The sequence below is a fragment of the Vicia villosa genome, linkage group LG1 (assembly GCF_029867415.1).
Source record: "Vicia villosa cultivar HV-30 ecotype Madison, WI linkage group LG1, Vvil1.0, whole genome shotgun sequence".
NCBI lineage: Eukaryota > Viridiplantae > Streptophyta > Magnoliopsida > Fabales > Fabaceae > Vicia > Vicia villosa.
Genome location: NC_081180.1, coordinates 16984242 through 17056330, shown reverse-complemented (window position 1 = coordinate 17056330; position 72089 = coordinate 16984242). Strand labels below are relative to the sequence as shown.

General features: G+C 33.8%; 6 protein-coding genes and 1 pseudogene across 7 annotated transcripts; 6 read left to right on the top strand and 1 right to left on the bottom strand.

The window, feature by feature from the left end:
• The first annotated feature begins 6886 nt into the window (after positions 1–6886).
• LOC131601744 (uncharacterized) lies at positions 6887–8073 on the top strand. The gene has a single exon (XM_058873627.1). The coding sequence runs from the start codon at positions 6898–6900 to the stop codon at positions 7909–7911; it is 1014 nt and encodes a 337-aa protein (XP_058729610.1). The 5' UTR covers positions 6887–6897; the 3' UTR covers positions 7912–8073.
• Positions 8074–13783: 5710 nt separating this feature from the next.
• Positions 13784–17436, top strand: LOC131629790 (uncharacterized). 2 transcript variants are annotated; one of them, XM_058900590.1, is made up of 5 exons: positions 13784–14065; positions 14838–14990; positions 15218–15393; positions 15858–15996; positions 17156–17436. In XM_058900590.1, the coding sequence occupies exons 1-4, from the start codon at positions 13934–13936 to the stop codon at positions 15958–15960; spliced, it is 564 nt and encodes a 187-aa protein (XP_058756573.1). In that variant the 5' UTR covers positions 13784–13933; the 3' UTR covers positions 15961–15996; positions 17156–17436. The 2 variants fall into 2 exon arrangements, with proteins under 2 accessions (XP_058756573.1, XP_058756581.1); XM_058900598.1 differs by having other exon boundaries at positions 17147–17436.
• A 3897-nt stretch (positions 17437–21333) lies between these two features.
• LOC131601737 (uncharacterized) lies at positions 21334–22211 on the top strand. The gene has a single exon (XM_058873615.1). The coding sequence runs from the start codon at positions 21374–21376 to the stop codon at positions 22004–22006; it is 633 nt and encodes a 210-aa protein (XP_058729598.1). The 5' UTR covers positions 21334–21373; the 3' UTR covers positions 22007–22211.
• Positions 22212–23097: 886 nt separating this feature from the next.
• Positions 23098–24779, top strand: LOC131601727 (glutathione S-transferase T3-like). Its single transcript, XM_058873604.1, has one exon. The coding sequence runs from the start codon at positions 23482–23484 to the stop codon at positions 24607–24609; it is 1128 nt and encodes a 375-aa protein (XP_058729587.1). The 5' UTR covers positions 23098–23481; the 3' UTR covers positions 24610–24779.
• Positions 24780–25458: 679 nt separating this feature from the next.
• LOC131601721 (uncharacterized) lies at positions 25459–27001 on the top strand (annotated as a pseudogene).
• Positions 27002–44167: 17166 nt separating this feature from the next.
• On the top strand, positions 44168–44767 carry LOC131655065 (uncharacterized). Its single transcript, XM_058925001.1, has one exon. It carries the CDS (start codon positions 44168–44170, stop codon positions 44765–44767), a length of 600 nt encoding a protein of 199 aa, XP_058780984.1.
• A 3727-nt stretch (positions 44768–48494) lies between these two features.
• LOC131654961 (uncharacterized) lies at positions 48495–49160 on the bottom strand. The gene is made up of 2 exons (XM_058924908.1): positions 49118–49160; positions 48495–49036 (listed from the first exon to the last, which is right to left on the bottom strand). The coding sequence occupies exons 1-2, from the start codon at positions 49158–49160 to the stop codon at positions 48495–48497; spliced, it is 585 nt and encodes a 194-aa protein (XP_058780891.1).
• Between the last annotated feature and the right edge of the window lie 22929 nt (positions 49161–72089).

The following is a 72089-nucleotide window of genomic DNA, read 5'->3' as shown; positions in this document are numbered from 1 at the left end:
GTACATATGTTTGTTGGTTTACATCTTTGTACCTTTGTACTTTTGGTTATGCTATTAATTTTGTATATATATACATTGTTTACTAACCACATCCATGAGACATTTATCCATCATCACATCATATTCATTCATACATGAAATGATTTTGAGGTATGTCATCCTTTTATTCATTAAAATTTTATCCTTGAGTTTGTACATTGAGATTTTATTAAACTCACTCTTGATTCTATCCATGATACACATGTTATGTCACACACCACTTAAGATATTCACCATGAATGATTGCTTAAGATGTTGTCTAAAATCCAAAGGAATGAGAATGGTATTGACTAAAATTGCCAAGGTACTCACTCTCTTTTCCAAACTCTTTTACTTTGTGTTTAGTATTGTTAAAGCTATATGCACCATTTTGTTTTAAAAATAATTTTGTATTGTTAAAGCTTAACCTTTTTAAATTAACCCTTGGTTTTGTATTGTTAAAGCTCAACCTTTTTAAATCAACCATTGATTTTGTATTGTTAAAGCTCAACCAACTTCTTTTAAAATTACTCTTTGCCTTGTATTGTAAAAGCTTGACATCTTTTAAAACTTGTTAAGTATTGTTAAAGCTTAACATTTTAAAAACCCGTTGAGCATTGTTAAAGCTCGACACCCAAAAAGATTTTTCCACTTGGCTCTTTATTTTCCTTTTAACGGGAACTACAAAAGCTCTGACTTCCCTATTGTTTAAGGGGTACGTAGGCCTAAGATGTGATGTCTTATCGACTTCAATTTTAAAACATTCTTATCTCATCCTCCCACTCTATTTAAACAAAAAACACAAAAAAAGTAGTTTTATAACAATTATAAATATACATTTCAAAAAAAGGTCCCTACGGAGTACCGTAGATGTGAGGGGTGCTAATACCTCCCCCTTGCATAACCAACCCCCGAACCATAGATCTTTGATAATTTTATTAATTTTGATTTTAAAAACTTCCGTGGGTTTTATTTTGCTCTTTTTCCCATTTCCTTTGGAAACAATAAAGCACAGTGGCGAATCTACTAAAAAGTCTGAGCTAGTCAATCAATGGCTCTAGTCTTAAAATTTCCCCGCTACACATAGCAAAGATGAAAATGAGGTGAGATCTTAGGGATAAAAATTAGGGTATGACAGTCTCCTTACTTCGTTCTAAATAGATCCTTGGGTTAGGGATACTTCTCTTAGAGTTAAATTCCCTCGACTCTTTTCTACCTCTAAGTATAAAAATTGAGTTGTGGGGGTGATGTGTATGTGGGAAGGTCATGCTTGGGTTTGAGATCTTAAGTGGAGAAAAGTATGTATATTTTAGCATGAGCATGTGTTGATATTTGACATCCTATTGGTAGTTAGGGATTTTATCCGTTCCTCATAGTCTGATAAGTGGTGGTGGCATCATTCTACAATCGATTATTCTTTTATGGCCTCCGCGTGTTCTTTCCTTCTCAGGTGTGAGTTTCCTAAAGGTCTTCAAGTCTTGTTAGTGCAGTTAGTTCTTTCTAGTATTTGGAGAAGTTGGGCCCCTTATAAAGTAATTATTTTATAGTGGCAGCTCTTGTAAGATTAGATTTCTACCAGAGAGAACTTACTTAAGAGTGTGATCTCCATTGGTTCCGGGGTACCTATTTCCTTTTTTGTTTAGGGACGTTAGAGTCGTCCTCTCATATTTTTTTTATTTGTGACTTAGTGGTATTTGTCTGGTACATGATTTTCATAATGTTGGGTTGATAGGTAGTTTTACCTAGAGATTCTCTTACCCTCTTTCAAATGTTTTTCCCTTTTGGTGGTTTATCTAGGCTTATGGGGTGTCTTATAATTTGACAAGTTATGGTTTGATCAATTTGGAAATCTCATAATGATGTAGTGTTCTTAGGAAAATTGGTGATAGTGAAGAACGTGGAAGATATGAGCATTAATTCTTTTGCCTTGGAAATGGTATATTGGTAGGTTCATGGGGAACTCTCGTGCTTTCTCGGCCTGACTCGAGAATTCTATCCTACGTCCGAGTCAGTAGAGGCATGAGTGTCTTCGTCCTCCCTTTAGTGTGTTCTTATTACTCCGATGGAGATTAGTGTCGTTTTTTACCACTGGTCTTGGTTGGGAAGCTCTAGCTTTTTTGCTTTTTCTAGTGCCCTTGTTTTGGCCTCCAAGTGATTTTTCCTCTCTTTTGTGTTGTTGATTGTTTTTAGTTCGTTTTGTTTCTATTTTGGTCCTTGTTTAGTATCTCTTGTGTCTTTTTTCAGTCTATTGTTATATACTCTTGATTCTTTTAATCTAGGTTTTATCTATATATTATATTTGCTTTTAAAAAACACATATATACTTGTCTCACTACAAAAAAAGGTCATCTGCCACAACCAGAAAACCGCGGCAATATGCAAAATAACTGTGGTTTTACCCTTTGGCCACAGTTTGGCCATGGAAACCTGACTGTGAGATATGCAGCGTGGCCTATAGTATAAGCCACAGTTTTCAGATAAGTGTAACTTTTTAACTGTCTAAGAATAAACTCTAGTATATCATTAACTACTATATATGGTAACAGAAAGCACAAACACGTTTGTCACGAACAACTTAGTTTAGTGCTTGTAGCATAAGCGCTTATCATTTAAGTGCTTATGTATAGTCTATTTATTCAACAAAAGATAAATTGAAGTCAAATTATAAAATATATGCTGTTTTCATAAGTTATCCTAAAGAGCTTATGGAAATAAGCTGAAATAATTTATGAACATATCATGAATAATCTTCACATGCTCTCCAAAATAGTCCAATAGGTGTGTGTTTATATGACAGCAGATAAGCTCAAATAAGCTGTAAATACCAGATAAACTTATGTAAAACCCAAAATATGTATAAGCCTATAAATTAATGAAACTTTTCTATAAACGGCAAAAAATATTCCAAGATCTTGGCTAAGTAGGAAAGGAAAATAACCAAAAGAGGATTTCAATGCAAAATTAAGTCATAGGATTATGCAATTTTAGCATGTTTATAAGTTCAATGCAAGATTTTAGCTTTCATAGTAATCCTTCATTAAAGGCAAAAGAGGAATTACTACAATTTCAACATAAAAAACAGAATGATTGAACTAACCCTAATTTTTTTCAAACAAACACCACAATTAATAAACTAAGTATACTTATAATACTAATAACAATTAAAGTAAATCAACAATTAATTTTTTATCAAAGAGAACAACTAAAAACAAAACAAAAACTCTCCACACCTCTGGATCCTTAAAAAAAAGTACCCGAATGTTAAAAACTTACTAACACAAAACCATAAAACCTTGAATCGCAACTATGAAAAATTGAAAACCAAACACACAACGTGGGACCCTTAATACAGTTAGAAACCCATATTTCCTCATTCATGAAAATCACTGTAAAAAAAAGCTAGATCTACACAAGATTAATAGAGTAATCACCTGATAGGAAGCAAAATTGAAGCAGAAGGATTCATAAGAGGAGATCCACACCAGTTGTAGAGCTCTGATTGGGCCTTACGGAGGACGTTTTCAGGGAGGGTGGCGGGTTCGGCAGCAAAGTTGAAGACGCGATCTGAGGATTGAGGTTGGGTTTGGGTTTGTGGCTGGGTTTGGGTCGTGGCGGCACATTTGACGAAGATGGGTTTAAAGGTTGGTGTGTTGCGGAGAGAGATTATTGGGGTGAGAGTGATGATGGGTTTTATGAGGACAAAATTAGGTTTAGAAGTACTCCATGACACTTGTATTTACGTTTTCAATTTTTTTCTTCTTTTTTTAACCTAAAAAAGTTAAAAAAAGAAAATAATTAACGAGAGGGAATCTAAAGAAAAGAGGGAAGTTCTGGCTGGGTATGTTTTTTGGGCTTGGGCCATAGTTTGAAGTGAAAATTATAATGCCGCGATTTTTATTTGCGGCTTAAAATATCTACAGTTTGTTAACCGTGGCAAATGAAGAAAATGCCACAATTTCACACTCCATATGTCTACGATTTGAAAACCCTGGCCAAAGCTTATATGTAGCCACAGTTTTTTGAGTTGTGGAAAAATTTAGCGTGGCCGTAGGCCAAAAATATTGTAGTGTCTTTTTATGTAGTTTACGAGAATCAAAATCGTGTCCAACTGAACAACACTCTAAGAGCATCCACATCCATTATACTTATTTGGGTTCTTTAAATGGGATCCACTCGATTTTTTATATTATATCACACCTTTTTATTTTTTAAACAACTTAACTACATTTTTCTAATATCCATACTACTTATCAAGAACTCTAAAATGGTCTCACAATATACCCCACATTTACAACTCATCACCTACACTTTTGTAATTTTCATTAATTTATAATCAAGTAGCCCACATTAATACATATATGATTTGGTAGAGTTTTGCAAATCAAAGAGATCATGCTAAAAAAACGAGCGTTAAAAAGTATCTTCTAGTTTTTCTCATGTACAAATATTTTGTTTTTGTTTTAACTAAATATTTAATAAACGTATAATAATTATTTTTAAAAAAAATAACTATTGTATTCTACTTTTTCAAATAAAATATAATAAACATACTAACATATAATAACAATATATTTTAATTTTAATTTAAAATATTATGTTTAAAAAATACTATTACACACTAAAATAAATAATATATATATATATATATATATATATATATATATATATATATATATATATATATATATATATATATATAATGTTCTGTTTAGTCTGTATTTAAAAAACAACTAACAACACAAATATCAGAATAAAATATAAAAAAGGTAAGCAATGTCTCTTCTTGCACCATCTTTTCAATCTTCTTGCAATATCTCTTCAAATATTTTGAAAAAAAATTAAAAGATAATGAAATCAGAAATTATAATAAAAAGAAACAAAATATTTTGAAGAAATTAAATACAATTTATACAGGAAGAAGTTACCTGAGAAAATATAATGAAGATTAATTTTGAAATGGAAGGAGTAATCTCTTCACTATCTTGAAAAAAAAAATTAAAAAAGGCAATAGAATTAGAAATTATAATAAAAATTAAACAAAATATTTGGAACAAATTGAATACAATTTATACGACAAGAAGTTATCTGAGAAATTATAATGGAGATTGATTTTGAAATGGAAGGGAGGAAGATGAAGGAGAGTGGGAGAATACTGAAAGAAGAAAGAAGAATGGTTTTGGATTTTCACGTGAAAGGTTAGATTCTGGAAAGAGAAAAATTGCATGTTGAATTCTTATCTACCCAATCAGTCACGTGAATATCACTTTGCAACCTTGCCACGTGATATTCAGGTCGCAACCCCAATGTAATAAATTTCATATATTTTTTATTGGTAAAAAATTGAAGATATTATTTATAAAAAAATTATTTATTGGTAATAAGTTGCAGACCAATCAGCGACGTGAATATCATGTGCAACCCCAAATGGTCAAAAAGCACTGTCAATCAACCTGCACCCCATCAATTCGAAGTCAGAGCATTTTCCCTCTAAAACTGTTGCGACGTGATTCACAAGTCACATAATAATTTTTGAAAATTTCAAATTTCCTCCCATCAAAAAGCCTGACCATTTTAATTTTTAATTTTAATTTAAATGTTGCTACGTGATAAGCATTTCACTTTTTTTTTTAAAAACAAAATATCTGATTTCGCATGTGAACATTACATTTATTATTTTAATATTTAAAAGATTAGTGACGTGATAAAAACGTCGCAACATGCATTTTTTTATTACATGTTTATCACGTCACTAAAATACGTCGCTGGGACCATTTTTCTTGTAGTGAGTGTGGAAACGTTCTCACATTTGAGAACGCTTGCATATTTAAAAACGACAATTGTGACCAATTATCCATCTATTCTTCCAGCATGACATTGGATATTGTGCAGAATCGGTAGTATAACACGCGATATTCATGCTCTAACATGTTTCAAGTAAACAATTATTTTTATTCAATTACTCCTTCAAATAAAATGCAATATTCTTATTAAAACACACAATATTAAAAAAGAAAATCATTTTTATTTGAAAAGGTAATGTTAGAGGTGCATCAAATTAAGTAATACTTCACTAAAAGGAATTTTTTTTAAAAATGGTGTAAAATGTTATTTGATAAACTAATTATTAAAAAATAATCCATCCACTTAAATTGGTAGTAATACATCACATGTTATATTTTGTATCAATAGTTTTATTTATATATTTCTTAATTAACTAATCCTCTTGTTCTATAATCCTTATCAAAACTCATGCAAATCTTGCCAAACTTAAATGTTTTTACAGTTACATATATGATTGCATATTGTTCATGCTGCCAGTGACTTGTTGGATCCTAATGCTAGATAGTGTGATATAGACACTACTTACTTAAGTCATTATAATATGATTACAATGAAGAAATACTATGTTTAAGTCTATAACTGTTCCTCTTTTTGTTCTTTTTTATACTATCTTTTGCTATTTTTCATCAAATTCACAACAAATTATCACTTTTTGTGACTGTTTTGTTTTTTTGTGCCAATATACCTCACATTTATCTTGCAAAATATGCATTCTAGATTATATTTCATGAGTTGGCAAACCCTAGAAGTCTGTGTCTATATTAGAAAAGTAACTGTAACTGAAATTTTTAGTTATTATTTTGTAATGACTAATGAGTACACTTGAAGTTTTATTACCCACTAACACTCACAAAACACGTCTTTTGTTTGATGCATGAACATTTCTCATGTGATCAATAGTCGTGACTCACACACCTTTTCATTTTCCTCTTCACAAATGGTAATTCCAAGAGCCCTATTTACCACACTATATAAACAAAACAATGTTTCCCAATTTGAACATATGCACTGTTTCATAATTCCATATTTGCTTCCATCATGGCTTCTTCTTCATCCTCTTCTTCTACTTCTTCTCCTCCTCCCTTACCTATTTTCAATGTTTCCCAAGAGGATTTCCTTGTGTTCCACAAAATGGACAGAGACCTCTACACCATCCTTGTCACCAACCTCTCTCGTGACCCTTCTGAGTCCATGCATTTGCTTGCTATGTGGCTTTGGTTGGAGAAAGTTGGTTTTCATAAAGTTGTAAAGAAGATTATGTCTTTGCCTGTCATTTTGATCAATGAAGTTGCTGATGAATCACTCATATGTTTCACTTGTCTTAACACCAATGCAAACAGCAACCCTTACCTAGTTGCACTTGCATCGTCGTCTTCGTCTTCGTCGTCTGGTGAATCCAATGATATCCCGCTTCTTCAAAGCCTGCTTGAAGAAGAAATCTCTCTGAAATTCTTCTACGAGTTTCGCCTCGAAGCCGCTCGAGGAATAGAGAGAACAAGACAAGAGGTTTGCTCGAGGGCATTGAGTGACATCATGCAACAAGCCATGATGAGGAACTCGGCGGAGAGAATGGTGGAGAATAGTGTCTGGTTTGGATCGATCGGACCCTCGAATCTGCAGTTTGGTCCCGTTGGGATTGCTAGTGCAATGGCGCAAGTGCAGCAACCGGCCAACAATGCTGCCACCGTCGGAGGAGAAGGCGGAGGGGTTGTTCCAGCGGATGCTAGGACATTATTTGTGACATTTTCGAAAGGATACCGCGTGGAGGAATGGGAAGTTAAGGAGTTTTTTACTATGGCTTATGGAGATTGTGTTGAGGCTTTGTTTATGCAGGAAACTGCACCAAATGAACAAGCACTTTTTGCTAGAATTGTGTTTCGTAATGCGAATACTATTGATATGATTCTGAGAGGGGCTACAAAAGTCAAGTTTTCCATCAATGGAAAACATGTTTGGGCAAGAAAGTTTGTCCCTAAGAGAGGAAGTAGTGGTGGTAGGGTTATGGTTTCTGGAGAGACTTCTGGTTTCGGTAATTCTGGATTTGGGATGTAAAACCACGTGGTTTGAGAAAAGTTGATGATGTTGTTATGTACTGGATGTTCATTTGCATAAATAAAATCGTCTGGTTTTTTATGAAATCAAATCTATAAAAGTGCTTTTTGTTAATTGTTGTGCAAGTTAATTAATTATGGGTTGTTGTATGAAGATTTTCGATGGGGGATTAGCCCTAAAATTATGGATTTGATTAGTCTTTATTTTTTCATCACCTGTGTATGGTCAAACTAGGTCGTTGAATGAATGGTTAATGCAGTTTTCGTGGGGTTTTGAGATTTTCTTTAGTATGAAATCGTAATTCTCTCTAGTATGTTTGTGATAGAAACAACGGCACAAATTAGGGATAGGATTTTAAAACAGTTACACAAAGCAAAGGAATACGACTTAAAAACGATTATGTTGTGAAATGGTATAGTATATCTAGAATTCCCAACAAAACTATTTTTTGCAAGACACAATGGAGGAGGAGCTTGTGAATAGGATAAAGTTTTCATCCTAAAAGTGATATTTTGGTAAGAGGAGAGATATCAACTACACATTGTTTGAATAGGTAAGGATTTTGGGTGTGGTATCTAGTTCCTTATAGGTTGTTTGTTTTTCTCTTCTCCGTCGCGCCTTCGAATATTTTCTCCATTCTTATTCTTGATCTTTGTTACTGAGGAATATTTTTTCCATAACTATTCCTACAGATCCCCACGAAACATCAGAGATCTACATAAATCAAATATTTAAGAAATTTATATTTTTAATTTAAAACTATGACCCTAGTATTTTGTTATTTTTCTTACTTTAGATAAAACACAAATATTTTGCAATTTTTATTTTTTTAAAAATAAAAACGTATCTTACATCAATATATAACAAAAAAAATACAAAAACACTTGCAGTTACAAAAACATAATCACTTATTTACTAATTGAATGAAAAACAAGTTATCAATTGAAGTATAGTGAAGTTGAAGAATAATTACGATAAGTACAATGAACAAATGAGAATGATTGTTATGATGATAAGAATAGAGGAGATGAGAAATGGAGTAGACAAAGAGAATTAAGAAAAGAAATAGAGGAAACGGTGAGTACACTGAATGTAATAGGTGCACTTTCTAACGTCTAAGTCAGTTTAAGATTCAAGATGAGTATGGTGAAAAATGGAGATCAGAAAATGTACCTTGCTTATGTGCGTGAGCTGATATTATACCTTAGGTCAAGTGAGGTGAATTAGAGGAGAATTGAGCCTTAGCTGTTTGGACCTTTGGCCGGCTCAGAATAGTTGCCCCCAAGGCTTTGTTGGGCATTGAGTGAGCCAGGCCAGCCTATAGTGGTTTTAGGTCGGCCTCTAAGATGTTGTCTGGTGTGAGCTGGAATTGAATCGTTTGAAGTTAGTTGAAAAAGTAATGGGAAACAAGAGCATTAAATACATTTCCAACATGAAAACGATTCGCCGTCTTTTCCTAGCACATGTGATGATGTGACAAGTTAGGGCACAATGTAGCTTACAATGCACTCAAGTCTGTGTATGTCCCAAAGAGGAAATCTAGTCGTTGTCCATAGAGAAAATTTTTCTTTCAGTGATCTGAATCATTCAACTATGCTTGAACATAAATAGGAGTAATTGTCCATAGAGGGAAATTTCCACTCCCTGGTACCCAAGTTTATTCACAGCTCTTCTTATTGGTAAAAACCTATTCCTTTTAGTCTCTAAGAGTGCTTTTCAAATTTCAAGTAGTTCTGTTGACCGATGTCTTTGCCTTTTTTCATTACTACACTCCTTCAATATCACATTCACTAGGTACCTTCTTTAACTCAAGCTTTTACTTTCTGAACTTTAGTATTTTTCTGCAAAAATGAGCGATAGTACTGTTCATCTATTGAGTGGTTCAGAGAGAGATACCTCCACTTATGTGGGAATAAGGACATCCCCTAATTCCCATCTCCCCTTGCCCGCGATAGAGTAAGTCCAAAGTTTATATCCATATTTGATGATTCTGGCCTAGAAATAGGATTTGAGCACTCCTTGGAAGAGGATGCTTCTTTGCTCGATTCCTTTGAAGCCTTTTTTTTAATCAAATTTTGGAAAAAGGGACAATCACGCCAAGGCCCTTATCCCTCATCCCATTTTGACTAAAGAGAAGATTTAGGCCAATCAACAGAAGAGAGAACACGCTGATGATTTCGTCTAATTCTACTTGAAAACCACCAAACATGAAACGAATGATACTGAAGTGATGAGTCATTAGGAGCACCGAGGTAGAATCATCGCGGTATCTTAGACTACACTTGGAGAAAATTTTAAGGCCGTCCACTTAGTCTGGAGAGGTGTACCATTGATAGAACTTGTTGACGCAACAAAGTATGGCTGGGTGAATGCAGAAGTAGTGGGAACTTCACCTATTCTAAGCAATTGAGACGTTATAGACGTTTCCGACATAGTGGTTTGTGTTCCCCTAGAATGGTCGGCTCGTCTAGTGGTCCCGGTGAAGAGGATATATGATTCCCTTGACAAGTGAGATGCCACTCTATGAGTGCCTGTTTTCAAGAATAGGGTTGCACTTGCCTTTTTCTGACTCTGAAGTAGTCGTCTTGAAGCATTTAAAAGTTGCCCCTTATCAGCTCCATCCGAGATTATGGGCTTACAATAGGGCATTCATGTTGTGCGCTGATTATAAGTTCTAGAAGCCTTCTTATTGGTTGTTTTTCGATCTGTTCCATTTGATGCATTCCTCCTAATATAACTTCTGAAACCAAGGACTTGTTATCTTCCATCTACAAAATATCCTTGGTTCAACCCCTTCACCTCGAACTAAGGTGATTTCCCGGGGCGCTTTGTACTAGTAAGGCCCCATTTTCCCAAGGCCCATATCTTTTTTTGTTACTTCCCTGATGATTCTCCTTACTTCTGCAGAAGTTCATTCCCAAAGTACTAGTCTTCCCTTCACTTTAACTGGTATGCCCACTCATACTGTACCAAATTGGGTTCTCTTTCTCGGGACGAGGTGGTGATGAAGGAGGAAATAAGCTTTTGGTTCCACATACTTAGTTATGAGGAATGGTTTGGCTCTGGCGAGGTGTCTCCTACATAGGCGAGGTTGAAGCGGATTAACATTTATGCCATCGTGAGTGTAGTAAATATGGATGACAGGAAATAAATATTTTGTGAGAACATAGTCTTCGAATTTGTTTTGACATGTATGATTGTATTTTGTATGTAACATGGAAACTATGGACAAGTTGAAGATTTTCTTTGATCTTGTTAATGCCTAAGGCGTCAAGGAAGGTTATTCAAGCTGGTTTGTGACACCTCCTCCCCAGATTACGGATGATTCTCTGCTCATTGCTCCTATCTCAACCACTGATACTACTATTGCCCCTAGTGTCAACTAGCTGGTCACTGCCACGACCACCTTGAATGTGGGGGGATGCGTACCCACTTCCTATTTCAACAAAGATGGGTCATGTTGAAGATCAACATTACCTACAAGAATAAGGTTCCCCAAAACAGACTCATCTTGTTGAGGGAGATACTTCGAGGGAGGTAACTTCCGTTTTACAGATGCTAGACGTTTTCTCTTCACGGGTTGCTCGCATTCATAAGGAGGCCACTGCTACTATATCGACATCAGATTTTTCCTTCGTTTAGAAACTCCCTGAGGCGGAGAAGATGGAAATCCTCTACGAGATCACTTATAATAATATGTGTCAGGCATCTTCTCTGTTCTCTCTTTCCGGTGTTGACAGGGGTGATGTATTGGAAAGAGACGCTTGGAAATGGAAATGTGAAGCTATGAAATGGAGGTGCTATATTCTCTAGGAGGAGTTTGTTGTATTGCAGGAGAAAGTCAAGCATGCTGACTCTTTACAAGAGGAGACAAAGACTCACAACTCCCAATCTACCTTGGTCGCTCGGGTAACTGAGCTGGAGCCTCCCTTAAAGCATTAAAGAAGCAGTATCTAGATGCCTCTGATATTGTTGCTGAGAAGACTCTTCATTTCTCATAAAACCAGTAAAATTGCAAGGCCAAAAGTTTGTTACTTTTCTCTAAAAATTTCTAAACACCTAATTCACCTCACCTTCGGTGCACTCTATACTTTTACAACGCTGTTTCCACATTCTTCTTGGAAGACGATCAATCTGAGAATTGAGCGACATATCTAAATGATGGTCGCTCGAACTAATAAACGGATGATCAAGAAGTTGTTTGAGTGATATGTTACACCATTTTCCTCTCACGTCGCTCCTTTCAAGATTCGTTGCAAATCAACAATGTTATGTGTATACCAATTCTTACACCTAATACATACACCGTATACACTATTCACCGTATTTATACAATGAGCAGTGTTTTTTATTAAAAAAATATTTTAAAAAAAATAATTATTTTTTTAAAAAGAAATTTAAATTTTATTTTACAACATAGTTATAAAGTTGTGTCGTTAACCAACTTCGCAATTTTACTAACCATAAAAATGTATGAGACAAACCAATTATTTTCTTTATAATTCATCAACCACTTTCATTACTTTATTAACCAGTAAAATATATACTATTAACCATGTTCTGCCACTAAATTATAAATGTATTAACCAACTTCTTTACTCTACTAGCCAACTTTATTTTACTATTTAATTTTTTTTATTTTTGAGAACTTATTAACCGAGTTATAAACTGTATTAACCAACTTTATACATAATATTAACCAAAGTCTGAGCGGTATATACAATAATTTTTTATGTTAGAATATATATGAACCAAACTTTGAACTGTATTAACCAAGTTTTAATGTTTCATTAACCAAAATAATTTTAGACAAAAATATATTAAAAAGTCAAAATAATATGAATACACTGTTCATATATTTGTGAACAGTATATACGGTGTAGTGTATAAATTTGGTGTATGAATAGCATTTTTCTTTGCAAATATACCTATGGGTGTTCAAAACCAAACCGGCCCAATAGAAAACAGCAAAACCGAACCAAACCAAACCGAAACCGCAAAAAATCGTATTTGGTTCGGATGTGTTTGAGCCATTTTATAACAAACCGTGCGGTTCGATTCGGTTTGCGGTTTGTAATTTACAAATCTCTGCTAGTGGTATTGCATCTTCTTCTCATCTTCTTTTCCAAATACATATCACATATTCTTTTCTAGTCTTTCATCTCTTACATTCTTTCTTTTTCATCTTATTATTTTATTCTATTGTTCTCTCTTTCAATTACGTTTTTAATGGTCCTTTTCTTATATAATCGCATCTCTTCTGCTCTTTCTTTTTCATCTTCTCTAATATTTCATCTCTTTTTTTTTTCTTTCTATTTTATTATAATGTTTTTGATATTATTTTATGCTACTATTTTATATTTTTTATTCCACTTTTATCTAATATTATTTTTGTATATTAAATGAAAAGTTGTTATTCAAATATGATGAATTTTGTTGTTATTTGATAACGCATAAATGACTAAATACAAAGTTATGTTGTCATCAATATGTGTATCTATGGGTCAATAATCTTTTTTGTAAAAAAAATCAAACCAACCGAACCAATCTAAACCGCATTGGTTTGGTTTTATTTCTAAAACCCCAACGAACTAAACTGGACCGCACAGTTTTTCCTCTTGCGATTCAGATGATTTTTTACGTTAAAACTACCCAAACCGCACTGCGAACACCCCCTAAATATACCAATATAAGAATAATTTATAATTAAAAAATGTGGGTAGTTAAATTAAATCTTAAAATTTTTGTTTAAAAAAAAGTCTTAGAACATTATGGATTAAATTAAAATGCTTATTCACCTAATTTACATTTTACATCATTCTTGCTAAAATAATATTTTATCCGACTCTTACAAATTCTACAAAGAGAAGTGATTTGGACATTTATGAGCGGCTTCAAGAGCATCACTAGCATTGGGATTACTCGTTAGTGAGATTGCTCAAGTCTCTTTTCTTCCCCTTCATCATCCTCGGTAAAAATTTCGATTTCAATTTTAGGGATAAGAGAAATTTTAGTTTGAAAAATGGATTCGGAACCGAACGTGGAGGAGCCAAGTTCTTGGGACGAGTTATACAACATCAATTTGATGCCTTCAGAGTTATTTCTCAAGTTCCGTAAAGAAGTTCAGGGTGTTCGTGTTGCTCTCAATATGGAGGTTTTTCTTCTTATCACTCTTTTTCGTTTTGACTTTCGAATTCATGGTTATACTTGTTTGTCATGGTTGCATGTAAGTTAATTTCATATTTGGACCATAACTAGAGTTGCTTTGTTTGATTGATTTGAATTTGAGGTTGATGTTTTAGGACTATAGAAGTAGTTACTGTGTAAATCAGTGTATTCTCATCAAAACATCAATCTTGCAGTATTGTCAATTGGGGATTGCAGAAATAGCGGTTTTATAGTGCGCCAGTATAAGTGTTATTTGATGATGTTTTGTAGTAAGCCGCATACATCAAATAGTGATTTATTCAAATTCCGCCATTTGGTTGAGGAGTTTAATTTGTTGGGAGGGGCCAAGTTTCTTGAATTCCTGAGGTAGAATATCCAAAGGTGACAGTTAAAAAGGAATGAAGGAGTAAATACTAATGGTTCATTAGTTTATCATTCATGGTGCATAAACTAGATTATTCTTTGTTTCTAATTGCACTACAGTCAAATGGTTACATATTGTCTTGTTTTCCTGTTTTCGTGGTTAAATTCACTTGTTCCTTGGATACAAGAAGATTTAAAGAGAAATCTAAATTAATAGGAGCGCTTCTCTGTGAAGTTTAACTTTTTATATTGTTGGATCTCTTCGGTTAATATGTTTATTTTGTGGGGGTTGGTTCCTTGTCAATTGTTTTGATATGGTGACTATTACTTACAAGAGATCAATTTTTGTGTGTGTGTGTGTGTGTGTGTGTGTGTGTGTGTGTGTGTGTGTGCAGATATATAATGCTCCTATCAATGAAGTTCAAGCAAAGCTTGTATTTAAGCCTTTGACACCAGAATGGAAATGGAAGTTCATTTATGAGCCCATTCAGCATGATGTTCGTATTCTCTCAAAAAAGATCCCAATTACCAAATTTCTGAATCTTCAGGTTTGACTGTATTCAACTATTTTGTTTTTGTAATCATGACATGGCTATGATGTTTATGTTGATCCTTGCAAAAATGTATCAAAATAGTAATGAATGAGGCTTTTATTAATTGCCTGTATGTATAAATTTCACGGTGTTATTGTTGTTGTCATGACTCATGATAAGTTGATCTCCCACTTTCTGTTTAATTTCATTTGAAGAGATTCACACTGACGTAATCAGCACAGGTTGGTGTAGGACACAGTTTTAAAATGCACGCTACTGGTTGGAAATGGAAGCTCACCACATGTTTGGGTGGAGATAATGTATCGCGAATCCGAAACAAGACATCGGTTGGTTTGTTCCCCGGATTTGATTTACGGTTTGGATGGAGGGCAGAATATGTTCTTCCCGAGCTTACTGGGCAAGTTTTGAATTATTTTTTTTTATCACTTCAATGAAAGTACTCAATCCAGTCTCGAATATAAGCATTTTTTTGTTTTATTTGGCAGTCTCGAATATAAGCAAGTTTATCTACTTTTACTCTATTTAACAATGTCATTCATAAAATCCCCATCAATTAATAAAAGTTTTATTTTCCTATGACTGCTATATTTACATGGAACAAGTTCATATGAAGGATACTTTTGAGAATACACTTATTTTTTATTAAGATTAAAAAAGTTAATTGCACATAACTGAATTCATAGGAAGTGTTTGGCTATTTTTTCTTAGAATAAAGACTGGAGGGAGTATGCACTTAAGATAGTTGATTTTTTGTTGAGCTATTCTTTTTCGTTTATGATTTTCTGATGCGCATGTGATACATGCTGTATTTGTTTCATGCAATTATTTCGTAAATGATTTACTAATTTAAACTTTAAACAGGGGTCTAGGTACTGGCGAGCCAATGTTAAACATGCAGTCAGGGCGTCTACAAGCATCACTTGATAGAGTTGAGGCCATAGTAACCCACAGTGATGCTGCTTGATTTGGTAAAAGATTACAGTAGAAGAGTGTAACCAAGGTACAGAGTTTTACACAGTGGTCAAAAAAAATGTGAACATGATAAATGAATAATTATAAATGTTTTCTGAATTATGAAGATATCATTCCTTATTTCAAATTGATTTCTCTTTTAATTTCTTCCGCACTGGAGTTCATCGATCAGTCTGTTTTCTAGTAATTTATGGATTTATAATATTCCATGGACACTGAATCTAAAACTGTTACTGAGAAGAAGAGAAATACACATTACTGTTTAGGTTTAAACCTTTATTTTCTTCCAAGTCTGCGCGATATTGCTGTTTATGCATTCTTTATCTCAGAACACTTATTTTTCCTGTAAAATATACTGGACTGGCAGTGGTTAGAAATAGGGAGAGATAAGAAATTTAAGAGTGGATTGGGGCTTATATGGCTTGCTGTTTTGTGGTTGATTTAGAACGCGTGGAATGATCATTTGTTTAAACATTAAGGTGGAGGTGGCAAAGGAGGTGGTTGCCTGACCTTGGTATCTAGAAAGGCTAACTAACACCTCTCTTTTTTGTGAGTGGAATTGCGATCCTTTGACTAGCTTGTCTAGTTGACTTCGTTTGCGTCTTTTCCGGGCCATTGATAGTAGATGTCGGTTCAGTATGGGGGCGGTTAAAGTGTGGACAGTGCCAGGCTTTCTTTCTTTATCTGCTTCCACGTTCTATTAAAACTGTGGTGTGGTGCATTTTTGTTGTAGTGGGTTATGTAGTACTTCCTTGTAGGTGGAGGTTAGTGTTCGAGGTAAATGCTGTGGTGTGCTGCAAGCCAATTTACTGCAAAACTTTGGTCTGTTGGTTAGTTGGTTTCCTGCAGTTTTGTTCCTTAGGTACCATAGTGTTATAATTTCTTAATTTCTTTGTTTGAGGTATGCCGGGCTTGGAACATGTTTTCTAGTGTTTTTTGGGTTGGTTTTTCTTTGGCTGTGCACATGTTGGTGCAGTTCATTTGTATTATCCTTCCTGGGTTCCATACATGCCTTGTGTGTGGTTGCTAAGTTATTGATAAATATTTTGCTGATTAAACGAAAAACTGGACCGATAGTGATAGTGGTAGGTTTAGGTGACAGTAAATTATATAACATCATAATGGGCTTCCTTTTACTTGAAATTTGAAAATGATGAATTTTTCTAATCTGAGTATAGTTTCTGCAGGATGTTAAGTAAACTTTTGAAGTTTGTCACTGCCTATTTAAATGCCTACAAGCCTCATGAAGTGCAGTTAAGCTAATAACCAGTAAGGTTATTTGAATTTTGTGGCATGACCCTTAGTATGAAATTATGGAGCAGTTGATGAGAGAAAACTAACTCACTGTAGCCAAACGGCTATTTACTTTGTGCATACATTAGTGTAACAGTCAAGTTTCATAATGTGCTTTTTGCCTGTTTGATGATTTGTATATGTGGCTCTATAGTTAATATTTTTCAGATCCAAATCTATGATGCTCCTAATTCAAATTTCAATTTGGCTAAAAGTGGCTTATATCCGCCTCAAAGAAAAATGGTTTATATAATCAAGGGTTAGTCTCCCACAATGCTGACAAAGCAAGTTTTGAATTTCAGTTGAGAAATGTGATCAATATTTCTTCGCATAAGAATATATTTAGTAGACATGCAATTTTTAACATGATTTTTTTCCTCTCTTGAAGGTAGACAAAAACACATTCATAACCTTTGCTGAGTAAACCAATTTTCTCCAACATAGAAGAAGAAAGGATTTTTATTTTTTATCAAAATTGATAGGTAAAAGTTTAGAAAAAATGAGTTTTGGGGCTCACAGGATCATAGACAGCTCCAAGATTTAAAGTGTTTTAACTTAAGTAAAGTGTTTATAGGGACACTTACATATTACCCCTTCCGTTTTTTTTATTATAAAATCACTTTGATTTTTTTTTTTTTAAAATTATAAATCATTTTACAATAACAATGAATAATTAAGATCATTTATTCTATTTTTTCTTACAAATTTTCAATTTTATATTTCTCATACCATCAATAAATGGTCATTTTGTGAAATATGAGTTCAATTCCTACACATTTAAACAACAACCTTCATTTGGAAGCATTTGTTTATTTTCGTTGCCATTCTTAGTAGAATATTATTGCATGATAGTGAAAAAATGACCTTTTTATTTTGTGGAGGTATGATTTTTATATACTACACACTAAATTTGAATTTTTTTTACTAATTTGTTTAAAAAATAATTAATAACAAATAAATTAGATGATAGCTAATGATTGTATATTAGATATGCTGAATAAGATTGAATTGAAGGGCGATGAAGTGTTTGATAAAATTAGTATTTGAATTAATCAATAAAAATAAAATAATAACAAAATATTTAATTAATATTTAAAGAGAAAAGGAAGACAGTGTAAAATATTTTTACACTGTCAACTAATCACCACTCATGTATCTAATTAAACTATTTTTTTATTTAAAAAAAACTTAATGACATGACACATTTATGATTTTCTATTGGATGACAGTGTAAAATTATTTTATACTGTCAGTGCACTACCTTTTAACTCATATTTAAAATGATTAACAACTCTATTTTGATTTATTAAATTATATGCCATGAATTGAAGATTTGATATATGCGTAAAAAATAAAATGAGGGAAAATGCTAAATCTCCCGAAAATTATCATCACGACACTATCGCGAATGACGTGTCATAGAAATTGAGTCTTTTATTTGCTTCTCTAACTTGCGTGTCTTTTTACAATTGGTTTCAATTGAGTTAATTAATATGAAAATTTCTTTACCCACCTCCCTATGGGTGGTCACCTCCTGCGAAAAACCAAAACTAACCCTGCTTCGGAAGTTCATTTCCGAAAGCGTGTTTTTTAAAAAAATTGACTTACTTCGGAAGTTCATTTCCGAAACAATTATTTCGGAAGTTCACTTCCGAAATACTGCGATTTCTGCAGATTTATCAAAACACTCCCCCTCCCCCAATCATTTACCCTAAATCAAAACAAAAAGTGGCAGAGGCGAAAATTTGTGCAAACAGAATTCCAAAGCTGCATCAAGGCTCCAATCACATTGCTAAACAACATTCAAAAGCCCTCAATCCTAACACTTTGTAAGTTTTGAAATTTTTAGATCTATTATTCAAATGCATGTTATTTAGGGTTTTAATTGCATAAATGATATATGGCTAGGTTGTTAGTAGTATTTAGGTTGTTTAGAAGCATTTTGATTTGGTTTGAAGGTTGATTTAGGGGTCTGCCATGGAAGTTGCAGGAAATTGCTTCGCAGGGGTGTTTCGGAAGTTCATTTCCGAAAACACCTCCATCCCAGTTTTCGGAAATGAACTTCCGAAATATATCAGAAGTTCAAATTTTTTTGTTTTTTTATTTTGTCTCGCATATTAATCGATTTCAATTGTTTACAGGAACATGTCTTCTAGAGAGGGCGCTAAGGGAAGAAAGGATTCTTCAAAGAAAGAGGTGAAAGAGGTGAAGGAGGTGAAGGAGGTGAAGGAGAAGAAGAAGGTTTCGACCGGCTCTACTTCTCGTTCCCAGGGGGCCCGGAGCCCGGATGCTCAAGCTCAGTCTTCAGGCGTGAGAGTCGTGATCAACGCTGATGGTTCTGAGACTGAGTGGGATGAGGATTGGTATAATTATCTTCATTCGGAGGAGTTCGCTCGTCGGGAAGAATAACGTGTTTTTTTTTGTTTGATGTGTATTTTGTAACGCTCGTCGGGCAGAATAACATGTTTTTGTTTTGTTTTGTTCTGATTTCGGATTGTATCGCACAGTGTATTTGTATTGGATTTATCATGTTAGTTTTTGGAAGTGGTAACCGAGGTCGGAACATATGACAGATGAGGTGGATGTCTGGAGGAAGTAGAACTGGAGATACGTCCACCACGAGACAAAGTAGCCAATCAATGTAAGCTATAGTTTATGATTATCATCTGGGGACGTCATTTCTAAAAAATCAAGATTAAAAATAATAAGATTTTTTTTCCAATTTTTTGTAATGACGTCCCCTGATGATAATGATAAATTATAGCTTACATTGATTGGCTCCTTTGTCTCGCGGTGGACGTACCTCCGGGTCTTCTTCCTCCGGACATCCACCTCCTCCGTCATATGTTTCGGCTCCGGTTACACCTCCTCCGTCATTTGTTACTTTCAGTTGTACGTATTTTTATTAAAATAATAAATAAACCTTTTGAAATTTGGAAGCCTTTTTTTCTCCCCACCACTCTCTCATCCCCACCTACCCGTGTTTAACAATATGTAACTTTAATTTTATGTAATATTATCGTTGTAATTTTCACCCGATTAAATAAAGCGAATTGTTCATTTTCTTCTGTCCAGACCTATTTTCGGAAGTGCATTTCCGAATTCCTCCAAGGGGGGTGCGCTCGGAGATGAACTTCCGAAACACCACATTTTCTGAAAAGTGACTTTATTTCAGAGATGCATCTCCGAAATCAATATTTTATATTAAAAAAACACGTTTTCGGAAGTTCATTTCCGAAAACACCTTTTTTCCAAAAAAAAGTACCGTTTCGAAAATGAACTTCCGAAACAAGGGGTATTGTGGTAAATTCACCAGGGGTGGGCAAGAAGGTTAGGATGTGGGTGAAGAAAAAACCATTAATATTTCTTCTTCCAAAACACAATTCAACAAGACAAATCATCTATTCAAATCTACATTGTCTGTTTTACCATATTGTTCTGATACCAATACACACCACAAACTTAATCCCAAGTTTCTCTGTCTTTCTCTAGAAAGTGATGATACTCTTTCTTTCGAGTGCATCTAAGAAGCTAAAAAAACTAAACAAGTGTTTGTCTCAATCTTTTTTCACTAAATCCATTGGAATCACTTGTTTTGATAGTGGGTTTTTCTTTCTCTCTGCTCTAACATACAGAGCATGCTTTATCTTATTCTTGGTTTTGATGTGGACGAAGTTCATCAATTCAAGTCCATTGATTTTATAAGAAATATAGTATTTTTTTCTATTATTTTTTTGGTAAGAAAAGATGATCTTAGTTATATGACATATATGTATTAAATATTTTTAAGGAAAATATAAATAATGTTTCGTGAGATTCGTGTTTAACATTTTTCGTGACATATAGCAATGCTCTAAAATGAGTTACTATTACAAATTGGCTCCAAATATGATTGAAATAATTCCCAATCATATGAGGCATGAACCTTTTTCGAGGAAGTTTGTTTGAATACCTCAGGAGGGAATATATCAGTTTACCATCCAAGTGGGGTCTGTCTGATTCATTAGCCGTTACATTTTACATTCATCTTTAACGGTACAATTCAACCATCTTTATAAATTCAATTTCTTCACCGTTTTTCAAACATCACACATCCTCCAAAACCACCAAAAATGTCTTCTTCCAAACTCAGAAAACCATGTTCCTTCACAATCCTCATCCTCAGTTCCCTAAACTTCACACTTTTCCTCCTCTCCGCCGCATCATTCGCACCAACCATTCTCCTCAAAATGCCTCCAACTTCATTCGGCATGGCCTTCCTAATGGTTTCCACCATCTCACTCTTCTCATCTTTCATCGGTTTCTACTCCCACCTCACACATTTATGTTTCCTCACTCACATTTCCCTCGCACTCGCCTCATTGACGGGACAAATCCTCACAATACTCGCTTTATTCACCAAAGAGAAAGCCAGCCTTAAGATGCTAAACTCATCACGGGACCCTAAAGAAGCTAAACTTTTGGTGAGACTTGAATGCGGGGCGTTGATGGCTATGTGTTTGTTGCAATTTGTTGTGTTGGTGTTGAGTTGTTTGGTGAATAGCTGTGTGGTGAAGAATTACGAGGAACTTGAAGCGGAGAAGGAGGCTATTGCGAGGAAGAGGAGTAGGAGGATTGCGAAAGTGCAAGAGGAATCGACTGGGAATGTTGCTAAGATTGGTGAGGTTAAAGATAAGGAGTTTGATGAGAAAATGAAAAGCAAATATGGACAGTGCCAGTGGGTGAAGACTGATTTTGAACCATGAGACAAATTCTAAACATCTTGCTATGTATTTGTATGATTGATTTTCAGTTGCCCGTTGTTGTTGGTTTGGGGTCACTATGGTGTGGCTTTTGAATTTGAATTTGAATGTGTGAGCATTTGAGGTAGAATTGTAATATGGGGAATTTATATTGCCTTGTTGTGACCATCCATCATGTTATTATTTATTAATTAACAATATGTTTGTAGTTCTCACTTCTAAACTTCTTCGTTGCTCTCTATGATTGACTCATATTTTCTTAGTAGGGTTTGAAGCCTCACTTTGTTTTCCATATCATTCTGTATATACAAATTTTTTTAAGCTATTTTATATTTTGTTTTTGTAGTCAATATGATTTAGCACTCCTTGTGATGTTCTCATCATTTTGTAATCCTTCTTCTCACATGTTAGAAACCAGTAGTTTACTTTATTTGGGGAATCATTTATCTAATTTTCCCTATGTTTCTGTTGTTATAATGACAAAATAAATGGCTAAGCGGAAAATATATCATAATAAGGCGAAAAGGGCGAAATGTTTGTTTTTTAGTTCGATCAAAAGATCTACTCTAGGGGAGAGAGAGCAGAGAGCAACTCTCCAATTCAAGTTGTTACAAGTGTTTACCAAACTCTTAGATAACTTCAAAGGTTTTCCAAAAAGCCTTTCTAAACTTTTCCTTGAGAAATCCTAAATTCTCTGCTTTACTTTTTGCTATAAACTCTAAGATTATCACCCTGTAAAACACTGAATATATATATATATATATATATATATATATATATATATATATATATATATATATATATATATATATATATATATATATATATATATATATATATATATATATATATTTATATATTTATAATCACTAAAATCCAACATAAAAAGCCCAAATGACAACGTTATTAGAATAAAAGATTTTAAATATCTTATAATAAATCTTTTAATTTAGACTATTTCTAAATTAATATATATCAAATATTCTAATATCAAATATTCTAATATATACTAAAATGAATGATCCGTTTCAATTTTCAATAAGTTTTTTCCAATTCTACCCTCTAAGACCATTTACAATGGGGGTGTTGAAAAAATTATTCAATAGTTGAATGTCTACAATGGTTTGTTGAATGAGGTGTTTAATGTGATGTGGATTAATTGGTGTTGAAAAGATTCAACATGTTGAATGAGAAAAAAGTGGGGCCACATGCAACACTTTACACAATTTTATTGGTTGTTGTGATTATTTAGATTTTATTTTCTTTTAATCATTTAAAATTAATTATTTCATAGTAAATAAATTTTTTATTTATTTTTATTTTTATCAAAATTCATTATTTTTTTTCCTCTATAAATAGAGACTTGGTTCATTTGATTTGGACTCATAAAAAAAAATTCACTTTTTTCTCTCAATTTTTTTTTTCTATTTAGCCTTAAAAAAATCATTGTTTGTAGCTCTAAACATCCTTGTAGTGAAATGGATCCCAACAATAACCCTTTTAACACCCAAAATTCTACTAATTATCCTTTCAACTACCCAAATTCCAACAACTATATATTTCAAAATCAGTCTTCCAACAAACAAGGTCCCCAAAATATACCAAATTATGGATTTCCTCCGAATTTCATAATGTCGTCATCTAATCCAAGTTATCGCCCATATTATGGAATGATGCCATATTCATCTCAAACACCCCCTGATTATTCTTCTACTCCGATGAGAAATGAAAATATTTCGAATGTTGGAGTTGATGAATTTCCTGAGTTTTCTACACAAATGGATATTGGTGCCATGAGAGGTGGTCAAGGAGCCACTCCAAATGCAGATGATTCAACTCCTATACGCCGGAAAAGCCCCAAATGGACCACTGATCAAAATTTGGTTCTAATTAGTGGGTGGATTAAATATGGAACAGATAGTGTTGTTGGGAGAAACCAAAAAAGTGATTCATATTGGGGGAAAATTGCTGATTATTGTAATGAGCATTGCTCATTTGATCCTCCCCGTGATGGAGCTGCATGCAGAAATCATTACAACTACATGAGCAAAATACTCAATAAATGGATTGGCGCTTATGATAATGCTAAGCGTATGCAACAAAGCGGGTGGTCGGAGAATGATGTATTGGCAAAAGCGCATGAATTATATTCAAGTGGTAAGAGTGGACATTTTCTTTTAATGTCAGAATGGCTTGCTGTCCGTGATCAACCACGTTACGGTAGTCAGGTAGGAGGAAATACTGGATCTGGAAGTAGTGGATCTAAGAGAGTCCATGAGAGTGATGCAAGTGATTCCAACTCTGTTGGATCAAGTGCTCGCCCAATGGGGAGGGATGCAGCTAAAAAAAAGGGTAAAATAAAAAGCAAGGGCGCAACCTTGGAATCGGTCAATGAAGAGTGGAATGAATTCAAACAATTTAAGGAGAAAGAGTTGGAACGATTGGACAAAATAGCCATGAGGCAAGAGGAAGCTAACCAATTGTTGAAAGAAAATACTGAGGCTAAGAAGATGAAGATGTTTATGAAGCTAAGTTCAAAGGAGCATCTCGATGACCGAAGCAAAGAGTTGTTGGAAAAGTTAGGCCGTGATCTATTTGGAAATTAAGTGTTGTCAAGTCGTTATTTGTAGTTTGTATTTTGATTTCTATGTTGTCACATTATTTGGTCTTCCTATTTTGTCAAGTCGTTATTTGTAGTTTGTATTTTGATTTCTATGTTGTCACAATATTTGGTCTTCCTATTTTGTCAAGTCGTTATTTGTAGTTTGTATTTTGATTTCTATGTTGTCACGTTATTTGGTCTTCCTATTTTGTCAAGTCGTTATTTGTAGTTTGTATTTTGATTTCCATGTTGTCACATTATTTGATCTTCCTATTTTGTCACACTATTTGTTTGTAGTTTGTACTTTGATTCTTATTTTGTCACATTATTTAGTCACATCATTTGGAATATATACTCCCTAAATAATTACCTTGTCGATTTGGATGAGAATAAGACTTATCAATGCATGTGAGTCTCATTCTTATATTTAGAGAACTCCATTAAGATAAAAAAATAAATGAAGAACGAACCACCAATGCATGTGAGTTTACCATACATATATGACAAATGAACCATCAATGCATGTGAATTTACTATACATATATGACAAATGAACCATCAATGCATGTGAATTTACTATACATATATGACAAATGAACCATCAATGCATGTGAATTTACTATACATATATGACAAATGAACCATCAATGCATGTGAATTTACTATACATATATGACAAATGAACCATCAATGCATGTGAATTTACTATACATATATGACAAATGAACCATCAATGCATGTGAATTTCTATTTTGTCATATTGTTTGGTCTTCTTATTTTGTCACATTATTTGGTCATATTATTTGGTCATATTATTTGGTCATATTATTTGTATTTTGATTTCTTATAAATGGGAGCTCATTCTTCTATTGATGTACCAAAAATATCAATGGATCCTACAGAATTTCCTTTTGATATTGAAGCTTACAAAAGGCAGTCTGAAATCGAAGAGAGGTATATCATCAACCGGTTTAATGAGCGACGAAATCAAATAGAGGGAGGATATAAACACTGTGGCAAGAGAAAATATCTCAACAGAGATCATACAGCGGCAAATCAAAGACTAATTGACGATTACTTTGCAGACCAACCTACATACGATGATGCGATGTTTCGTCGACGATTTCGGATGCGGAAACATGTGTTCCTTCGGATCGTTGGGGAACTATCCAGTAGTGACAACTACTTCACCCAAAGAGTTGACGCAACAAAAAAAGAAGGTATATCTCCATTAGCAAAATGTACCACGGCCATGCGAATGTTAGCATATGGTGTGGCGGCCGATGCGGTCGATGAATACATCAAAATAGGAGGTACTACAGCATTGGAGTGCTTACGTAGATTCTGTAAAGGAATCATACATTTGTATGAGCCAGTGTACCTCAGAGCCCCAACTCAAGATGACCTGCAAAGAATACTGCGTGTTAGTGAAATGCGGGGGTTCCCGGGGATGATTGGCAGTATTGATTGCATGCACTGGGAATGGAAAAATTGTCCTACAGCATGGGAAGGTCAATTTACCCGGGGAGATAAGGGAACCACCACTGTTATTCTTGAAGCAGTTGCAACTTATGATTTATGGATTTGGCATGCCTTTTTTGGATGTCCGGGCACATTGAACGATATAAATGTTTTAGATCGTTCACCTGTGTTCGATGATGTTGAACAGGGAAATACTCCAAAAGTGAACTTCTTTGTGAATCAACGACCGTATAATATGGCATACTATCTTGCTGATGGTATCTACCCTTCTTATCCAACTTTCGTCAAATCAATTAGACTTCCTCAAAGTGAACCAGATAAGTTATTTGCAAAATATTAGGAGGGATGTCGGAAGGACATCGAACGTGCATTTGGGGTGTTGCAGGCTCGATTTAAAATCATCCGCGAACCAGCCCGTTTGTGGGACATAAACGATTTGGCTCTCATCATGAGGTCATGTATCATATTAAATAATATGATTGTTGAGGATGAACGAGATATATATGCTCAAAATTGGACAGATTATGATCAATCTGAGGCAAGTGAGTCTAGTACACCGGAGTCATTCTCGACCGAGGTGCTACCTGCATTTGCGAATCACGTGCGTGCTAGATCTGTGATGTGTGATTCAAATGTACATCACGAATTGCAAGCAGATCTAGTCAAACACATATGGGAAAAGTTCAGAATATTTCATGATTAAATAAATTGTTTGTGAGCCGAGTCTATTGTACTAATTAAATTATGTGTTTCATTTTTTGTGTGTTTCTTTTTTAGTGTGTTGTGTGTTTAGTGTATTTATTGCATTTTTAAGTTTTTTTATAATTTTATTTTTTTAAAAAATAACTATTTTTACATCTCTTATTTATTACTTGCAAGAAAAAAAATTAAGAATAGAAAATTAGAAAAAATAAATAAATTATTAAATTTAAAAAAAAAAGGTTTAAATATTAATTATTTTAATTTAATTTTAATTGATAATAGATATTAATATATAATCATAAAAACAAAACTTTAAAAGAAAATAAGAATATGATGTGGGGTAGGGTGTTGAATTTTATTAAACAAAACCATTGTAGTGAAAAAAAATTGAATAGGTGTTGAATTATTAGGTGGAAGAGAGAGAAGATGATGTGGAAGATAAAAAGTGAAAAAGTAGGGTGTTGAATAATGTAACCATTGTACATAGTCTAATTAATTAAATTTTCACAATTTCCAATACATGATTAGGGGTATTATAGTAAAAGTATTATTCTCTCTTACTTTTTTACACTTTTCTTAATATGTGTGAAATGGTGGGCTGGGTCACTCATTGTGGGACGGATGGAGTATGTGATTTGCAAACTGAACCGGTCAAATTTGAAATCTGCGATTCGAACCGGACAAATTTTACAAGAACACCAAAAAATTCTCTTATTGTTAGGAAGGTTTTTTTTCGCGAAATCAAGAAATTGTATCACTCCATTCTCATACTATTTATTTAATCTATTGACTTTCATCCAACTACGATCTATAATCACATAAAGCTTATGAAAATAAAAATAAAAATAGTACACAACCAACATAATACCTGAAAAACAACACTACATTATTCCCTAAGTCTCAAAAACCATAATAAAAATAACAACAACAACAACAACATCAACCATAATAAAAATAACAACAACAACATCAGCGACAAAAACAACAAGAACAACAACAAACAACAACAACAACTATAATGGAGAATTTGTACATACCAGAAATGTGATGAGACTAAAAGAAAAGTGTTGCTTCCTTCCTCCTTGATATGAGAATTATGGTGTTCTTTCGTTCGTTGGGAAATAATGATGTTCTTTCGCTCGCTAGAGCTCAAAAAGTGAAATGAGACTTAACATTAACTCTGAAAGAATAAAAAACTTAGATAGTTTTTATATCGGTTTTCTTAAAAACCAATGGAACGTATCTAACGTAAATTCTATAATAAATAAAGGTGTCTTTTTAATTTTAAATGAAAAAATTTTTAGAGAGTTATTATCTCGGTTTTCTAAAAACTGAGGTAACATATCCGATATAAAATATATACTAAAAAATAAATACGCCTTTTTGGTTCTAAATAAAACATAAAATTGTGGGAATTTAGAATCGAATCTCAAACCCTGAGCAATTTTTTATGTTAGTTGAGGAAAAAATCGAGAGAAAAGATTAAATTTTGTCATAAAATGGCATGTTCTCGATTATTTGAACTTAGTTTTTCGATAGCTGACAAGAAAATTTTGTCATGGGATGTATTATTTATAGTAGTGCCATATTCTGTTTGTAATATTGGTAAAACTTGATTTTTTTTAAATGTTAGTTTAACCATTATATTAATCAACAACAATAAAACTATTTACAAACAGAATATAAATGTTGTTGTTGGTAGTTTAGAATCATTTCTATTTGGTTTTTATTTAGTCTAGTTTAGTTTGGTTTAACATACTGTTTTCTATTTGGTTTTGGAAAGGTTGTTGGTTTTTGAATTAATAATTTATTAGCATATTGTAGTTATTGATTATGGCTCTTTCATTTTTTCAGTTACGGGTCAGCCTAATCAAAATCTACTTACTCAAAATGTCATTAATGAAGTTGAATCAGCAGCAACAACAGAAGCTACTACACTTGAATTGATTAATACTAAACCTATAAAGAAGAGGAAAGTTAGTGCAAATGGTTCTAGGCAATCATCTGTTTGTTGAGAACACTTTATTAGATTACCAAATGAGTTAGATGATACACCAAGTGGAGCTTGTATACACTACCACAAAAAAATACTTATGTGACCCTAGGACTCATGGCACCACCAAAAAACCATTTAATGCACTTGAAGGTAAAGTTTTAAGTACTATTCTAAATTAATGCAACCCCAATTTACCATCCCATCTAGGCATATAGTAGCTAGAGACTTTTTTCAATTATCCTTGGATGAGAAACAAAAGCTAAAAGTCTTCTTTGAGTCTGACTGCAATAGGGTAACACTTGCCACGAATTGTTGAACTTCTATTCAAAGTCAAAACTACTTGACCCTTACGACACACATTATGGATAACGAATGGAAATATCAAAAGAGAATTATAAGCTTCACAGTTATTCCAACCATAAGAGTGACACAATAGGTAGGAAGATTGAAGAGGTGTTAAAGGATTGAGGAATTAGGAATGTGTCTATCATAACTGTTGATAATGCAACTTCAAATGATGTAGTTGTAGCTTATTTGTAGAAAAAAATCAACTATGAATGGGATGATGGGGGATGGAAAATGTTTTCATATGAGGTGTGCTGCTCACATATTGAACTTGGTGGTAAATGAGAGTTTGAAAGATAAATAACTAGTGTTAGGGATGCTGTTAGATTTGTCAAGTCCTCACCTCATAGAGCAACCAATTTTAAAGAATGCATTGAATTTAAAAGAATAACTTGTAAAAAAAACTAGTATGTCTCGATGTATCAACTCATTGGAATGTGATATAGTTGATGCTTGAGGCTGTAGAAAAGTTTCAAGTTGCTTTTTATAAGCTTAAGGATGAAGAGTCGAGCTATAAGGAGTTCTTTGGAAAATATAGTCCTCCTAGTAGTGATGATCGAGACATTGTTAGAGCTTTTATCTCTTCTAAAGTTATTATGTGAAGCACCTAATTATTTCCCCCCTCTCAAAGTGTGAGTTTGCAAAGTATTTTTCACCAAGTGCCTTCGATCTATTGTGAAATGAAGCAAGTTATTACGAACTTGAATGGTGTTTTCGCAAGTGTGGGTGGGGAGATGATGGAAAAGTACAATAGATATTGGTGGTGTGCTACTAAGATGAACAAGTGATTTATTTTGGAATTATTTTTTATCCAAGATACAGGTTGAGTTATATTGAGTGGACTTTTAAAGATATGTATGGAGTTGTATCTAAATTTACTACTGGGTCGATCAATTCTATAAAAGAGAGCTTATAAATTTTGTATGATTGGTATAAGCAATTTTATGACCAAAAGCATAATAGACAATCTTTTGGTAGTGGTGAAAACAATGTTTCCAATGGTGAAACAACTGCTGGCCGTCCTTCAGTAATGTATAGAGGCGATTTTTTGAGCAACATTTATACGAACAAAATTCGACTGATCAACAAAATGAGCTTGAGGGTTTTTACTCTAGTAAGTGTGTCAAAAGGATCATAATTTTGACATTCTTGTGTGATGGAAATACAACTCAACACAATATCCTAACTTATCTACAATAGCTAAGGATATTTTTTTGCCATACCAATGTCTACTGTTGCATCATAAAGTGTTTTTAGTACCGGAGGGGGAGTCTTAAAAATTATTCATATTACTAAGGATGATTAACTTTTGTAAGATGTTATGGAGATGAAGTAATTATGATTTCTTGCAAAAACTTACAGTGTTAAAAAAACTAAATCACACAAAACAAACCACCCAAAAACAATAAACTATGAACATTATCTGAAAAGTACTAAAATTAGGGTTTTTGAAATCTACGATTAATTTTCCCCAAATTGATACACACACCAAGACGATCACCGTATGTAATTGAAACTTCTCATAGCAAGAATTAATGAAGAAAGGCAAGTATATGATTGAGGAAACTGAATCCAGTGGGAATTTGGGGGAAATCGAAGAAAAAAAATCAAAAGCTATGCCATGTTTACAAAACCAAGCAGAAGATTTGCGGAAAATCTAAGTTTATAGAACCAAGCAGAAAATCTAGGTTTACATCCATTGAATCCAGCTTAAATTTACCTCCGATGCATTGTGCGAGTGGTGAGAGAAGTCTTCGTTGTTGGGTTTTGTCGAGTTGCAGTAACTGGTGTTGTTTAGTTTTGTCAATGAACACATAATCAATATGTGAAATGATTGAGTGGTAGCACACAATGCCCAGCAACTCTGCAAACAGGATTCGAACAGTTAAAAGACCATTTTAAAACTTTTTAAAGATAAGAGACCAAAATGGACCACCATGATTATCGGAATAGAAAGGTAAACCTAGATTTGTAGAAATGCTTCTTTGTAGGGGTGTTCATGGGTGTGGGTCGACCCACGAACCCGCTAACCCAAACCGAACCAACCTATAAATTACCCGAACCCGTTCATTTACGGGTATACCCAACCCAACCCACAACAACCCATATAGTTTTGGTTCAGGTATCGGGTTTGAGTTTTGCAACTTGTGAACCCGTTGACCCAACCCATTGATGTCACATTATTAATTTATTATTTTTTATTATTATTTTAAATAAAAATATAAATTATTATCTCATTACTAACCATATTTTTTCTAAAAAAATTTTATTCTCCACCAATAATATTACTAAATAAATGAGTTTACGTAATTCTAAGACTAAATTTTGTTTCTTATTTTCTTTTGTATCATTTCCAACTTACGTATTTTATAAAAATAACGTGTCTTGTGAAATTTTATACTATTAGCTAGTGTTATGCCATGTTGATAAATATTATTAGATATTATATGGTGTGCTTCATTCATTTTGTGTGTTAGAAATGAGTATAAATGTCTCGAATTGTGTTACAATATTTTTAAATTGAAAAAATTTATTATTATTTTATTTAAAACACAACCCACGAATTCAACCCAACCCATAAATGCACGGGTCGGTTCGGGTTGGTTTTAATAATAGAATTGCGGGTTGGATAGCGAACTCAACCCATTAAAGTTTGAACGGGTTGGGTAACGGGTTAGGCCAAATCCAGTCCAACCCAACCCACGTACACCCCTACTTGTTTGATACGTTATCTTTATGTATCTCTATTTCAACAACAACTAGCAACAACTGTTATAATCTACATATTTGACATGAAACAACTATTATAAACCTACGTAGTCATTTCTGCTTCTATGTTAAAGTTATATCGAAAAGGTGTTTAGTGTCTTTTTTTTTTCTTTTCTTAATTTCTCTTTTGGTTGCTGCACATTTGTTTACTCATTCTGGAATATGTCTGTAAAAATAGTATTGGGGAGAACTTGCTGAGCTGGTCTAAGAACTTGCTGGGCGAAAAAAGCTAGCAGACTTGACAAGTTTTAGGGTGTGTTTGGATTGGCGGTGGACAGAATTAATTCTAGTAGAATTGAGTTTGGTAGAATTGATTTTATCAGAATTGAGTTTAGCAGAATTGATTTATGTTTGGATACATTTATGTAAAAGTGAGTTGAATAATAAATTTCAGTGTAAAAAACATCCAGAATCAATTCTGGAGGCAGAAGCTACAAATTCTAGCTTCAAGTAGAATCAATTCTGGAGACAGAATCAATTCTACTTTTGCCTAAACAAACATCTTTAAATCACTCAAAATCAATTCTACATCTATAGAAGTGCTTTTGACCATTCCAAAAGCCAAACCAAACATACACTTAAATGCTTACCGTAAGTATTAATGTAGGATTTTAGAACTTCCACATTTAAAACCATTTCTTCCAGTTTTGAATTTCTTTCTTCATTGAAATGGGAATGTTATATCCATAAATATTTTGATTGCTAATATATTTTGGTTGCTTTGAGTAGGTTATTGTTGCTTGTGTTGGTGAGAACATTCACAATGTACACAATAGTATACCTTTTTATGGAAAAGGAAAGCTAATTGAAGTTAAATGTGGAAGGCCATTGATATTAGTTGTAATATTATTACCCTTTAAGTTGTAGTGATTGGAGTTAAATGTATTGGATTGTGAGATTAACAGTTTAGTGAGTGTTTAAATTTATTTGTATGTTGATTAATGGAGTTAAATATATGGAGTGAAATTTTCTTTACCTTTTGGTTATTATTATATTTTGATTGATTATTGATATTAGTTTTGGTTTTAATGTAAGTAAGGCCCATTAGGATACAATAATTAATCTGAAAAAATGTAAATTTTTTTCAAAAAATGTTTTTGGGCTTTAAAATGTGATAACCCACTAATCCGATAAAGTTATCTTCAGTCACTCGCAACCTGACTTGACCCAGTCGCCCCAACCAGTGTAAAAATTGAGCGGAAACGAGCCACTCAAATTCATCTGTAGTTTCGGCTGAGTGGCACCTTTGGGCCCGAATCCGTCCAGTCCATCTCAATGTCCACCCCCAAACAAAACCTTGTATTCGTAGTAGGAATTGTCACACACTATTTGTTCAAGTGTATCATGCATACTACCATTGTACTTTATCCTTTTGTACTAATGTCAACTACTTCTAAAATTTGAACTCATTATATTGAGAGTGAAATTGCCAAAGTTATTCTTCAGAGAATAAAGTCTTTCAATAATAACAATTTTACCTTCTAAATAGAAGATTAAAGTGTTGATTTATATAATATTGAGTTGACCATAGAAATATGACAATAGCATGAGTAGCTCTTGAACAGAGGTTAACATTGTAAGCTTAATCAGAAAGTAACATAGTGAAATCTTTAATACTAGAGCCTAAATGACATTTTAGTCGATGCTAACCTTTGATGCTTAATAATTCATTTATCATAAGTGGATTTTCATTGTCATTCCATAAGATAAATTATTTTTAAAAACTCAATAGCTTTTTATACATGTAACACACTTTAGAGAATAAAATTACTCGTCTTTTATCTTGTTATCATCAAAACTAAAATTAGACATTAATGTTTTTGAAATTAATTTTATCTCAATATTTTGGATCTCACAGGTCATGTATCATGCAGAGACATATTTGATTACTTGTAGCTCAAGAAACATATATGACAATACTCCTAACATGAATTGCATATCACAGAAACAAAGACTCTAATCCCACCCATAACAATGTTAAGCTCACGTTCATATTATGATATTATCAAGCACATTAAACCCAGGACAACGTTTAGCATTGACCCTCATCAATGCATGCATCTGTTAAGTTTCTGAAAAGCAACTTCTAGCAATATATGAGAGTCTAATGAACTGTACTTACAAGAAACATGTTGAGTTGTATCAATATTACAAGAAATATCAACTGATATATGAAACAAACGAATTTAACCTGAAACAATCACTAAGAAGTAGTTCAAGAAAGTGATGAAACTCCATTGACTTTCCCTTAACCAAAAGTAAATGGAGTTTGGTTTCCTAAACTTTCTTTCGCCTGCTGATTATCTTCCTCACTGGATCCTTCTTCGCAGAGAAAACCACGGGGTCGCCTTTTGTGTGGTCGAAAGGTATCGAAAAATCGTAGATTCTTATGGGTTCAGAAGAATCACAAGGTTTTTGAAGCAAAAAACTCGGGTAATAACAATCTTCAACTTCTGTCTTGCGAAGCGGTTCAATATATGTTCTTTGATTTCCTTGAATGTAATTGCCAAAGATGGTAGAAACTTCATAGTTGCTAAACCCGTGTTTCTTTAGTCTCTGTATGATAGAATCTACATCGCATTCTGAAGGATCATCATCAGAAGAAGAGTGTTCTTGTTGTTGTTGCTGGGGTTCTTGTTGTTGTTCTTGTTGCTTGTTTTGATTAGTTGGGTCCATTGTATTTTCTGCGTGAAACTGGTTGACTGATAAAAAGTATTCACTGGTTTTGTTGCTGAAACTGAAAGAAAGAAGGGTTTTGCTACAAGAAAGAAAATATACCAAGAAATGTGTGATTTTGTGAGTAAGAGAGAGAGAGAGAGGAGAAGGAAAGTTATTTAAACAACTCAATTATAGCAAAAAGTGACCAAAAAAAAAAGTGATTGAACAAAATTTAATTTAGATTGAATAAAGTTTAAGTAACCTTCCTCACACTAAAATCTAAATTAAATTTGTATTAATATATAAATTATTTAATTGAAATAATATAATTTAAATATATGGAAATGTATTAAAAAAGATAACATACTTTGAAAATAAATTAAATTATGAAACATAACACAAATAAATTTGAAAAAATTGTATATTAAAACAAAGGCTTAATACCTATTTTCCCGTGTCATATCATATAGGTCTCTTTTGAAAAATCTCCTTGAAAAAAAAAAGCATGAAATATCCCAACTTTTTAAAAAAATACTACTTGTTTTTAACCCTTGGTTAGGCCACATCACTAAAAATGATGATGTGACATAATTTTTTATTATCATTAATTCATAATAGCTGCCACATGTGTTTATTGCCTCATGGAAAGTCCAAATTGCCCTTCTAAAAATTATAAAACAAACTCAAGTATACTATATTCACCATCGTGTTCATCAACTTCTTGAAATCAAATCAAATTAGTTTCAGATTTTGATCCAATTAAACTAGACCAACAGATTCTCATGTTAATTCAAACACAAACAGACTTAAATCTCAATTAATATTAGATTTAATAAATTAATAAACAGAAAATAAATTTGAAATAAAACTCAAAAGGGGATTAGGATCACAAAACGGTGAACGACAGCACCTTCTTCAGATCAATCTTCGCGGCGCTGATTTCCCTCCGCCTCATCCCTTTTGTTTCCGATTCCGCCTCAGTTTTTCTCGCCATCGATCTCATCTCTCGATCTGATCCCAAAATATTTACAATATTAGTATATTTCTATTTCAGTTACTAATTTATGTCGTAACAATAACAAATAATATCTCGCTATTTTATATATAATTTGACACTCAAATAGAATACAATGTTTATTTCTTTATAATATAATTGACATTTATCAGTTTTATAATTTTAAAAAAAATTGTGATTAATTTTTCTTTATTTTATATGTTGTTTTCCTTTCTTTTGCTGGTCTTGCTTTATATATAAATACATAAATTGTTTATAGAAAAATTATATGTACAGCTTGAAAAAAAATAGTTTTTATAAAATTAACTTGGTTAGAATATTGTACTTTTTAAAATACTACAATATTTGAGACAAAAACTGTATTCCAAACATTATCTACAATTTTATTTATTGTTATATATAAAAAAATTATAATATTTTATAATATTTATAGTATTATATTTCTATTTCTATATCAGTGATAATTTTATGACATTTATTAATAATATTTTATTATATTCATTATAACTTGACACTTAAATACAATTTAATTTTTATTTCTTTTTAGTATAACATATTTATTAGCTTCATTATTTTCAATTTTATAATTTTCAATTTGTTTTTCCTTTTTGATGACTAATTTTACTTTTCTTTTTTAAATTTAATAAAATTTACATGAAAATATATTTATTTTCTTTTCTTTTGCAGCCCTGCTTTATAATGATATTAGTAAATAAATTAAAATATGAAAAAACTTAAAATAATTTAGTTTTTTTATGATAATAAATTAACTCGGTTAGAATAATGTACTGTCAAAAATTGAAAAAATTCACATCAAATAATTTATTTAAAATATAATCTGTAATTTATATAAATTATTTGATATTAAAAAAATTATCTGATGTTATTTAATATTATAAATAATTTTTTAATTTAATAGATATGCACCGTCAATATAAAACTTTTACATAATCATTTTAAAATATCATATATGATAGATGAACGGCATCCCCCTATTTTTTTTTTGTTAAATCAAAAATTCTTTTTCAGTCAAACTTTATAATTATTTTGCCTTTAAAATATTTTCTATTCATTTGTAAATTAATAATCATAAATCGTCAGTTACATTTTGAGATTGGTCTAGAAGTTTTAAAAAAAGTAATAACTGATATAAAAGTTATAAAATCGCATTAATTTATTAATTACAAGATGATTAAAAAATATTAATCACAAGCTGGTTCGTAGCAAAACCTTTTATATTATTCTCTATCTTCTTTTTTCTTTCTAGCAACAAAACCATTGTAAACTTTTTATCAAAATGCACTCGACAAATCAAAATCCTCCAAAGCAGCAACAACAACAACAACGACATTGTTTTTCTTATGGTCTTCCTTTAAACTCCTATGTAGCATCTATCATGCAACAACTCAAGGGTCACGGTTTTACCAACCATGAAATTTCTATCATCTTTGCCAATTACATTCGAAGAGATCAAAGAATATATAAGGTTGAACCTCTTCGCAAGAGAGAAACCGAAGATTGTTATTATCCAGGTCTTTTTCGTAGAGAAGCTTGTGATTCTTCTAAACCGATATTACGGTACGATTTTTTAGATCATACCATGGTTGTTATCTCGGACAGAGATGAAGTCAAAAATATAATTGGAGGAAAGAAATAACGTGAATTTTTGGTTTGTTTTTGGTGCTTCTTGTTCTTTGGTTTTATTGTGGTATTTTTTATATATCTGGATGTGGTTTCATTCATCACTTCTTGTACTAATTGATATCTTGTAAATAGATGGTTTTCACTTCTTTATTAATATATTGTTTTTTGAATGAATTCGAGAAGCCTTTGTTGGAGGAGATTTTGAATAATATGTAATTTTAGTGTTAACAGATGAATTTCTCATAGGACTTTCAAACTCGACATTCAAATAATTGGGTTGACACTGAAGATGGTGAGTTTGGCATCACTTGTTGGAATATCTAGGCTTATGGTGGACAAATTTGAACCGTTCAATTGAAATTGACCGGGTGTGAATTGAGCGGATTGTTATAGAATTGTTTCGATCGGGGTCAGATTATTATTTTAAATTTAAATAGAAAATTGAACCTAATTACTAATATTTATTTTATTTATTTTTATTACTATATGACTGACTCAACATTGTAATGAAATTTTTAATATTATTTAGTTTATGATTTAAAGTGTAATAATGATCAAATTAATGTCAACTAATATTTGAAATATTATTGCATAATAATAACTTTTTTTTAATAATAAAAACTCATTTTTCTTCAAATTATTCTAATTTTGATAGTTTTTAGAAAAATTAAAAATAAATGTTTGTGAATTTTATAAAAGATGAGCTATTTATTAGAACAATAGTTTTATTGGGCTTTATTCTCTTTGATGGGCCTTAGGCACATGTTAGTTCAGGCCCATTTGTACTTGCATATATGTTGCTCTATTCATGAGCTTTTCAACCTAACTTCAATCAAAAGGCTACAGGCGCCACATTTTCAATTCAAACTTTCGTTTCCACCAAGATGGTTTCACCACTTGCAATATGGTATCAGTAGACCATACAAACCTTATCTTTTTTTTCTTCCTTCCGCACCTTCTTTCTTTCTAAGCACTGCATTCTTTCCTCTCTTTTTCATTCTTTATGCATTCATTCATACATCAATGACTTCCGATGATGATTCCACACCCAAAACCACCCCTAAATCAAGCCCTAAAAAGAGTATCGATTTAGAATTCAACATCAATCCCAGTAATCCCTTTTACATCCATCCCGGTGAAAATCTCGGAGCCACGATCGTCGCTCCATCTCTTGATGACAACAGCTATCATAATTGGAGCAAATCTATGCGACGAGCTCTCACATCCAAGAACAAGCTTTCTTCCATTAACGGAAAGCTCACGAAATGGCCGTTCTCTAATCCCAGTTACGAACACTAGGAATGTGCTAATAGCATGGTTCTGTCATGGATCAACCGAACCCTTTCTCCTCATATTGCGCAGAGCAGCATTTGTTTTGATTCAGCCCTTGAACTTTGGGAGGATCTTCGCGAAAGATTTACGAAAGGTAACCATTTCTGATTTTCCGATCTTCTTCGCGAATTACATTCAATACAACAAGGCGATTGTTCATTGTCTGCATATTTTACTGCTATGAAAATTCTTTGGGATGAGCTCGAAGATTTACGCCCCACTCCTTCTTGTTCTTGCCTCACACCCTGTACATGCGATTTCGCCAAAGCCGTTCGTAATTACAAGCATATGGAGTATCACAACAAGACAACATTCGCACCCAAATCCTGCTTCTGGATCCTCTCCCCAGCATAAGTCGTGCATATTCCCTCATAGCTCAACAATATATCTCTAATCCCACGCCTACACCATCCATGATTCTTTATGCCAACAACAATAACAACAATGTTTCACGGGCCAAAGGCAAAGGCTCAACCAAATCCACAATGTTCTGCACCAATTTCCCCAAAACAAACCACACCATCGATACTTGCTACTTTAAACACGGATTCCCTCCTGGATACAGAAACAACAACAGCAAATCTAATACTGAACAAAACCTACTCAGCCCTCTAAAACTGCTTCTGACAATAAGGATATGGGAATTTCCAAAGAAGACTACCAACATCTTGTCCTGCTTCTCCAACAATCTCGCAAAGACAGTCAACCACCAAAAGAGGACAAAGCTCTAAATTCAGGTATAGTTCAAACAGGTAGTATACTTAACAACCCATCTATGTGGATTTTGGATTCTGGCGCATTTCATCATGTTTGCCCGTATATTCATTATTTTTCTGATATATATCCTATAACACCCATGACTATTAATCTACCTAATGGATCTTCTATTTCTGCTAAATTTTGTGGCACCATTACTTTTGCTCCCAACCTTACATTACAACATGTTTTCTTCATTCCTGCATTTAGATTTAGCTTAATTTCTATTTCAAAACTGTGTAAGCATTCCCAATTAACTGTCTCCTTTTTACATGATTCCTGCCAAATCCAGGATGTGTCTACCAAAGAGACGATTGGACCTGTGACACAGCTTCATAGTCTTTACATACTTCACAAGCTTTTTGTCACACAATGCACTGCTAATAACTGTTATTCTGCTAGCCTTGCCAATTCTGATTGCAATAATACTACCCTATGGCATTTTAGATTAGGACACCCTTCTATTGATGTTTTACATAACATGTCAAAACAGTTTCAAGACATTACTTTCACTAAGAAAACTATTTGTAACACATGTCACTTGGCCAACCAATGTAAACTCTCCTTTCCTTTAAGTAACTCTGATACTTCTAACTGTTTTGATATTGTGCACATGGATATATAGGGTCTCATAACTATCCCTTCTTTAGATGGTTTTCAATATTTTCTCACAATTGTTGATGACTACTCTAGGTATACTTGGACTCTTCTTCTGCACAATAAATTTGAAACTCGTTTGCATATTAAGAACTTCATATCTTATTGTAACACTCAATTCCGTTCTAAAATAAAGACTATTATGAGTGATAATGGTATTGAATTTATTATGCCTTCTTATTATGCTTCTTTGGGTATTATACACCAATGTAGTTGCGTTGAAAAACCTCAACGAATCTCTGTGGTTGAACGAAAAACACTGGCATCTCTTAAATGTTACTCGATCACTTCTTTTTCATGCTCATTTACCTAAGATTGTTTGGTCTTTTGCTCTGTGCCATGCTACTTACTTAATAAACAGACTCAGCTCTCCCACACTGCAAAACCAAACTCATTACAGCCTTCTTTTTCAAACACCTCCTTCATTTTCCAACCTCAAAACTTTTGGTTTCCTAACATATGCATCCACTCTCTTAAGGAATAGAGACAAACTTGATCCTAATCCACCAAATGTATCTTTTTAGGATTCCCTACTGGTATTAAAGGTTTCCTTATTTTTGATCTAAACACTAGGGTTGTTATCATATCTCGCAATTGTGTTTTCTATGAACATGTTTTCCCTTATACATCTCCTATTTCCTTTGAAAATACTAAAACAATCACGGACCTTACAAACAACACCATTCCCTTTTTATTTGATCATGAAACCTCTGTTTCCAATCCTGACAGCCAACCCAACAATCCAAATACTGAGATTACTCACTAAATTACTCCACAGACTGACATTAATTCCCCTACCATCATCACAGATTTCCCAACACCTATCAATTCCATACACCCTCTCCCATTGACACTACTTCCCTTCAGCCTAATGACCTTGGTTCTGAAACTCTGCGTCAATCCAATAGAGCAAAATATGCTCCCGCTTACTTGAAAGATTTCATATGTAACACTGCACACACTAATATAACACATGATATTTCCAACTATGTATCATATAAACACATTTCTCCTACTTCTTACCATTATATAGCTGCTATATCTACTGCATCTGATCCTATTTCTTTCAAGCAAGCTTCTCTCCATGAACATTGGAACAAAGCCATGAATGCTGAAATTCAGGCTTTAACCAGTAACAATACATGGACTTTTACTACTCTTCCTCCAGGTAAGAAATGTATAGGCTGTAAATGGGTTTACAAAACCAATTTTAATTCTGATGGTACAATAGAACGACATAAAGCTTGGTTAGTTTCTCAAGGTTTTAATCAAGTCCAATGTTTTTTTTACACTTATTCTCCTGTTATAAAACTAACAACCGCAAGAATAATCATTGCTCTTGCTTCTTCTTTAAATATGTATCTTCACCAACTTGATGTTCATAACACTTCCCTCCATGGTGATTTGGATGAGGAAGTATATATGTCCCTCCCTAAGGGCATTACTCCCACTCATCCAAACCAAGTATGAAGACTTTTGAAATCTATTTATGGCTTGAAACAATCCAGCAAAATATGGTTTGACAAATTATCTCAAATTCTTTTAGCTAATAATTTCAAGCAATGTTCTTCTGACCATTCTCTATTTATACATCAATAAAAATCACATATTACATGCATACTAATATATGTTGATGATCTTCTCATTGCAGGAACACACATTCAAACAATCGACAACATCAAAAATCTTCTGCAACAACATTTCCATATCAAAGACCTTGGTACTTTGAAGTATTTTCTGGGGCTCGAGATAGCAAGGAGAAAGTCTGGCATTCATCTCAATCAGAGCAAATACACCCTCGATATTTTATCCAATAAAGGTTTACTTGGTTGTAAACCAGCTTCCACATCGATGGCTCGTGACACACGACTCAACACCACTGATGGCACTCCTATGTCTGATCCAACCAAGTTTCGAAGACATGTTTGGCAACTTATCTATCTGCTCAACACACGCCCTGATATCTCATATTCTGTTCAAAAACTCAGCCAACACATGAGTAATCCAACGGACATACATTACAATGTTGCTATACGGGTTCTCTGCTACCTCAAATCATCACCAGCACAAAGACTCTTCTTCCCTTCCAATTCCATCATACAGCTCAAGGCTTTTTCTGATTCCGACTGGGCAACATGTCCAGAAACACGCAAGTCCGTCACTGGTTTCTGTATCTATATGGAAGACTTTTTGATATCTTGGAAATCCAAGAAACAAGCAACAGTATCCCGCAGTTCCACCGAAGCTGAATATCGCTCCATGGCCTTTACTGTTTGTGAGTTACAATGGCTTACAAATCTCCTACATGAACTCAACATCCCTTTTCAAAAACCAGCTCTTTTATATTGTGACAATGCCTCTGCTATTCATATTGCCAACAATTCCTCCTTCCATGAACGCACCAAACATATCAAACTCGACTGTCATATCGTTCGCGAAAAACTACAACAAAAACTTTTTCAATTGCTGCCTATAGCATCTTCCCAACAACTTGCAGACTCTTTTACAAAACCTTTAGACGTTCCATGTTTCATTCTAACATTTGTAAGCTTGGGTTAATTACAATATACCCTCAAGCTTATGGGGGGTATTAGAACAATAGCTTTATTCTCTCTGTTGGGCCTTAGGCACATGTTAGTTCAGGCCCATTTGTAATTGCATATATGTTACTCTATTCATGAGCTTTTCAACCTAACTTCAATCAAAAGGCTACAGGCGCCACATTTTCAACTCAAACTTTCGTTTCCGCCAAGACGGTTTCACCACTTGCAATACTATTTTTATAGATTTATTCGATAAGTATTAAACTACTAAACCAATCTGATTTATCCGTCAAATCAATTTAACTGAATCCGTCAAAAATCAAAATTTTATCGGTCGAAATTAAGCCTTAAAAATGAAACGACAATTTACGTCCAATTGTTCAGTCCTATCTAAGTTGTTTTCTAAAGATACGTGAAAATTACTCGTTTAGTATTGATATATTTTTCGACCGTAGTAGTGTTGTAAAGGAAGAAGATGCGACTCCAACAATTTAAAACTTTCATATAAAAAAAGACTCCACCAAATTAATTTTTTATTACACCTAATATTAAAAATTTTGATAAAAAGATATTCTTACTAAAAATATTTTTATTTGATCCTTAAATTAATATTAACATATTAATTATAAATATACTTAATATATAGTTAGAATATGAATATGAGATATAATTCAAATGTGTTTAATATTTTTATTTCAAAAAATATATATTTTTCAAGACTAAAAAAATCAAAATAAAACTTGTTTAAAATTATATTAATTTTTAAATTAATCAAAAGAATAAATTTTGTTACTCATCTTTAAATAAAATTATGTAACTCTTAGAAAATGAATTTAATTTAAAAACAAACTTTTTCTACTATTGTGAATTGTTGTTTTAATAATTTTTTAAATGTTTTAACAATATGACTAATTTTTTTTAAATATTACCATATTGTAATATTTTTAAAGCAATATTGTAATACTTTAACTTCAAATTAATATTTTAAAATCAATATTGTAATGTTTTTAATAATTTCTTTAAATTTTTTCACACGATATGACTAATTTATTTAAATATTTTAACACAATAAAAATATAATTGTTTTTTCTACTTTAAACAATATTTTTTTTACTAAACAAAATGAAAAATTAAATATGTCTACACTATATTTAATTAAAAAAATATGACTAACAATATTAAAACATAATCTTTATTTAAGTTAAAATACTAATTTAGTTATTTGCAAGTTCATTTTTTTTAGTATTGCAAGTTCTACTATTGTAAGAATTATAAGTTATTACACAAAATTTTGTTAGTCATATGATATATTTTAGTAGTCATATTGTTTCCCAAAAAAAAATTTATACGAATTCTAAAACATAAATTAAACATTATGTTCATTGTATTATTAAAAATTAAATAATGAATAAAAGTATAACAATTTTATTTATAAGATAAATTTATATAAATCAAATTTATTATTTCCAATCAAAATATATCTAAAAAGACAAACCAAAATCAATAGTTTAGAACTCAGAATAATAGTGAGAGTAGAAAAATATTGTTTTTAAATTAAATTTATTTTCTAAAAGTTAAATTTTATAAAGAAATTCGTATGACATAATCAAGAGTATGGACTATGGAGGTGAGCTCTAATACCTCTTGGATAATCAAGAGTATAATGAGCACCAGGAGTTTGACTCATGAGGTGCAGAGATATTGGGACAGTAGTATTGAATCTAACCAATTCACTATGGGGACTGTCTATAAGATGCTGCACATGGGACAGGATCGTGTGGTTTGGTATGAGCTGATTGCACGCAACAATGCAAGACCAAGGGCTGTCACTTGTCTCTGGATGGCATGCCATAGAAAACTTGCAACCAAGGATCGTTTGGCCAAATGGGGATTGATACAGGATAGGAAATGCAGCTTATGTGATGAATATGAAGACATAGACCATCTGTTCTTTAAATGTACAAAGCTGAAACAGGTCTGGATGAATATTTTGCCTTGGATACAAGTTGATCATGTCCCTCTTCCTTGGGATAGAGAGCTACAATGGCTGCAGACCTATTGTAAAGAAAAAGGGAAACGAGTGTGGACCATGAAGGTGGCTATTGCTGAGACCGTGTACCACTGTTGGAGCTGGAGAAATGCAGTGTGTTTCAATACACAATTCGATAGTGATCACATTGCACATAATATCATAGATAGTATAATTCATAGATGTTGGCTAAAGAAAAAATATAGGGACTACACTGCCCAATTAATGATGTGATAGTGTAGTTTAGGTTGGACTTTGGTCACTTGTACTTACTTGCTTTTTGAATTAATCTACATATTTTATTGATTCAAAATATATATATATATATATATATATATATATATATATATATATATATATATATATATATATATATATATATATATATATATAATTTTAAACAAGTTTTATTTGAAAATTTTCTTTGAGTATTGAAAATATATATAGTTTAGATTTTTTTTTGAAATAAAAATACTAATTTACTAAACACATTTGAATTATATTTCATATTCATATGCTAACTAAGTATAAAGTATATTTGTAACAAACATTTTAATAACAATTTAAGCATCAAATAAAAATAGTTTTTTATTAAATTTTTAAATACTAAGCATAATAGAAAAATAATTCGGTAAGGTGTTCATTATACAAAATTTTTAAATTATTAAATTTGACGATTGATATCGATAGTTCTTGTTTCTCACAAAATATATCACACAAAATATATCAGTTCTCACCGTATACGCTCTTTATATATATAAATATTTTAACTATTAATTAGTGATATTAATTTGTCAAAGAAAAATATATATCAAATATAAAATTTATATTTATTAAATTTAAAAGATATTCACACATTCTAATAATAGTATTAATTTTTGATCCGTAGTTTTAGACTTTGTGTAATCACCCAATATTTAAAAATTAGATGGAAGGTTGAATTGCAAAACTTATGGTTTAAAGTTTAATTGATTAAATCTATAATTGAATTGTTTATTAAATAAATTAATAATACGAAGTTAAAATTTTTAAATAAAAAATTAGAATTAAGAAAGTACAATGAACGAATATGAGTGAAACAACTATTGATAAATCACAATTAAATGGTAACAACTAATACTAAGTTGGACGACGAATCTATGTTTGAAAAGGAGGACGCGATGATTATTGAATATAGTTTAAAGAAAAAAGTTTATAGTGATTTTAGAAAAAATAGTATTTTTTTTTTAAAGGACGTTATTAAAATTGATTAATGACCAAAAAAAATTATTCTTTTTCAAAATTTTATATAAAAAAAATACGTGACCAATGTCAAATATTTCTTTGAATATGAGGATTTTATAAAAATGTTTCTGTTTTTTTTTTGGTTCGAACTTTTTTAACAGTTTAATCTAATTATTTTTTTATTTTATCCCGATTATGACCCTTTACAATTTTACAAGGTTGGCCAAATCAAATTCATCACCAATTTTTTATATAACGGATTGAATCGACCAGTTTAATCCGAATTTTAAAACATTGTAATCACCACTTCATTACAGTAAAAAATATTTTTTTAAAGAATTTTCTTTAATAATAAAATTCTCTAATAGCACCAATTCAATATTTTTTATAATAACAATTCTTGAATTGTAAATTAAAAAATGTTAATAAGATGGTCACTTTGATTTTAAGGAACTACTTAGTATTTTTTTCACTAAAGTTACTTAGCACTTTTTGAATGAATTAGGAATAATGTGATTGTGATGTTGCATCGGTTTATTATATTATCTTTATAATAACTTGGAAATATTTTTGTCTACTCCATTGAATAGAGCATTTAAGGTTTTGGAATTTCCAAGAGCTAATTCATCTTTGTCTTTGGACTAATCTTCTTCTTGCTTCAAAAACTCATTCTCATCTTTGTCTTTCTTAACAGGATGATTCCACCCTTTCAAAACAATCTTCGAAGATTTGATGTCCATGGATTTTAGAAAAGCTACCATATGAACCTTCCCATAGTCATAGTTTACACCATCTAACAAAGGTGGTTTGTTATTGTGTCCTCCTTCCTTGTCCATAGTACTAGAAAGTATTTTCCTTGGAGCTCACCCAAAAACAGAACAGAGTGTCTGCTCTGATGCCAATTGAAATCCTGGAACGGTTAAGTAGATGTGAAGATTGATGTCACAACACCAAAACACAATGTCAAAATAGATGTCAAGACATAATCTGACTGACAGAATAATTTTATCAAACAATAAATTATGCGGAAGTAAATTGCAGAAGGTAAAAGACACAATAAATTATTAACCGGCCAGTTCAGTGCAACATCACTTACTCTAGGGGAATCCAATCCAGGAAGGAAATTCACTATAATAGTATTACTTCAAAGCTAAACAACCCTAGTTTATAACTTATCACCTAATCACTACCTTATGCAACTTCTATCTAGGAACCTCCTATATATGAGAACCACCTCTCACTTCCCACAATCACCTCAGTGATAATAAAAAAAGATTAAAAACAGAAGAACACATTTCAATTAAGCAAATTACACTCTTACTTAAAAGCTCATGAGTGAATCACAATGAAAAATGAATAATCAGTCAAACTCTATGCATAAAACAAGATACACGAGTGGCATACAAAGAACAGACGAAACCCTAAAAGATATTAATCCTAATTCCCAGCTTCGTGATCTTCTTAGGTTTAGACTCCTTTTATATGTCACTGCAACACTTGGGCTTGGATATTGAGTCTGGTTACAACCTTCTGCAAATCAAATCAGATCCACAAATGACAAAACAAATCTTCTGGAGCAATAGAAACATATCTTCCAGAAATCGAAACAACACAGGTTGCAATATCGTAGCAACATGTCACAACATCTTGTCCAACATTTTGTTGAACTTATTGTTTTACCAAAATGCAGCCAACAAGCCAAAACCTAACACAACCCATTCATATACGAAATTCATAACCTAAAAATACCCCCATTAAATACTCATGGTTAAAACTTTCATAAACGTTGTTAATTTCAATCTTGAATACAATTATTTTAATATGTAAATCTATTTCATTGCAATATATATATATATATATATATATATATATATATATATATATATATATATATATATTGACTATTATCAAGATATTCACATATTCTAATAATATTGGTTTTTGTACCGTAGTTTTAGACTTTGTGTAATTACCCAATATTTTAAAATTAGATGGGAGGTCGAATTGCAAAACTTATGGTTTAAGATTCAATTGATTAAATCTATGGTTGAATTGTTTATTAAATAAATTAATAATATGAAGTTAAATCTTATGAATAAAAAATTAAAATTAAGAAAGCACAACGAACGAATATGAATTGAGCAACGATTGGTAAATCACAGTTGAATAACAACAACTAATATTAAGTTGAATGACAAAATTATGTTTGAAAAGGAGGATGTGATGATTATTGAATGTAGCTTAAAGAAAAAAACCATACTGACTTTAGAGAAAAACAGGAGTTTTTTTTAAAGGGCATTATTAATAGTAGGCAAAAATGATAAGACAAATAATAAAATGACTGTATTGGAGATGATCCCCCTAAATGTATTAGGGATATGCAACTATAAGATACTAGTAGAAGACCCGTGCGTCCGCACGGGTAATTTAATTCTTAATATGAATAATATAGTATAAGCACAATGTACGATTATGTAAGTTGTAAGAATAAAAAAAGACTAATCTGACATTCAAAATTAAGATGTACTAACAAATAATCGAGTCAAATATACTATATATCCAAGCAATGTTAAAATACAAAATGGAAAAGGATTGTAATCATCAAAAAGTGTCTTGAAAATGACTGCAATATTAAATGTCTTGATGATATCATTTGATAATCTAGAAGTAACATGATATATTATAACAATATATAAATTTATACTTAAGAATAATGTAAGAATAAGTAAAAAATTACTTATACAACATTGTGAAAAACTTCTTTGAAAACCACATTAGTTGTTTGGTGTAATGGGATTTTGTCTTTGTCATGAATGAGGATTTTCAAACTTGCTTTGCTTTTCACTCTAGACATTGCAACATATAGTTGCCCATGGCTGGAGACACCTTTTGGAAAATATAAACCAACATGGTCCAATGATTGACCTTGAGATTTATTTATTGTCATTGCAAATGAGACAATAATGGGGAATTGTCTTCTAATAAGTTTAAATGGCCAAAGATATTGAGAAAGAGACAAAGACATCCTAGGTATGTAAATAGTGTTTCCAATATTCGTACTTGATACGGTCAATCTTGTACCATTGCATAGTCCTTCAAATTGGTCCAAATTCCTAATCAACATTATGGTAGTGCCAATCTTTAATTTCATGGAATGATTAGGTAGACAAGAAGTTTTCAAGCAACTTAAAAATTCAGGAGTTAAATGCTTGAATGCCTCGTTGTCATTAGCTCCAGGTCTATCAATAGAATCACTACTCAAAAACTCCTTTTCATCACCTGAATAATTAACATTGGGTTAATAATTACATTAAAAAAATGCTAAAAATTATATATAGTTCATGAAATATTAATTATAACCTGGAAGAAGATTAGTAATGTAATCATTGAGTTCATCCACCATCTCAGTAGTTGAAGCTAATAGCACTACTTTGAAGGAAATCAGGATTTGTGTAGTTTTCAAAGAGGTTAGGATACGTACTTGTAACAATGGTTTCAATTGGGTCCATAAAATTTGTTAAAAGAAACTCGAGTGGAATAGAAATTTCAGCATATCCATCATTTGGTTAAGAGATCTTTCCATCTCCAACTTGTAAAATCCATTTCGAGAAACTCTCATTTTCTTCAACATTGTTAGAATTTGACCCTGACACCTGTTGAGAATCAAGTGTGTGTGGATAATAGTCCCACATTGGAAATGTGTGTGGTGACTTGAGCATATATATAAGTGGGAGAACCCACTCACCTATCACCTTAAGGTTTTAGGTGGACAAGTGGCGTCTCTCCCACAAATGTGTGTTGCTCAAAGGAATGTCCCAGAAATTTACAATGCTCCCGAACTCGACCCTCCCCCGATGTTGCGCTAACAATTGTATCATGAGCCTTTGGTTCGAGAAAAAAGGGACCGACTAAAACTTGTAGTTGAAAGTCAACGGATACATGTAGTTGAAGAGAATCAACGGATACATGTAGTTGAAGTCAACGGATACAAGTGTATGTGGAAGAGAAGCTTCCACATGAGGGGGAGCATTGTGTAAGACTCACACTTGAGGGGGAGTGTTGAGAATAAAGTGTGTGTGGATAATAGTCCCACATTGGAAATGTGTGTGGTGACTTGAGCATATATAAGTGGGAGAACCCACTCACCTATCACCTTAAGGTTTTAGGTGGACAAGTGGTGTCTCTCCCACAAAGGTGTGTTGCTCAAAGGAATGTCCCGGAAATTCACAATGCTCCCGAACTCGACCCTCCCCCGATGTTGCGCTAACAACACCAACCTCATCTACTATCTAGCCATTAATGAAAGATGCCACCATTCTACCAAAAATATCTTTTACTCTTTCAAAATTTACAAAGCAAAAAGAGTTGTTTTGTCTTTTCATAATCAAGCCAATATTTCAACCTTTCAAACAAATGCCCAAGTGACATGTGTATTAACCATTGAATTTTCCTTTGTTTCGCATTTACTTCACATGTTCTCCAATATTTTCACTTTCCTTTAATTTTTCCCCCTCTATTTTCTTTTTTCCTGTTTATTTTTCTAAACATAAATAAGTTAATGAATATTTCTTAATGGAATGAAAAGGAACACGTAAAAATATTCTCAACCGAAAACATAATTATTTTATGATTATTAAAAAATTATTCATAATTATTAAAAAAAATATTTTCAAATTTCTACTTTACTGACGGACCACTATGAGCAAAAAATCCTTTTTTGTTTTAACTAACAATTGTTTTTATTTGAGACACAAAATTCTAATGGGGCATTATCGGCAAAATATCTATTTTATTTTAATTAACAATTGTCTTTATTTGAGAAACAAATTTCTTATTTTCAAATGTCAAATTTTCTATTTTTATTACGGGCACTATCAACATGATACCTATTTTATTTTTATTAACAATTCTATATAAATACACAAATGAATGACAATTATATATATATATATATATATATATATATATATATATATATATATATATATATACACACACACATAAGATCGTTATTTAGTTTTGTTATAATTTTTACAATATCTATCTCAAAATCATATTACATCTTGCTCATTATAACTTTGCACTTGTCTTTAATGTTATGGGACACAACAAGTTAGATCCAAGCAACAAAATATGTATAAATGTTAATTTGCACTTGATAAAGTGACACTAGACACAATCAGTTAAATTTAGACAAAAGACATACATAAATTGATGCTTTTAATGATGAAATATTTTAAATATTAATATGTATTGCAATTTTTTTATTGTAATATGATTGAAAAACCGATTCATTCTTACTCTCAAGATAATTTGTTATTTAATAGGTGTTGAGTTATCACTCATTTGCACTTGTCTTTAATGTTGAAAATGTAAATGAAATATTTTATGAAGTGTCATGAGACACAACCAATTAAATTCTAAATAGCTAAACATACATAAACCTAATTCTCAATTTGCAGTATAATTTTACATTATTAAATAATTTTTACCCGTGCGGACATACGGGTATATTACTAGTATTTTTGGTAAGTCTTAGAACCATGCAATGTTCCCAAATATATGAGGCTTTTATGGTTGAATGTGTCACACCCCAAAATTTACCCGATATAATTCGCATCTTTTTTTTACTAAGGGTGTTAAAACTAAGAGCCACGGGGTTTAACATATCTATTGTTAAACTTAATCTCTTATAAAAAAAAAACTCTCTTATAAATTAGTTAGAATAAAATAAAGGTGTGGATAGTAAACCTTTTTAAACCCAATTAACGTTTGGCCCATTACACATAACATTGGTGTATCCAGCATTTTGTCATTTTTTAATTTAAATCATTATTTCTTTTATCTATTTTGATGGACTTATCAATATTATATAAACTTTTTATTTATTAATTAATTGGGGGTCAAAATTATATATTAATATTAAGGTTAATTATTTAGTTAGTTTTTAGGATCATTGGTTATATTAATATTAGGTCTATTATTTAGGATTTTATTATTATTAAAATTATAATTAGATTGTTAACCTAGTTTATTTTAGATATTTAATAAGTAGGATAGATGTTTAAGAGTTCAATTATGTTACTGATCAGTGTTATTGTTAATTATTCAAATAATTAGGATAATTAGTTAAATGGGTTAATTAAGACTAATGGACTGATATTTTTGTTGGACCAAAACGAATTAGCAAGGATTGGGCCATGGATCAGGTTTGGACCGGGTCATAACCAACCCGGGTCCTGTTCACCTTTGTTCTCACCCAAACGAAACCAGCCAAACCCTAATGGCGGCCAACAAATTCGAACCCTAATCATCAATCAAACTTTAGCCCAAGCCCGAAAAACGAAATCGAATCTTCAACCAAAATCAAATAACAATCAAAGATATTTGTTGAATGAAGGAAATCTGTGATTGAATCAGTATATTACATAATCAGAATCAATTACAAAGGAAACGGAAATACAAATCAGATCCTAAAACTAATTGAATCAAATCTCAACAAATTAAAACGTAATACAATCTAATCTTTCTTAAAATCTAATCTAAACCTAACACTATAAATCTGAAAGAAGAAATTAGAATTGGGGAGGATTTTTCGGGGAAGAAACTCTTGGAGCCACCGCGAACGAACAAACCCTAAAGATCTTCGAGTTCATCTTCATCTCGATCGAACCTGCAATCACAGAGAAAGAAGAAGAAGATTAGAGGGAGGGAGCTAACACGTTCCAGAATTCAAGAACATAAGGTACCAAATCAAATACTTAGCTTAGGGCTTTCTCTTAGCATGAATGATTGTGGATTTTGATTGTGTTTTTTTTCTGTAAAATTATAGACTAGGGTTCATAAATCTAGGGTTAGGGTTCTTATTTAAGCTAGGGTTCATGAGGGTTAGGGTTTGGGACGATAGGGTTTACTGTTTATGTACGTTTCTGGGTATATTGGATGAAGGTGAGGGTCGGAGAAGATGAAGATCAAAACGATCTTCATCTGGGGGAGTGAATCTGGGTTTTCTGGGTTAGGGGTGGTTGAAGATTTGAAGATCCCGGTTGAATTTCAACCGGAGATTTGGGTTTCACGGCGGACGGGGGTGGGTTTCATGGTGGTAGGTAGTGGTTTTTCTAGGTTTTGTTTGAGTGTGAGGGAGAACGAAGAGAGAGAAGGGGGGTTAGAGAGAGAAAGATAGGAGAGAAATGAGGGAGAGAAGAGAGACAGACGGGGGATAACCCCATCCTTGTTGTAGCAAACTGCCCTAAAAATTAAGATATTTAGAGTCGCCACCTATTCTACCAGGGCGAATAGGAAACCCTACGCAGTTAAGAGATCGGGGTAAGATTATTATAATCAGGTCGAGGGAAGGTGTTAGGCACCCTCAACCCTTTCCTAAGGTTTGCGCTATAAGGTCAGGTTTATGGCTTACATAAAGAAAGGTAACAGACAGTGTAAAGGCTAATTATATTGAACATGATTAGAGTTTGGAGGAGGGGGACTCGCCTTGTTGCCAAGTGCCTACGTATCTCCTTAGGGAGAATCAGAGTCAACGTAGTTCGGGCACGGGGTTGTACGCTTTAGGATTAGAATTTGATTTGATATGGTTGGAAGTTGTTTTAAAGGCTTTTTGAATGGCCTATCGTAGTTTTGAAATGCGAAGTTCGAAGATATTTTGAATTACCTTATCGTAGATTTGAACATCGCGGTGTTGAAGAGATGAATTTTGTAGTGTCGTGGTTTAGTGTGTTTTTAGTGTTTGGGCGTACAACCCTGATTTTAATTTGTTGCCATTAGTTGCGATAATCAATAGGTTTGATTACCATAGCTAACGGATTGAAGGGAGGATTGCTAACCACTATAATCGATAGATTCGATTATCACGAATAGCAAATGTGTGTGTTTTAAATAATTTAATTATCGTTACTCATCATAATCAATAGCTTTGATTAAAAATAATAACGAATTTTTATAAAGGGGAAATGCTAATCATCGTAATCAATAGCTTTGGTTAAAACCATTTAGCAGAATAAATGTTATTTTAATTTACACTATTGGATTTGATTAATTAAATTAATCGATTGTTAATCATTGCGACCAATAGGTTTAGTCGGAACGAATAACAAATTAAATCCTAAAACTTTGGCCAAATGGCCAGTGGGATAGGGCGAACCCCAATACCTTAATATATTTATATAGGATTTTTATGGTTTTTTTATAATTAAAGTTAAATAAAAATAAATCGAATAATCGGGAAAATAATCCTAAATAATTATAACCCTATTTTATTATTTTAATTCCAATTAAATAAATTAAATGAATCACATATAAATAATTATCATTTAATCTAAATAATAAATAAATAAAACAAATGAATAAATAAAAATAAAAATTGTATAGGAACCTGGCTATAATCCTGTTTGGGTGATCCTTGAGTTCCCATGGTAGAAATGCAATTTCTGTACGTTAGATATCGCATGGTAGAGAACTGAGGGTTCATCGTGGACATTCGTGGGGATGCTGCGCAAGATCTGTAAACCAATGTGGGCAAACAAATTCCAAAAATACTTGGCGACGCTAGGAATCGAGCCTGCGTCCCAACAGTCACATGCCTATGATAAATAATTAAACCAGAAACAATATCTATGAAAAGTGACACTTAATTGGTAAAGTCAACACTTGGGCCCACCATACACCGGACGGACGAATAAGAGAGGGAGAGAGATTCATTAAGTGTTGACCGTCCAATCGGGAAGCGACACGCGTGGAGAGAGGAACGCATGTGCTGACCGACCAATCCTGCGTCGACACGCAGTCATCTTCTTCATGGGAAGACAAAGTGGATCGTGAGATACCACCAAAAACGCAACTTCACCTTCCCACTTTCATTTGTCCATAACTCTCTCAATTCTCCATGAAATCAAACGAAATTTGAACCAAAACTGTAGAGCTAAATGCCATGAACACAACCATCATAAATTTGAAACAAATAGAACATTGTGTCAAGTATAAAATCAAACTCAAAGTCATGGTTTCAATATGTTTCAACAACATGAACACATAATTAAACTAAAACAAAACACGGTTATTATAACAAAGAGACCGCCCAGATCTTCTAATTAAAGCATGGTGAGTCTAATGGTATTGAGATTTCGATCTGAAATGGCCTGGAGCATGCAAACCGAACCCCCTCCATGCTTGCACCTCAACAATGGTGTTTTGAGATGCTCACGTCCAAGCCCTTTAGTAACTGTTCAAACCTGTCTTAAATAGTCTCAGGAACACGTTAGAGGCATTCAATTACTTTGAAACTCGATAATACATGGAATACAAAATTTAAAAGAATGAACGATAGTTGTTAATCATGCTATATGCATTCCATGTATGGTTCACGTTTGAAAACTCCCTGGAAACACCTTATATCCTCTCAGGGATTGAATGAGACGTCTTGTTGGCCTGGAAACTTGTTGGAGCCACGAATTTTCGTGTGCCCTAGCTCTAGAGATTTTTTCTCTTGTGCAAACCCTTGTTTTTCTTGACTGCCAGCCCCCTCTCACATGAGGAATAACATGCATATATATAAGCAAACGAATTAGGGCTCTTGTGGGCTTGGTCTTGAGTTTTTTTTTTTTACCCCTTAGAATTTTTGCATAAATACATGATATTCTTCCTTCTATTTTTTTGCTAAACACCTCCTCTCACCTATGAACGAAATTTAATATCCCTTATGGTATTTTTTGGGCCCTTAGGTGATTAAAACAAGATCCATACAAATTAATCCATTTATCTTGATATTTTCCTTAATTTATTTATTATTTAAATGAATAAAAATCATATAAATAAGAAATAAAAATCATGAAAGGGTGAGGATGGATATATAGGCCTTTATATATGTCATGGATGTTTTTGATGTACAAATTCTAGGCCCATTAGTCAAAATAAGTGATTTTGCTCAAGTTGACTTTTGTGTATTTTCCCCAAATTGCCCAACTTGTACACCTTGTATCTCTCTCAATTTTAATCATATGAATGCATTCTAGGGCTTTTTAGAAATCTTAGAGAGTCCTTTAAACCCTCCTTTTGGTTTCACCTCAATTGGAGCTTCCATGCTCAAGTTATGAGCTTTGACCCAAAAGGTATCTTTTGTTGACTTTTTGGAGGACCTGTAATGTATTGCACCATATCTCTCAAATGAAGCATTTCTAGCCTTGGCTTGTGAGAGACAAAGTTGTAGAGAATCCAATTTCCTTCAGAATAGGCTTTGAGTGAGAAATTTATGATAAAGTATGAGAGAGTTATGCCCAGTCAAAGTTGAGTTGACTTTTCCTATAAAAAACCCTAATTTGAACTTTTGAAATTTGTTCATTTCTGAGTTTTTATTAATGGATCATGATCAATCTTTGATCAAATGATGGATATAACATCACATACTTGATGTTGACCAAAAATCTCGAAGTTTGACTGTATTTGGAGTATAGTTGACTTTTAGATCAACATAGTCGATTATTGATCATCTGAGTCATTGAGTGAGCAATCCTTGGAATAGAAGCTTGACTTTTGACATGGAGGTGCCTTGATACATGTGAGACACCTTGGGATCCATTTGAGACCTTAGAAACTCAAATTCCTTTGATAACCTGCAAACCCTAGTTTTGAGACCCTCGATTAGGAGAGAGTTGCTTGAGAAGAACCCTTGAGCCTTGAGTTATTGGAGATGAAATGAGGAACCTTTGATTTGAATATAGGAGGGCAAATTTTGGGGTATGACACTTGTCTCGGTAGGTGAAGAACACGTGGCCTTCTCATGGCCACCTGTTGACGCGTGCGAACATGATTTGCTGCATATGTCCTACCATACACCTCAACTTGAAACGCGTACAAACCGTCCATTTGGCATCAGATTTAGATTAACGGCCATGATCCTGAATGCAAACCAAAGCCACGCACCTTCGCCACATACAACCAACGGACCAGGAATAACAAGGGGCTTAACCCAATTCCTGTTTACACCTCCTCAATTACTACCCAAGAACAAAAACATACCCCCTGCATAAATAAAATAAAAATTGATTAATTAACTTTATAAATTTTAGTTAATTGTTTATTTGTTTTTTTTAAATATAATTTTCTCCTCGATCCGACTACACTTATTAGTCGCATTGGCGAGAAATAAATTTAATCTAAATAATTTATTTATTAATATTAATTCTGATTTAATTGGTTCTTGGCTAATTCTCTCCTCGACCCGACTAAATCTATTAGTCGCATTGGCGAGAGATAAAATAATAAAACATAAATATTGAAATTCATTATCGTGTAGTAACTAAATCTATTGGTTATGAGAGGTGATAATAAAACATGAAATTTAATTACATAACTAAAATACACTTTATTTGTTATTCGTGACGATCGAATCTATCGATCGGAATGGTTAGCAATACTTTATCTAATTCGTTAATTATAATGAGCAAATCTATTGATCATCGCACCTAACGAAAACATATCAAACTAGGGTTGTACGCTATAATTAAAACACTCATTTCATCTTCAAATCAAAAATTCAAAACTACGATAGGCCATTCAAAAAGCCTTCAAAACAATTTCATAATCGATTCTAAGGCGTACAACCAGTGCCCCAAACTACGTTGACTCTGATTCTCCTAAGGAGATACGTAGGCACTTGGCAACAAGGCGAGTCCCCCTCCTCAAAACCTCAATTCGTTCAAATCTCACTTTTTGCCCTATTCACTTCTTTAGCTATTAAACCTTAATATTTTTAGCCATAAACCTCCGCCTCTCAATTCAAAACCTTAGGAAAGGGTTAAGGGTGCCTAACACCTTCCCTTGACCTGATTATAATAACTTACCCATATTTCTTTATACTGCATAGGGTTTCCTATTCTCCCTGGTAGAATAGGTGGCGACTTTAAACCTTTATTTTTGGGGCAGGTTGCTACAGCTGGCGACTCTGATGGGGATAACTTAAAATTGTGAATTATTATGCTCCTAAGTTTTGACAGGGTTTAGGTTTTGGTTAATCATTTAGGATTTTTGGCTAATATTTTAGGGTTATGGTTTAGGATTAAAAGTTTTTTTAGGTTTTGGGGTTTAGGTTTAGGTTTTTATTATTAAATTATTTTCTTTTACATTTCTATTTTTTATTTGCATATTTTTGAATAAATTGTTATTTAACTGTTTATTTGAAATATGTGTTTTACCGCATTTTTTTGGGATATATAAATTGCTGTTAAATCTAAGCGTGGGAATTATATTTAAGACCAGAGGGGAATTACATCGCCTACGAGTCTTATTATAATTCCACTCAGAGTGGGTTAAATATCCGGAAAGGTCTGATACGAGGCTTGACCTTGTTGAGGGCTGGACTTGGTATTTAGCTGATCTCTCTGAGAACCTACCCCTAAAATTCGAACCTCATGGATAAAATGAGCTGTTCTAAAATCCAAAGAGACAAAAAGTCTCGGCGGCTACGAACGACCCCATGAGACCTTCTAGAACATACCCATGGGAAGGGTAGGCTCCCTGAGCCGCTACGTCGAACCTATGAACCTAGGGCCTATGTGATTATGTGCTAAATATATGTTTGTTATTATTATTATATTTTGTTTTTTTGTGTGTATAATTGCATGCATCATACATCATATGCATATTTTTATCATGTCTTATCCGCAGGTAAAAAAAAAGAAAAAAGAATAAAAAAATAATTATTATTTTGGTGAATATTCAGGAAAATGAATGCTAAGAAGCCTATTGTCCACCTTACTGTCTCAGTGCCTGATATCAAGAAACTAAGGATAATCAGGGATAAAATGCCATCAAATGTTTTGAACAGGTTTGTGGGTCGCTATGGTGATATTCTGGATTTGCTCAAGGTTAAGGTTCAAGATGAAGCTACCACCGCTTTGGTCCAGTTCTATGATCCTCCGCTTAGATGTTTCACATTTCAGGATTTTCAGTTAGCTCCTACCTTGGAAGAAATGGATACTATGTTTGGGTTTTCAAAGATTAAAAAGGAATTTTATACAGGTGCTGGAAAGAAAGTTGAGATTACTGATTTGGCCAAAGCCTTAGAAGTGCCCGCTGCGGATTTAGAATCTAATTACAAAACTGATGGTAATGTACACGGGATTAGGAGAACTTATTTAGAATCTCAAGCTATGTCTTATGCTCAAAAGAAACAATGGGAGATTTGTGGACATTTTCTGGCTCTCTTAATTTTTGGTGTTGTTTTGTTGCCTAAGAAGGCGGAATATGTTGATCATGCTGCTATTCATGTTTTTACATCCTTCAGGAATTCAAATGAGGATCCAACTCCTACTATTCTTGCTAATATTTATTATACCATCCATGATCGATATGAAAAGAAGAGGGGAATGCTATTTTGTTGTGTTCATTTGTTGTATTCTTGGTTGACTTCCCATATTTACAAAGCTAGTTACTTGATCAAAGATTTGACTAGGCATGAATGGTCTCAGAAACTAAGGGCTCTCAAAGCGGATTCTATATTCTGGTTTGCAAGAAAATTGAACTCCGAAAGGATTATTTGCAAATGTGGAGAATTCAACAATGTGCCTTTAATGGGAACTTTAGATTGTATTAATTATAACCCCGTGTTAGCATTGCGTCAATTGGGTCATTCTATGGATTGTGAGCCTTCCGAACAACAATTGGAAGAATTAATTTTGCATGACAACGGAAAAGGTAATCCAAGAAGATTAAAGAAGATAATCCAAGCTTGGAAGCATGTTCAAACAAAGAACTTTGGGCCGAAGAATGTCATTGCTAAGGAACCTTACACTAAGTGGGTTCAAGAGAGAGTGGGAAAGATTTTACTCCCTTTTGTTGTGGATCCCGCATACAAGCCCGATTCTCCTAATCATGTTTCTCTATCCATCGAAGAGATATAAGGAATCAAGGCTGCCCTAGAGGCTTCCCGAAAGGAAATTGAAAAATTAGAGCTTGACATACATCGACTTTCCAACAAAAAGAGCCAACTACGCCTCGATCTTAAGGAGAAGAACCAGGAGCTTCAAGATGCCAAGGAAGAGAATGATAGACAAAGGAGTAAAAGAAAGCGTGCAACTGAAGGAGTCCTAAGTGCTAACTTCGATCTAATTGCACATAATGAAAGGTTGGCACAAGCAGGTGTGAAAATTGCAAGATGGAGAAGGCGTTATGAAAAGGCTTCCCATGACAAAGCGGAATCTGAGAAAAATCTAGAAGCTGTAGACTTTGAATTAACTGATAGTACTAAAGATCATAAGGTAGAAATAAGGAATCTAAAATATGATCTTCAAGAAGCTCGCAATTCTGGACAAGAAGAGCGCACAAGGAGATTGACTACGGAAGAAGCACTTTTACAGCGCACCGGTGAGTACAATAGAGCACTTCTAGCTATGGCCTCACTTAGGCAAGTATTCATAAGGCAAAGGGAGATATTTGAGGAATCAAGGGATGAAAAGGATTATTGGAGAAGACAATACACAATTGTTTCTACGGCAAATGAGCATGTGAGCATGGTTCCTAAGATGCTTGAAGAATATGAGAAATGTCGTGAGAATTACGATAAGCTCGTTTTCTTGTGCAATGATTTAATCCAAGACATTCCGAAGAGTTTGGAGAGAGCGGAATCTTCCCCCATCATCCTCCCCGAAGTAGTGAAGGAATTCATGGAGCTTTGTAAAGATATAGTGGACAAGTTCAAGGAGGATATTCATAGGCGTTCTTAGTCATTTATAGTTTTTTTTTTAACTTTAAATTTGGAAGTTTAATTTCTTTTGTTGTTTATTCCCTTTTGTAATATGAACAATTTAAATTGTACTTTCTTTCAAGTATTTTGAATTAATAAAGTGTGTTTACTTCCGCATTATTCATTTTCTTCGCAATTATTCACCAAAAAGGATTATTCAAAGAAAAGGGTTTTACTAAAAAAAAAGAGAAAAAATAATATATATATATATATATATATATATATATATATTATAATAATAATGCGGATAAGACATGAACATAGCATAAACATAGCATTCATAGCACGTATATCATCTTTATTTTCGCAAAACATTAAAAAATAAAATTGTCTTTATCTCCAGTCACGCCATTGCAACCCGACCGTCATACCAAACAAGATCTCAAAGGAAGAAAGCCATGGAACAACTAGATCAGAATCAAGCCGCCATCGCGAAGAGGTAATCAACCTGAAAGGTACTGTGGAGGAGATCAAAGGAGGAATGACTCAAATGCTGAGTTTCATGAAGGATCTCAGGGATAAGCAGGAGAAGGCTAAGGAAGTTCAGGATCAGTATGAGGAAATATCGGACGATGGCAACCCATTATTGGGATATGTTCGAGACTTTGACCCTCACAAGGCAAATGTTCGCTCCCTTAAGAGGGTCATCAGGACCCATGAAGAGGGAGAGGCCTCTCAAGAAGGATTTATTCCTACTGCTCAGAAGGAGGGGACATCCCGAACAGTTCGCATCCCTGTCAACAATCCTCCTAAGGATGATGACTACTTGGATTTACAGTATGGGGACACATATGACACAAACCAAGTGCCCCAAAACAAGCTGACTTCCCCTAACTCTGGGGAGGATTCTAAGGATAGCAAACAAATCAAGGCGCTGGAAGAAAGACTAAAGGCGTTAGAAGGGTATGATGCCTTCGATGTGGATACTTTCGAAATGAGTTTAGTCCCAGATCTGACTATCCCACACAAATTTAAGGTGCCCAACTTTGAGAAATACAAAGGGCTCACATGCCCAAGGAATCACTTGCACATGTATGTGCGAAAAATGGATGCCTATGCTCATGATCAAAAGCTGATGATGCATTACTTCCAAGATAGCATGAGCGGAGCGTCTGTTGACTGGCACATGAAATTGGAGAAATCCTACATCCGAAGCTGGAATGACCTTGCTAATACATTCCTGAAACAATACAAGTATAATTTGGACATGGCACCTAACCGGATGCAACTACAAAACCTGTCATAGAAGAAGGATGAATCATTCAAGGAGTATGCCCAACGGTGGACGGAAATGGCTTCCCGAGTCCAACCTCCCCTGATGGAGAAGGAGCTGGTAGACATGTTTATGGCCACCTTACAAGGACCGTACTACGATAAAATGGTTGGAAGCCTATCCTCAGGATTTTCAGATTTAGTGGTTATTGGTGAAAGAATCGAGAATGGAATTAAAAATGGGAAGATACAAGGAGCACCGTCTGGATCTTATCACTCAAAGAGGCTCACTCCAACCTTCACAAAAAAGAAGGAAGGAGAGACCAATGCAGTGGTGCATCAAGAATCTAGACCTCCTATGTCGTTTCCACCACAACAAAACCGGTTCCAAGGCCCTCAAAGGAGATTTGATCCTTTGCCTACTTCCAAAAAGGAGATACTAAGATATTTGATAAGTGAATCATTGGTAGAAATCAAACCATTGGCACCTCCTCTTCCAGGAAAAGCTACACCCAACTACAAAGCTAATGAAAGGTGTGAATACCACGCCAACTCTCCCGGACACACATTGGAGCAATGTTGGGCTTTCAAACATATAGTTCAGGATCTGATAGAGTCAGGGGAAATTGCCTTTGACAAACCTAATGTGAAAACAAATCCTATGCCTCACCATGATGGCGCAGTCAATGCAATTGAGGTTGTTACTAAGCAAGAGTTGGTTCAACAAAGAAGCTCCCCCATAGATGCACTTAAGAGGTATCTACTTATAAAGGGGTTCATCTTAGAACACAACGAAGCTTTAAAAGACACTCTGCGAAGGCTCATGGATCAAGGATTGATTCAGCTGAAAGAACATTTTGAGGAAGAATACGTGGCTATGGTGGATAGGAACGAGCCATTGATAATACCCAGTCAAGAGGCAAGGAAGTCGTTAATCATCCCCTGTTCTAAATCACCATTGATGATACCTACACAAGAGCACACTAGGATCATCCCGATCAAAGATCCATATCCTGTGGACAAAATGAAAGTGGTGCCTTGGGAGTACAATTCTGGTATCAACCCTGCTGTGTCAAGCATTGTTGGGCCTGGGGGCATGACTCGTAGCGGTCTCATATTCAAAACTGCACAGGCGCAAATAAAGCCAAGTGGAAACTTGACACAAACTAGTGATCAAGCCGCTATGGGACCAAGTAACGAGACTGACCCTAAGGACAAAGAAGCTACTAATAAGGATGCAGAGGAATTCCTGGCTTTAATCAAGAAAAGTGATTATAGGGTGGTGGACCAATTGCAATAGACACCATCTAAAATATCACTCTTATCACTACTGGTGCACTCCGAGAGGCATCGAGACGCTTTGATGAAGATTCTGAATGCCGCTCATGTAACCAAAGACATCACAGTCAATCAGTTTGATGGAATGGTGGATAATCTAACTACTGGGGTATGTCTGGGGTTCAGTGATCAAGAGTTCCCTCCGCAAGGAAAGGCGCACAACAAAGCCTTGCATATCTCCATACAATATGGAAAGGCTCATCTGGCCAGAGTTTTGATCGACACAGGTTTGTCACTAAATGTGATGCCAAAAGCTACCCTCGACAAGATAGCCTTGAAAGGTCTCGTTGTTAGACCAAGCCATCTAGTGGTTAAAGCTTTCGATGGATCGCAGAGTCCGGTGTTCGGAGAAGTAGATCTTCCTGTTATAGTTGGTCCTCATACCTTCTCCATCAATTTCCAAGTAATGGAGATTGAACCAACTTACACTTGCCTACTATGGCGCCCTTGGATTCACGCAGCAGGAGCAGTCACCTCCACTCTCCATCAGAAGATACAATTTGTGGATGTAAATTCTATAGTGACCATCAATGGAGAAGAGGATATATTTGTCAGTAACCTAGACTCGTACAGATACATCTAGGTTGGAGAAGGGGCACTAGAAACTGCATTCCAAGCACTGGAGATTGCAACTGCTGTCACACTACCTGTGGAAAAGGTGCGAAGGGCGGTAACATCCTGGAGAGATCTACAAGACCTGAATGTGGAAGATTGGGGCGAAATACCCGAAGTAATGGAGAAGAAGGATTGCTTGGGGTTAGGATATCAACCGTCAAAGATCACAAGCACTGTGAAGGAGGAACAACGATTCCCCCCGATTATGCAGACTTTCGTGACAGGAGGGTACGAACATGTGGCTATGATATCCAGCATAGACTCTAAGGAAGGAACATCCAACTTCATCTGAAGGGTCTGATCAGGAGAGCAGCTTTAGAATTGGACAAGCTTGGAGATACCAGAGATAGTCTTCATTTCAAAGTAATTTGCTTTTGTGTTTTATTTCCCTTCAAATAAAGAAAAAAAAACAATAACGTTCATGCCTCGCCCGAAGCATAGAGTTGGTTTGTAAGGGCCCCATTTACTTTCAAGATTTAAAGTTTATTAATAAAATTGTCTTTGCATTTGGTATTGAAAACATTGTCTCTTCTCGCATTTATTTCTTTTCTTTCAAAATGACAAATAAATTCCTTGCACGAAAGCACATTCATATCTGCATACTAAAAACAAAACATAAAACATGTGCAGATCACCTTCTAACACTACCGATAATAATACTGCTGAAACTCAATATAAACTCGAGGCTCTCGCTAATCAGTCCGAAGAAGGGGATGAGGAAGACGATGAACTTCCGGAAGAGTTGTCAAGGTTAATGGACAAGGAATCCAAAAGCATGCTCCCTCCTCAGGAGGCCATTGAAATCATAAACTTGGGTACAGACAAAGAACCCAAGGAAATCAAGATTGGGGCAACACTAAACGAGGACGTGAAAGCAACGCTGATCAAGCTCCTCCACGAGTATGCAGAAATATTTGCTTGGTCATACCGTGACATGCCGGGGTTGGATACGGATATCGTCGTGTATAGGTTACCGCTCAAAGAAGGGTGTGCACCGGTCAGACAAAAGCGTAGAAGGGTTCAACCGGACATGGATAACAAAATCAGAGAAGATGTGCTCAAACAGTTCGACGTCGGGTTTCTTGATGTGGTTGACTATCCACCGTGGATTTCCAATATCGTGCCAGTTCCTAAGAAAGACGGGAAAGTGCGCATGTGCGTGGATTATAGGGATTTAAACAAAGCAAGTCCGAAAGATGACTTTCCACTACCGCACATAGATGTTTTGGTGGATAATACAACGCAAGCTTCGGTGTTCTCCTTCATGGATGGGTTCTCCGGGTATAATCAAATCAAAATGGCTCCCGAAGACATGGAGAAGAAAACCTTCATGACATCCTGGGGCACCTTCTGCTACAAAGTAATGCCTTTTGGATTGCGAAATGCAGGGGCAACATATCAAAGAGCCATGGTCACATTGTTCCATGACATGATTCACAAGGAGGTCGAAGTGTATGTAGACGATATGATTGCCAAGTCTTGTACAGAAGAAAAGCATATCACACACCTACAGAAGTTGTTCGAGCGCTTAAAGAAGTTCAAGCTGAGGTTAAACCCGAACAAGTGCACATTTGGTGTAAGGTCAGGAAAGTTGTTGGGATTCATCGTGAGCCAACGAGGTATAGAAGTAGATCCAGACAAGGTGAAGGCTATACAAGAAATGCCTGTTCCGAGGACAGAAAAGAGGTTCGTGGATTCTTGGGTCGATTGAATTACATCTCAAGGTTTATTTCACATCTAACAGCCACGTGTGAACCTATATTCAAGCTGCTCAGGAAAGATCAACAAATCAAATGGAATGACGATTTTCAAGTAGCCTTCGAAACTATAAAGAGTTACTTGCAAGAACCACCGATACTCATACCTCCCGTACCAGGAAGACCGCTGATCATGTACCTCACAGTTCTCGAAAGGTCTATGGGATGTGTACTGGGGCAACAGGATGAAACGGGCAGAAAAGAGCATGCTATTTACTATCTTAGCAAGAAATTCACAGATTGCGAATCTCGGTATTCACCATTGGAAAAGACATGTTGTGCCCTAGCATGGGCCTCCAAACGTCTAAGGAAATATATGCTGAACCATTCCACATGGCTGATATCGAGGATGGATCCTTTGAAATACGTGTTCGAAAAACATGCTCTCAACGGGTAGAATCGCAAGATGGCAAATGTTACTGTCAGAATACGACATACAATACGTCACTCAAAAGGCGATAAAAGGGAGTGTATTGGGAGAACATCTTGCTCATCAACCCCTCGAAGAATACCAGTCTATGAAGTTTGACTTCCCTGACGAGGATATTATGGTGGTAAGGGACTACGAAATACCAGGACCCGACGAAGGACCTGAACCAGGGGAAATATGGACACTTATGTTCGACGGTGCTTCAAATGCACTAGGACATGGTATAGGGGCAGTCTTGACATCTCCCGGCAATCGGCACTTACCCTTCACTATGAGACTATGCTTTGACTGCACCAACAATATTGCAGAATACGAAGCGTGCATATTGGGGTTAGAAGCTGCGATCGATCTAAGAATTAAACTACTTGAGGTGTATGGGGATTCAGCACTGGTAATCCACCAAGTCAATAAAGAATGGGATACTCGAGATGCAAAGCTAATCCCATATCGAGACCTTATACTGGATAAGAACTTTAGCTTGTAAATAAGCGTAGTCTTTTTGAAAAGTTTCTTTGAAAAGAAGTGGGAAATGATTTTGAATTTGAATTTGAAAAAGAGCAAACAATTAATAGCAACTACCCTAAGTTTAGAAATTTGTTCTTTTAGCTTTTCAGGGTGAAAGGGTCTATCCATACCATGAGAGGGCAGGAAGTCTTTCAATTGGATGGTTAAGGGTCATCGAGGATAATCGTTCACCACAAGACTGTCCCATGCCATAAAGAGGGCAGGTAGTCTAAGGGAATGATATAATAGTCATTTAATCTTTAGGCAACAGGCGAGGATACCTTAGCAATTGGGACAATCGTTATATTTTTATAAGGCAATCTCGAGGGAGTTTCAATAACTTTAAAGGCAGCATTGCTTTAGGTATCCTCGGAATCGGGGGACTTTGACTATTTAGCATACTTAAAGGCAACAAAATTATAAGGCAACAGGCAACAAAGGCAACAAGAGGGATTACCCTAAAGGTGTGTGGGTGCAACAATCACGTGGTTAACTTCGATGATATTTATCTTATAAGTTAGTGATCTATATCCAGTTAATAGTCTTGCACTCCCTAGGGTTACTAACCACGCAGTTTAAAATTGCAGAAATTAAAGACAGAAAAATAAAAGTTCCTACGCTATTACAATAAACACCTGCGGGGATGGGGAATTAAAGCAAAAAATAAGAAATATAAGTAATTAATTTAATTATCTTTATCTTGAGCCTTGATCTTCCTCGTCGAACCTTCGATTGACTCTGAACATCTGAGAATTAAATAGAAAATAATAGGGGTGAGTGTAGGACAGATTCATTAACTGTTGAGGCAAACCCTATTTTAATTCAAAAGGCGAAATAAGAATAAAATGATGTTTAAATAAAAAATAGAAACTTAGCTTTTTTGAACTGGTACGGCGCGTGGCTGAAGAATCTTGGCCAACCCTGAAAAATGAAGAAAAGAAAGGTAGAAAACTTTTTGTGACAAATAAAAGGCATTGATAATAAATAAAAGAGGTTCTAAAAAAGGTAAAGGTTTTGAAAATATTCAGGGTAAACCCTGATTTTTAGGGAATGAAGGTTTTATGAGAAAACTCGACACACTAAGTTAATGGACAACACCTGCCTAAAGATTTCTAGGGTTATCTATGGTTGTTGAAATTAAAGGCTAAACCTATAATTAAAATTAAAATTAAAAAAAATAATTCTAATTATTTAGGTAAAAAAAATTAGACTAATCCTAATTAAATTAATCCTAATTTAAATTAATTATCCAAATTTAATTAATTAAATTATTTAACTATTTAACTCAAAAGTTAGTTACTAAAATAATTAACTAAATCAATTTTATTAAATCAAAAACCCTAAAAAAACTCATTTGTTCTTAAAAAAAACTATGTGAAAAACCAAAACAAAAAAGTAAAAACAAACAACAAACAGTAAAAGACAAAACCTGGCGCTGGGATCTGGTGTGGTGAGTCTGTGAGGCTCCATGGTGAAGAAGCACTCCCACGTTCCTTAGATCTGGGCGAATGGATCTCCAACGGTGGAGATGTGGAATTGCACCGTAAGCCAATGGAGAATGGGGCACTGGATCTGCAAGCAAGTGTAAACTTACAAATAATAAAAATAATACGTGACACTGAAGATCGAACGCACTCCCCTTTGGTCATCAGCCTTTCTGGTTTGCCAACTGGACTGCAATCGTTTGATGTTAATTTAACAACCAAAAAAGTAATAAATATAAATAAAAAAGGGTTAAATGGAAGAAAGTCAAATGCACAGTCAGAGCGGACCCCCAGCGTTTGACTGGCCAATAACAACAAGCCACGCAGCCATCTCCTTTCTTCTTCTTTGTTAAACCTGGACTTTTTAGCTACGGTTTTGCTTGAATAGTAGCTGCTATTTAGCTTCCAAATACTTGTAGCTATCCTGTGAAATTAAGAACTTAAACAAACAGCCACAAATTTGCTACGACAATCTGGGTTTTTGCTACGATATTTTCGTAGTTGAACCTGCAATTTTGAAAAACTTAAAAAAACAATTCAATCATGCAATAAAATAACCCAGATCTTCTTAAAATATCGCTATGGATTCATTGGCGACGTTTTTGGGTCCTGGGACGGCCTAAATTGATGAATACGAAAGCTTTCCTTCCTTGTGCCCTAGCCATGGGAACTCACGGTTTTGGCTTCCAAGCTTATGAATAATGGCTCAAATCTTCTCTAAAACATCACATAAACTCAAGAAAACAATGAGATCACATGAAATCGTAATTATTTGTGAGATACGAATAACACCAAATACACATGCATATGGAGAGCGTGAAGTATGAGTTTTAAGTGTTATTTCATGTTATGAAACGTGTGAACTTACTATATACTACCTTGTGAGTGGAACGGAGGAGTTATTTGGCCTTGAGATGGCTTGGAAGAAGAATACGAAAATTGCACTATTCTTGCCAAATTTTGGAACCTTGAAACCTTGCCCTCTCCTCCAATTTTTTCGTCCTCCTTAGGGTTTGCATGTGTTAGATATATATAGTGTGATTTTAGGTCAAGAAACATGGAGCAAATGCCTTGTCTTTATGAGGAAAAATTTGATTTCCAATTTGCATTAAACTTGATTTTTTGCTTCAATCATGTTCCAATATTTCCTTTCACGAAATTTAGTCATATATTTGATTTATTGGCTGATTGGAATTGATTGGAAAATATCAATCACATCTTTTTATATTTTTTCCAAATCTTTGATTTTAGCCATAATTTTAATGAATAAAATTCAATAAAAAATCAAATAATAATCATAAATTCGTGGCTTTGGACATGAAGCTTCTAGATGACTTGGGTAGCAAGATTAGATCATAAAAACTTGGGCCTATTTGCAAGAAAATTCATTTTGAAGCCTTTTGTTTCACATTTTTCTTCTCAAAATTGACTAACTTTGACAAGGCATATCTCCCTCAATTTTTAAGATATGGAAGAGTTCTAGGACTTTTTGGAAAGCTCAAGATGTCCTCTACAAGCCACTTTGGAAGCTTTTCTCCATTTGAGGATTTTATCTTAATGAAATGGCTCCTGACAAAAAACAGCTTTTTGCGATCTTCTAGAAGGACCTGTAATGTATTGGCTCGTATCTCTTATGCGGAAGCATTTCTTGACCTTGGGCCCAACATCAAAGATGTAGAGAATCAAATTTCCTTGAGAATGAGCTTTGGTTGAGGAATTTATGAGAAAGTATGAGAGAGTTATGGCTGGTCAAAGTTCAGTTGACTTTCTCCTATAAAACCCTAATTTAGAATTTTGAGTTTTGTTGATTTCTGAACTTTCCTTGATGAGTCATGATCAATCCTTGATCAAATGATGAATGATACTTCCAAATGAGTATGTTGACCAAAAATCAGGAGTTTTGACTATACTTTGACCACAGTTGACTTTTAGGTCAAACTAGTCGACTGTTGACCATTTGAACTTTTGACTGAGCAATCTTATGAATCAGAGCTTGCAACTTGGCATGAGGATCCTTTGAGGCATATGAGAGACCGAGGGTTCCATTTGAGGTATTAGAACTTGATTTTACTTTGAAAAGATCAAAACCCTAGTTTGAGGGTTGTTGTTTAGGAGAGTGTACAGTCAGTCAAATCTTGAGCTTCTGATATTCAAATGAGCTTGAGTATAAAAATGTGGTGGGAAAATTTTGGGGTATGACACCAGCATTTTGTCATTTTTTAATTTAAATCATTATTTCTTTTATCTATTTTGACGGACTTATCAATATTATATAAACTTTTTATTTATTAATTAATTGGGGGTCAAAATTATATATTAATATTAAGGTTAATTATTTAGTTAGTTTTTAGGATCATTGGTTATATTAATATTAGGTCTATTATTTAGGATTTTATTATTATTAAAATTACAATTAGATTGTTAACCTAGTTTATTTTAGATATTTAATAAGTAGGGTAGATGTTTAAGAGTTCAATTATGTTACTGATCAGTGTTATTGTTAATTATTCAAATAATTAGGATAATTAGTTAGATGGGTTAATTAAGATTAATGGACTGATATTTTTGTTGGACCAAAACAAATTAGCAAGGATTGGGCCATGGATCAGGTTTGGATCGGGTCATAACCAACCCGGGTCCTGTTCACCTTCGTTCTCACCCAAACGGAACCAGCCAAACCCTAACGGCGGCCAAGGAATTCGAACCCTAATCATCAATCAAACTTCATCTCAAGCCCAGAAAATGAAATCAAATCTTCAACCAAAATCAAATAACAATCAAAGATATTTGTTGAATGAAGGAAATCTGTGATTGAATCAGTATATTACATTATCAAAATCAATTACAAAGGAAACGGAAATACAAATCAGATCCTAAAACTAATTGAATCAAATCTCAACAAATTAAAACGTAATACAATCAAATCTTTCTTAAAATCTAATCTAAACCTAACACTATAAATATGAAAGAAGAAATTAGAATTGGGGAGGATTTTTCGGGGAAGAAACTCTTGGAGCCGCCGCGAATGAACAAACCCTAAAGATCTTCGAGTTTATCTTCATCTCGATTGAACCTGCAATCACAGAGAAAGAAGAAGAAGATTAGAGGGAGGGAGCTAACACGTTCTAGAATTCAAGAACATAAGGTACCAAATCAAATACTTAGCTTAGGGCTTTCTCTTCGCATGAATGATTGTGGATTTTGATTGTGTTTTTTTTCTGGAAAATTATAGACTAGGGTTCATAAATCTAGGGTTAGGGTTCTTATTTAAGCTAGGGTTCATGAGGGTTAGGGTTTGGGACGATAGGGTTTATTGTTTATGTACGTTTCTGGGTATATTGGATGAAGGTGAGGGTCGGAGAAGAGGAAGATCAAAACGATCTTCATCTGGGGGAGTGAATCTGGGTTTTCTGGGTTGGGGATGGTTGAAGATTTGAAGATCCCGGTTGAATTTCAACCGGAGATCTGGGTTTCACGGCGGACGGGGGTGGGTTTCATGGTGGTAGGTGGTGGTTTTTCTGGGTTTTGTTTGAGTGTGAGGGAGAACTAAGAGAGAGAAGGGGAGGTTAGAGAGAGAAAGATAGGAGAGAAATGAGGCGGAGAAGAGAGACAGACGAGGGATAACACCGTCCTTGTCTCGGTGGGTGAAGAACACGTGGCTTTCTCATGGCCACTTGTTGACGCGTGCGGACATGATTTGCTGCGTATGTCCTACCATACACCTCAACTTGAAACGCGTACAAACCGTCCATTTGGCATCAGATTTAGATTAACAGCCATGATCCTGAACGCACACCAAAGCCACACACCTTCGCCACATACAACCAACGGACCAGGAATAACAATGGGCTTAACCCAAATCCTGTTTGCACCTCCTCAATTACTACCCAAGAACAAAAACATCCCCCCTGTATAAATAAAATAAAAATTGATTAATTAACTTTATAAATTTTAGTTAATTGTTTATTTGTTTTTTTTAAATATAATTTTCTCCTCGATCCGACTATACTTATTAGTCGCATTGGCGAGAAATAAATTTAATCTAAATAATTTATTTATTAATATTAATTCTGATTTAATTGGTTCTCGGCTAATTCTCTCCTCGATCCGACTAAATTTATTAGTCGCATTGGCGAGAGATAAAATAATAAAACATAAATATTGAAATTCATTATCGTGTAGTAACTAAATCTATTGGTTATGAGAGATGATGATAAAACATGAAATTTAATTACATAAC

What these genes read in the sequence shown, in the direction of transcription:
- LOC131601744 (XM_058873627.1), top strand. Translation starts at nt 6,898, where the DNA reads ATGGCTTCTTCTTCATCCTCTTCTTCTACTTCTTCTCCTCCTCCCTTA.
- LOC131629790 (XM_058900590.1), top strand. Translation starts at nt 13,934, where the DNA reads ATGGATTCGGAACCGAACGTGGAGGAGCCAAGTTCTTGGGACGAGTTA. An exon ending in GTGTTGCTCTCAATATGGAG is followed by an intron (nt 14,066 to 14,837) that starts GTTTTTCTTCTT and finishes GTGTGTGTGCAG; the next exon opens with ATATATAATGCTCCTATCAA. An exon ending in CCAAATTTCTGAATCTTCAG is followed by an intron (nt 14,991 to 15,217) that starts GTTTGACTGTAT and finishes TAATCAGCACAG; the next exon opens with GTTGGTGTAGGACACAGTTT.
- LOC131601737 (XM_058873615.1), top strand. Translation starts at nt 21,374, where the DNA reads ATGTCTTCTTCCAAACTCAGAAAACCATGTTCCTTCACAATCCTCATC.
- LOC131601727 (XM_058873604.1), top strand. Translation starts at nt 23,482, where the DNA reads ATGGATCCCAACAATAACCCTTTTAACACCCAAAATTCTACTAATTAT.
- LOC131655065 (XM_058925001.1), top strand. Translation starts at nt 44,168, where the DNA reads ATGAGCACCAGGAGTTTGACTCATGAGGTGCAGAGATATTGGGACAGT.
- LOC131654961 (XM_058924908.1), bottom strand. Translation starts at nt 49,160, where the DNA reads ATGGTGGATGAACTCAATGATTACATTACTAATCTTCTTCCAG. An exon ending in CATTACTAATCTTCTTCCAG is followed by an intron (nt 49,037 to 49,117) that starts GTTATAATTAAT and finishes TTAATTATTCAG; the next exon opens with GTGATGAAAAGGAGTTTTTG.